Genomic DNA, 71,818 nt, shown 5'->3' on the forward strand with positions numbered 1-71,818 from the left:
CAGATGCTCTTGATGACACCATTCTGCATCCAGCACAGTAAAGGTAGCTGAGCTTGTTGTAACCGATTCACAGCACAGTCTGCATGTATTAAAATAATCAACAGCACAAAACCCAACAGCACAAAAGATGATTAGCTCAAGTTGTACATTTATTTTCAGGATTAAACCCCACCAAGAAAATAGGTACAGAAGGGTCAAACAAAGAAACTGATATTAACTCCCATTTTTTTTTTGCAGTTAAAATGTGACATTCTGTTTCCACAAAACAGATTTGGACAGATGGATAAAGCACAATGTGCCCAAAGAAGAGAAACTGCACGAAAAACAAATCAAGAAGAGGTAACTCCTCTATACCTGAATCCCTCTTCATCTCCCAAGGTATAAATTGAAAAAAGACATTGCAAAATATATTTATCATTGAACAAAAAAGCACAACAGCATTATTATAGAGTATATTGAACAATACATACTTTTTTCAGAATTAAGAACACACTGCAATTTGAAATAAAAACAGCAGAAATTTATCACAGGTCTTTCACAAAGTATGAGAGAAACCATATGAAGAAATGTGACAATTCATAAATATTCAAAAATACAATATATATATAATGAACATATGCACCAAACTGTTCTAATGTTGACATTCATTTTTAGTCCCTACAGTTGCTATTTGATCAATACTTTAAGTTAAAGCCAATTTACTAAATTAAAAGTTAAATAAATGCGTTTGAACACACATGCCCCACTCTCGTTCAGTTAGACTGACATACTGAATAGGTATCTTTTTCTTGTATAAAAGCCTGGTTCAATAGATCTAAACCAGACTGCTACTAGGATTATCTCTGACAGGTACGACTAAGTAGATCACACTGCATGTACATTGGGCTAGTTGTAGGAGTAAGCAGTTAGTATAAAATTTGCTCTTCAGCATCTGCTCATCCTCTGACTGCCGAGTCAGAAATCAAAATGTATCTGTGAACTTTGTTGTGCAGGGGTTATACGCAGGTGCTTTGAAACACATTCACTCCTTTCCTTCACTCCATGTCCCCTAATGATATCAGGTCTCCAGCACCAACATCACTACCAGAGAAGCAGAAGCTCAGACTTGGAAAAAAGAATCAACAGGGAATTTGGAAGAACTTTAAAGATTTTTTTTTTTTTAATGCAGGAAAAAAGTACTTTGAGATATGCATAACAGGACCTTGAAGAAAAAAACGGGTTTAAGGTGTCTGAACTACTTTGCTTCAAATAGATTTTTTATATGTATGTAAGCATAAACAAAGCTCTCTCTCATTGAATCCAAATAAAGTACTGTAGAACTTTTGGTTCCCTCTCCCAATTAATTCAAGTTAAGTCCTCTTGAATCTGCAAATATTTCAATTCAACAAGACTTGCATTCTCTAACAAATTGTGGTAAGGGTACATTTCTCTAGTTCTAAGCACAGCCCTCAAAGTTGAGAGCAATATTGGTATTAGTAATTAACCAAGGGAGACTAGTCCAAATACTGGAAACTTCTGAATCAACTGAACTGGGACTCTTGCAAGCATCAGCACCACACAGGTTTCCATCATTTCTTCAGTATATGCTCTGGCTGCCAGACAGTGGGATGAGACACCCAGAAAAACAAAAACTTTTCCACTATTCAAACAAATACATTTTGACTCGGTTTGAGTTCCAAATGAAGCTTTGTATTAGCTTTGTTCTTCTCAGTACTTGTGCAACCATTAAAAAATAGTCTCAACTTCTTGTCCCAGAAAGCAATCATCTGACAAAAAACTCAATTAGGTAAGGACGGTAACAATATGATCTGGATAAGTTCTTAAAAATGCATATAGATTCTAAATTAAATATCGTATACTCAAATCTTGATTCACTCTTCAACTGGCTTTTATTTGAAAGTTAATTAGCCACTTTCATTTGTAACCTAACTTCTATGTTTAGCCATAAAAACTCTAAGCACTGGTCTATTATATAACAAACTCTGACACCTGACACAGGTGCACCACAAAATGCTTTCAAAAGCTGCCCTAGACAAGAACAACAAGTAAGTATCTCGGCAGATACTCCAACCTAATAATACTGTACCAACACAGCTCAAAACAGCATGTGTCAGGAGTAATGATACCACTGCCCCAGTTATCCCACTCTGCTCCAAGGAGCGCCTCCAGAATTTACTATGTTGCTTTTTGCAATTGCCTTCTCCTCCAAACACTCCCACTGTGTTTTTGCCCTTGCCTATAGCATCCACGAAACCCACCTTGCCACCATCATTGCTGCTGGGATCCTGACCATTAGCACAAAGGCCCTGCTTCTTAATCCCCCTTTGGATTCCTGCTGTCCAAGTTGGACCAGAGCAACTATCTTTTAAGCACAAAACTCCCAACTTTATGGCTGTTGAATATATAAGGACAGCAGTGCCCAAACAAGATGCTAAGAGATTGCTGTCAGCAGAAATCAGTTATAACTGCCCTTTGCTTTCACCTACAGAGACATACTAAAATGCTAAAATGCATAGATGCTTCCTAACCTTCCTTTCCCCACCGCCTCCTCTCAGGGATACACACACAGGCTGTGGATGCCTCATATGTGCCCTTCAATAGATGCTCACTGCCAGGAGAACAGAGCACCAGTGTGCTCAGGGTTTAGTGCTAGCGCATTAGGAAGAGAGATAACAGTCATAAAACAATGTATAGACAAACCAACTGTATAGCAACAAACCATCTGAACAAGTTATTCTGAAATATACCAGTCAGGCAAATATTTTGCCTCTAGCATATTAATATATGGGCTTTCCCTCCCCCAATATCTGAAGAATGGCCATATCCTAAAAACAATTCTTCTGCAACAGATACCAGATGATTTTTTTTTAAATAAATTCTATTCCTTTGGGAAGATACAGTTGTTTTGTATCCAAGAAGTGCAAGTTGACACTGACAGCACAGGGAACAGCAACAGTAAAGTACCACCAGCCTCCCCTTTGCCCTAATGCCTCATGTGCCCTTCAATAGATGCTAATGCCAGTAAAAGACTTTCCTCAAGCTCGTACCTGCACGGCCTTGCGGGCGGTGGGTTCTGCACGGGGCCCAGCTGGAGGCCGCGTGGAGCCCGGCGTCTCGGGAGCAGGGACACCCACTGGCGCTCTCCTCAAGCCCTACCCTGTTCTGCTGTCTGAGACCTGGCCAAGACCCACTGCCCCTTGAATACGGGCCCAGGAGCAAAGCACTGCTGTAATTCCCCAGTCCTGCCCAGCTTGTTGTTCAAGCTTCACCACTTAATGCTGGAGGAGTGGAGAGCAAAGGCCACAGTGGTAGTCCTGGATGAGCTCAGTTTCACTAAGCATGAGGGAATAGGGCCCTCTGTGGTGCTGTGCCAGAGAAGCACAACGTATGCTGTTATGGACTATGATGTGTAACAGCAGAAGGGCAATTTATTTTACTTAAGCTTCAGGCCAGCCCGAAGTCTTGCAGAAGGGGATTGTGCCTATTTGCCCATTGCCCAATTGACCACCAAGCACATCATGCTACTCCTCACAGAGGCAGAGCACCAAGCACCACTCTGAAACGACATACAGGCCTCTTCAGACAGGTCAAACTTGCAGCATTGTTTTCCCCTCTTCCCTATTTCATCAAGAATTCAAAAAAAACTATTCCACCTTTCTTTTCCCTCTGCTACCATTCTTAAATCTCAGCATTTTGTCCCATTTCAAGAGCCAGCGATGACCCATGTTCTAGAAACTTTCCAGTTTGCATTTAAATACATCTAAACAAAAGCCCTGAGTTACAATCATCACATCTCTATTCAAATAAATACAGCAGAAGGATCAACAACTTAGTCACTACTCTGCATACACAGTATAAATATTGACTAAGCCCGATAAATCCCTTTTGAGGTAGATATATACAGTACAAAATATATTAAGAGTCAAATGCAAACATACTGACTTCACCTTATAGCCTTGTCCTCCACTTCTACAAGAAATCCCACAAATAAATATTAACTTCCCATTTCACCTGCATTCATACCAGGTTTTTTGAGCTCTGAGCCCTAAGACTATTTATAACTTAAACACTGAAAACACCCTGTACTGATATTTTTACTAGACTTTGTTTGGGCCATGAGAAGTTAGCACAAATTTTAGCTAAACAGTCTACATGTTTTGAATTGTTTTGCAGACAAGACAGCTGTTCCAAACAGGTTGCAACAGTTCAAACAGTAATTTTCAAACAAAGTTTTAAACCAGCAAATTGATTTTTTGTTTCCCAAAACTGCTTTTCATTATTTGCCCCCCTGCCCTGCACTGACATAAAAGAAAGAATTGACTCAGAAAACAGCATCCCCCCCATCCTCTTAGAAAAGGGATTCAATTAAAAAAGAGAGAACTCTAATGAAAAACATGCAAACAGATAAATCAGATTACAGTCTGCTCAGAACTCGGCCAAGGTTCACATGGAAGGTTTGCAAACTTTAGATAATCTTGGCTGAGTTCAGAGCTTGCTACAACCAAGCAACACACTTTTGGACTTTTCGGTATTGAGACAGTATAATGGCAGACTCAAGATAGAGGATACACAGAGATTCACTTTTTTGAATAAAACGCCTATAATGACAAATAATTCTCTTAAGTATCACAATGAGATTAAAATAAGTCTGTAATCATGGAATAATTAGTGCACCCAACAGTTGCTTTAGGAAGACAACTGAGCAAAGAGGTATCTGCTAACAAGCCACTTGTTTAAATCCCAAGATAAATCAGACTATACAAAACCACTATCAGTTAGTCAATTAAGTACTGATATTGACCAACAATGTTACCATGTGTCACATTTGTTGTGGATCAACACAAGAATGAGTAAGACTGCACAATTAGCACCACTCTCCGACTGTGTGGGGCTTATTCCTTAGTCACAAGCGGGTGCAGGCTGAGAAAATACTTCTTAGCAGATGAGCTCTGATAGCGAGCGTCGGCTTTCAGAGCAGACTTTGGAATTCAGCGCCACATTGTGAACCTCTGGTTCGATGCTTGGGTTGGAAGCACTCCTTATTCGGCTCCCATTTTTCTGAATAAATTTCCACTTAGCCCTCCTCCTTCCACAGAAGTTACCTGCACAAAAAGCTTTCCCAGAAGAAAACAATATATACAAAAAAGTGAACAAGAAGCAAGAAAGGAAGGTTGCTGGCAGCTTCTTGAACACCTCACAACAGACACAGACTTGTGAGTTGCAAGTCTCATTACTTTGAGTACTGAAATTTTCTTCAAATTACCAAACTAATTCCAGAAAGGAAATAGACACTTGAACATGATTGCCGTACCTGCACTAAAGTAAAGTAAAAAGATGCAAAAAACTAGTTTGGAGTCCCAAGAGGCAAAGCATTCCAAGCCTTTGCATCTCAGGACCAAACTAAGTGACAGTACTCAAAACAGAATGAGCAGCTTCCTCTGAACAACAGCGACATTGTTTCTTCAAGTAAATCAGAGGTAGTGCCCAGAGCAGCTTAATGAACTAAGAGCAGCTTCCACCTGAAACCAGCTATGCCTGAGGCAGCCAGAAAAATACTGTCTTGGCTGGCCTGGTAAAACTGCTGCTGAGGGACCAGCAGCCACCCTGGATTTGAATCTCGAGTCAAGCAGTGAGCAGGCTGCACACATAGGGACCCGGTGAGTCCAGGCACCGAGCAGACACAGGGGTACATCTGCCTCCGAGGCCAGCCTCGTGTTGGCAGGCAGACAACATGCAGCACTGCAGCAGATGTGTGCACAGCTTAGTCAAACACACAGCCACAAAAAGCCAAGCAGCAGCACTCAGGCAGTACTGCCTGTTCCACTCAGAGCTACATATTCGTGAGAGAAGACACCCTTCTGCATATGATTAACCACACTACCTTGAGATTTTTTTCTTCAATAAACAGTTACAATAGTTTCATTTAATAAAATAAGTTTAGAAGAGTTTGAAGATCTCAGGATACAATGGGACAAAATAATCAGGATAAAGTTGCAGATTCGTCCTCTTCTAAAAGAAGATCATTTAATGCAATGACTGTAGCAGCAAAGTCAACCAGCTCCACAAAGTCTGATGTAATTATGTTAACGCCCATAACGCCTGGTTTCTGTGCTTTCACCCAATTCAAAATCATAGGAAGGTTCCTAAAGAGAACAAAAGAAAAAAAAATACATTTTAAAAGACATCCTCAGCTTTAAACATTCTGCTTATTTAAAGTACTACGTGATGTTTATGGATTGTGTTAATGATCTCCCATTTGTGATCATGTGCTGACCCCATGAGATGCAACCAGCCTGATGCACTTTACATGGCTTGTGGTCATTAAATGCTAGTTACTGGCACAGAAATATTCTTCAAGTGTCAAAATTAACATTCATACCAAAAAAACACCACAAGTCATGGACTATTTTCATTAAGCAGACTGTGCTTCAGGATTTAATGCTATATTGTGGTTTGCTTTTGTTCAAGTACATGTTGATGAAAAGCTTAATCCCACACCAGCAGGACTTAACACAAGGACTCCAGCATGGCCTAAGGGAAAGCTAGATCTGGTGCCAAACATTCTCAGCAGGGCAGAAGCCTTGGCCTTCAGAAACGGGGCAGCACGCTCCATTTGCACAAAACACCAGTTTTCAGCCCTTGGACGCAGCCAGAGCAGTGGGAGGAGGGACATGAAACCTGCCCTCCAGCTGTCAGGGCTGAGCATCTCGCCACACACCACTGCAGCTGCAGAGAGGTGAGGTGTGTTGGGAGCTGTTATAACACTGCAGTGAGGAGAAGCTTCAGTCATTTCTTGGAAAGTGGAAGTCAGGAGCCTGTACAGGCTTCTGTACTCTGATATGCAAATCCCAGGAACAGCACAGTTGGAGACAAATTACTAAATGTCTTAATTATAAACATTAATACCACAATACACAAAAAAATGTCAGACAAAAATTAGCAAAAAGAACAGCATCCTCTGAGCACCCCACAAATCTCAGATTTATGCATCAGCCAGGACAGGTAAACATTCATGCTTTAGCAAACACTGGTCTCTATTTTAGTCTTTCATAGTTGACTTTCAAAGTAGAAGAAATGAAGGGGGCAGAAATGGAACTACACAATGCTTCCTACATATCAGGGTTGGGGGGACAACATGGACATGCACAAAGGGCAGATGAGTTTGGATCTGTGCTGAGAATCATGGCTGAAACAGGAGCTTGCAGATTCTATGAGATTAGCTTGCTCTTCGCTTTTTTTTTTTTTAATCAGTGTATCTTTCTTAAACATACAGTACACAGAAGTTACTTAAACCCATGCTTACTGTTAAGTATATCTACCAAAAATAGACAGACTAACAGCAAACGCTAGTCATGAGCACCACCTAGCGTTTCATGGCAAACAGGTCTGGGCAAAGAGCAAGGAGAAAAGAACCTGAAAAAACCAGGACAAATATCATTTGGATTTAATTATCTTTTGCTAGAAAGATTTCTTGTAAGCAAGAAAGGGCCCAAGAACTCCATGGCTTACATAACACCTAAATTTTCTGTGCTTGTATCAATAACTTTTCTAGTTGCAGAACCACAACTCTTGCTCTTTTTCAAAAAGGAATTTTCAGAAAATACATTCTATTGACTTTGACTTCAGTAATACTGTAATTAATATTGAAGGCACCAGTGATTCTCCCATAGGAACTATGAACTAGCTGCTAAGACAAGAATGTGTTCATCTTGCTCAGATGATCACCATGACAGAGCAAGTTAACGTAGTTGCAAGTATTTGTACAAGTACTATTTGAAATCAGCTGTATTGTGTCACTACCAGCTTGTCTTGACAAAACAGCTGACATGAAATAGCCAGCCAGGAGACCAACAGGTCTGTTACAAGGTGGCATCATCAGCACCACACCAAATAATATGTAGAGACACACCAATATAAACCAAGACACATGGACCTGAAATCTTGGACATACTGAGTTTGTTGACACCCTTAAAAAGCACTGGTATTTTGCACTCAGGGCAAGCTTCTAACAATATTAATGGGCAAGTTGTGCAACAATTAGCAGTAGGAAAAAAATTATCACTGTTTTTGGTAAAGCAAACTCAAAACACAAGAAAATACTGCCTCAGATCGCATAACTTTGGCCATTACCAAAGTCATTCAAAGTCATTACCAAGTCCTTACCATGTCTGCCAAGACAGACTTGTACAAAAGAAATGCAGAACTTAAACAGAACAAGGCTGCATTTTCTGTGGGTTTTGCTGTTGTTTTGTTTGTTTCTGCTGCCCCTTACCGCTCTCCCCCTGCCAAAAATATCAAATCAATGAATTTGGAAAGAAATACTACTTTAAAGTTAGGTCTAGCCTACTAGCCTGTATTTCACAAAGTCACACCTGTACAGCTCCAGGTACCAGAGAATGCACTTATGCATACATATATTCCCTGTTACTGGAAGTAATCAGGACACCAGGTAATTCATTATTCTTAAAATGAGTGCAAATATCTAGCATGAGCAACAAAAATAAAACTGCATTCTTCATAAATGTCATCAAGGCATATTTTCAAGGAAACATTTCAATGTTTCTTGCTCACTCATTGACTCTTCAACACGAAACATGTTAAAAATCCAAGAGATCAAGCCAGGCAAGACCTCACCTATGCACAAGGGTATTCTTCAGACCACGGATTAGGTGCCGTGCAATAGTCTTCACTCGAGGCGTGAGAATTGCCTGAGAAACATGAAAAGTTCCATAGCGACTTCGTTCCTCAAGAGTAGTCTCCAGGAATTGTAAGAGTTTGTGCACGTTGGTTGTGTTGGCCCATGGTGCTGGTATTTTATTCCCTGGCCACAGGAAGGGGTATTCCCGGTACAGAGGGTAGTGGTAGAAAGTAAGAACCTAATACACAAAGAAGAAAAGAGATGAAGAAAAAAATACTTTATTGCTGTACTCTTAAAATAGTATCTTGCACTAGTTCACACTTGCTCATTACTGCTGGAGCTAGCATAGCAGCAAACAGAGGACCAAGCATAGACTAAGGGTAAATTTATTGCGCTATTACCATGGAGAAGCAAATCCTTTTGGTCAGCTATGAGGACAAGATTGCTGTAGGCTGCAAGGGTCCTCAGTTTAAAGTGAAGTTGCTACAAGTTCACTGAAGCATCATACAAAACATTCAACTTAACAGCATTTCAAAGCTTTGTCAGAGACCACAACTACTTGCATTTGAGGATAAGCATTTGAGCCATCTTGCCATTTTCTGCATAATCTATGATGTAACTTATTATGAAGTGCCAAAGCCAGTCTTGCTGTCAGAAAGTCTTCTCTAGGTGAGAAGTCAGATTTTACTTTGTAATGTGGTTCCTTTTAAGAAAGCAGAATATAAAGAGAATACTACAGCACTTGGATTCATAACTTAACTTATTTTATAGTTTAATAGGTATATCAAGCCATCAAGACTGTTCTCCAAGTTAGTGTATGTGTATGCAAGCAGTTACCACGGGCACAAAATACATTTTATCCTGCCTCTGTAAGGTTTGAATGGCAACAAAGGAGCTAAGAAATTTTGCATCAACTCTTAGTCATAACACAGCTTATTCATTCAGATAAGCAAAATTTTATTGCATCCTCACCAACACAAGTCCACACAACGTGCTTTCAGGAAGAAAATACTTCCTGTAATAGGCACAGGCCCCAGGTATAGTATAACTTAATTAAGGAACATGCTTGGGAAAAGGTCACAATCCAGCGACACCATGGGTTAAAGGGCAACTCAGCTGCAAATTTACAGAAACAAACATGTAGATTATGTAAAGCAGTCCCTAGTGGGCTCAAAACTACTGGATGTGGAAGTCAACTTTGCCCATGGGCTCATGGCCTCATTGACTCAGCTTTCCTCTGTAGATCTTAACCTTTGGGGACTGAAGAACATGGCACAACCTTTCCTCACCTGGTATTTCTTCTCCCACATGTACTGTAATGTCACATGCTCTACACATGCAATGGAACAAAGTTTGGATCCAAATGCTGAGCGGATCTTGTTGATCAAGTAGAAGTGATGACTGTCATCCATGGCATAGAAATGATTGAAGTCCAAGAAGATGACTTCCTTGGGATGCTGTCCGAGGAAAGTGTTAATCTCCATCAGCCCATCCCATACTTTGATGCCAAACAAGCCATGTATGAAGTAAATCTCCTGTTCTATTTCCCCAGGCTTAGAAGACACACGAAGATCAAAGTAGCGGATCCCACCTTCCAGTTGCTCTTTGAAAGTCAGGTTTTGGGTCACTGACCATTTCTTCATAATCTTTTTAACCAAAGAAATTTTGGCCAAACGTTTGATAGCTGTGGCTTGGTCTGGTCCCACAGGAGATTTCTCATCAACCCAGTAGCTGAAAGAATCATGTGACCCTAGAAACAAAAAAACAATATTTAGTTTTAGAAAGTTGAAGGGCTTCTAAAAATAGATGTTCTTCAAGCAAAAATGGGTGGGTAGAAGCTGATCTGCCACAGACTGAAGTCTACCTGGGATTTCTAGCCATTTATTTCTAACCATCTGCCTGGTACCGGGTACTTGCATTCTGGCTCAGAAGTTGCATACGGCACCAGGCGCAACTTCTTTGTGAAGCCTGATCAGCAAAATTGCATGTGTACTTTGCTGAACTACAGGGAAGAAGTCTTCACTCCTTGCTTCCTACGAGCAGTGCCCTTCTCAACTGCCACTTAGGTACTGTGAGGCCGTAACCTGCTTCCTGTGCCAACACCTTCCTCTTATCTCAAGGATTCTTGCCCCTGTTACTTTGACCATAACCTACTCTCCTTCTCTCTACATTGGTTTGAGATTCCCCTAAGGGGAGTTTTCTAGATTTTAAAGGAAAACTTTATGACTCTGTAACATCTTTTACCTGAACCTTTTAGTTGTGTACAAGTGCTCACTTCAAGACTGATGCTTATCCTACCATGCAAGGTCAGAACTGTAAATAAGATTATGATCTCAATTGGATTATTTTGTCACGATTTTCTAATCCTGACAGAACAGACTGTGCACAACCAAACATCACTTTACTGCCTCAAATGCACTCTCTCCTGTGATTTTTTAACTAACTTACTAGTAGGGAAAAGGAACTGTAAACATTTAGTTGTCCTGCCTTTACAAAAGGTAACTAAAACTAAGCAACTGTTTGTTTATTAAATCCTTACCATCTTTACAGAAGTATAGTTCTTACACTGCTTTTCATTTAGTCACAAAAGAGTGACAAGTTAAAAAAAACTGCTTTAAAAGGTATCGGTTTAAGCTGCCACAGTAAACTACATCAAAATGTAGGTGCCAGTTTTGGAGGGAAACCTTTTTTCCTCTAAATGTGCAAGTCAGAAGAGAAACCATAGTGGCAACAAGGGATCAACAGCTAATGAAAACATTTCAGAAAATGCCATATAATGCCCTGCTTATACTGCCACTCATGGCTTTTCAAAAAGCTTCCCCTTGCACCAGAATGAGCCTTTCAACCATCTACAATATTTGGAAAAGAGACTTCATCAGCAAGGAGCTCTTCTTATCCCGCTGAAGAAATCACTTGGAACAAGGAAGAAAAATTTGCAAAAGCTAAACAAACATGTTTTCAATTCTACCCATTTCAATTTCTTCCTCTACATATCTCACTATAGAATTATGTTAGAATAAAGCCATACTAAGTATTTTTTTAACTGAGATTGTGCTATCACTAACATCATTATGCTCCCTTATGCGCCCTTCAGAGAGCCCTCCGATAAACCTGGTTTATGAAGGAATAGAGTGACAGTTTTATCTGGCATGAAACACATGGGTATCAACTCTTATGAAGCTTTCCAAAGAAATCTAAGCCAAGTAGCTTGGCCTGATAAGTCTGATCACACACTTGAGAGCTACAAAAGCTTCTTCCTGCTATAGATTTGCACATACAAGGCTCACACTTAAGGATACAAAGAGCAAACTGATGCTTACACTATCACAGACTACTTATAGATGGAGAAAACAATAAGGTAATAAAAAAGCAGGCTGCATGCACACCGACTTTCTCAACACATGCTTTAAGAACTGGGCTTTCTTATTAGGACAGCTACCCGAAAAACAGAACTATATGGGACATTCCTCTAGTTAAAAATGATCCTTAAACTCCTGCACGGTTGCCCTCTCTCCCTCTTCAAAGAGAGAGAAATCTAGGATTTGATCAAGAACTATACCTAGCTATGAAATAGAACATGAGAAAAGCAAACTGAAAAGCTGAACAGGAGATCTGTTGGGAAGGGAGGTAACAGTTAGACAAGGATTTTCGTGTCCATGTTCTATCCATCAGGCCTCTTAAATTTGAGATCACTGTGTTATGCTGCAAACCCAGCCATGACATTAATATTGCTCAGCTGTAATGTTAAATCACATGCTAACCTCACTCACTGCAATGCCAAAATAATCCCTGCCCCTCCTTCTGTCTCCCTTCCTCCTTTCCCAATTTCAGGGCAGACCTCGCCATTCTGCAGCCACAGCACGTGTCAAACTGCCAGATGACTCAGCATTATTTCCCTTTGAAAGAGTGAAATCCAAGCCACCCAAAGCCTTGCTTTTACCTTGGAAATGGTACAGAGTCTAAATGAGAAGGCAGGGCAGCCCCGTTCTGTTAGCAGCTCAATGGTCAGCGCATTAGCCATATCCGCAATTAAGGGCTAACGCAAGGATGCGTGAGGAGACTCTGGTGCTGTTACGTTGCACAGCAACAGCAAAACAACTGATAGCTGCCAAACACTTCAAGAATTGCAAAATACACATATGCAAGAAAGTTTGAATACATAACAAGTCCTTCAAAATCCTTCTGCTGCCTCACAAGTTCTGCACATTTCTGCAAATTAGACTGATTTCTTTCTTGAAAAAAGTTGAAGCAACTCAAGTCACATTTGTGATGACAGTCAATATCTTAATTGTAAATTAAGCTCTGTACCATTTCAATAAATTCACTTAAATCCTGTTGATTGTGAACCACAAAAATCCAACCAGGCTATTTATCAGCTCCATCTTACAGATAAGGGGGAAGGAGGGAAGGCACACAGACACCAAGAAACTTGCCTACTCTTGTCCTTTAGACAAACGGAGGCTAAAGCTCCGCTCAAAGTTACCTCAAGGGCACGTTCTTGCACCTGCAGCACGCTGCACAGCAACTCTTCTTGAGTTGCTGCGTAACGCCAACAGATTAACATTCGCACTGCAATCCTTACACAACAGCCTCAGTAATACAACATCAATTTGCTGCTCAGACCTTCCCCATACCAAGCCGTGCACAGGACTAAACGTGACAACCATTTCCAACCGCTCCCGACAGGCCAGAGATACTCGGTCCAGGAAAGCAAGGCTGTTGTTATTCAGCACATGAGATTAGACCAGGAAAGAGTCCAGGTTGCAGGAGGCTGCAAATCGGTCAGATCTCTTACAACAGAGTAATAGGCAAAGGTTGCTCTACTTTGGTAGATTTCTTTCATCTCACAAAGACTGGAAGCTTCCAGGAAAGCCAGGGCACCACAGTGAACACCCAGATAGACAGGAAAAGCTGTGACATACTCGGAAGGATATTAAGCAAGTATTTTTCAGACACCAGTTTGTTAAAACAACAAATAACTCTCTCAATATTATCACAGCAAAGGGATTCATTTTTATTCACATCTTCAACTCTTTCCGCCCTACGCTGATTTCTCAAATGTATGTTAAATATAAATTGCGTTGAAAAGCAATCCATGTTAAATATTGTATTCCAATGACTTGTGTTGAAGCCTTCACTAATTTCTTTGCTAAGAAAATAGCCTTTTAACATATCTGCAACAGATGCCAATTTTCTAATATACCTAATTTATGTCATCTAGTCAGCGTCACATTAACCCACAGTGTAGCTCAAACAAGTGACATTAGTCAAAAAACTTTGACCCTTGGACTTCACCAACTACTAGCTACACTGCTTTCCATCATCTTCTGTCTCTGTATCACTACTTGTTCTCTACACTGTCGTAAATGAATGATGAGACAAGATGAATCAGTGTCATTGCATCAAATCAGCTGTCCTTTTACAAGCTTGTAAATTTACTTTCAAGAAATATTAAATGGCAGAAAAAATGCAGAGATCTTCCAGCACTACTTCTGCACTGCCCTCAAAGTCTTCAGGCACCAGCCCATTCACAGTCTCAGTATGAGCTGCCCTGGATACAAGGCCTTGGACTAGTCATAAGAAACAGGTTAAGACATTTTCATTATTGACTCTTGGCTAGTCACGTTTCTGTAGAAAGCAGAAAAGGAAAGCGCACTTTCAGCAAGTTTAACTAGATCAAAATAATTTGTCCTCATCTTTACATTAATGAAAGAATAAAAAGCACAAAGCAACATGTGTCACGTTAAACATTTATAAAGGGCAAGGTCAACATATATACCAACCATTAAAAGTATTACAGGATCATTTGCAGACAAAAGAATCACCCTAATTGTAATGACACCAAGCTTCTCAGAGCAAGTTTGCTCACTATACGAGGTATATTCCTCACATTAAACAACATGCTTCGCAAGAGACTTAAAAGAATAAATATTACATAGCCAAAATAGAGAAGCAAACTAATTAAATTCGAAGCGCACGGGAAACAAATGCTAGCAAGTTAAGGATATCCCCTCAAGTGTTATTCAAAACCAAATGCCCAAACTGTGCCAGAATTGAGGGAAAACTGGCATAGATAACATCTCACAAAGCCCAAAAGTCCTGAGGATTAAGGTCATTAATAAGCCAGATTTCCTCATCACAAGATTAACATTTTAAAAGCCCTTAAATAATGAAAAGCAAATTCAATGATTCACTTCAACTTGCCCAGCAAAAGGCAGATAGGAAAGAGTAGCAAATACCTTATTGATAATAATCTGAAACTATCCAAATGAATATATTTAAATAAGACTCTTAAAAGAATCCTAAGTTATTTTTAATAAAATCTAAAGAGGCAAAGCCTAGTACAGTCTAAATCCTCTTAAGAAAGCATCCTTCCTGTATCAGAATACTAGACCGATTTCCCTCGGGTGGAAGATAGATTGGGAAGAAGATGGCAGAGGTGAGAAGAGAAAGGGACTCCTTAAAACAGCTTCAGACACAACTCCATGTTACTTGACTTTTCTTTCAAGCCAGGACAAGCTTGTTCAACAGCGATTACTCTCTGTTCAGTTTGTGGCAGTTTAGTAGTAGTTCTGTATTTACCACCAGTACCTTCAACTATCTGCTTACGGAAAATACCAGATGACAGTATTTCTTTACCTCAGGAACAAATGTACCTGATGGAAAAGAAAAACCTCCTCTCCTTAATTAGTTCCATTAATTTGGAAGAGGGGAAGAAAAACACTTCTTACCTGGCAAAAGGTACTGAAGACAAATACCAGGCGGGGAAGTTTCAGGAAACTAAAATACTGACTTTCAAGCTCTTGTATCTGAGCATTTGGTAAACATGGACATTTGTTACACTATCACAAAAGTTGTGTCCCAACCTCCACCAAAAAGGGAGCCCTTTTTCACTGGTGCTAGGTAGCACTGAGATCAACATAAGGTGCTTTTCCTGCTCTACAGCCCTACAGCCACAAAAAAATACTCTTAAATGTTCAAGATTTAAAGTTACTGAGTAACATTAAAGTTTGGCCCACCTGGAATACTTCTGGCTTTTCTGTTAGCTAAGAAAGATGTCAAATCTGACTGAAATTCGGAGCGTAAATAACTCCATAAGACCACATCGTACCAACTTTTCCAGACTCAGTTAAAAATTTCAAGCAAGACAATTCCTAATGATGAGCACTCAAGCCAAAACGAAAACCATGGGAGGCAAAAAATACGACAGAATAAACAGATGCAAAGTTTTTTTTTTTTTTTTTTTTTTTTTTTAAATCCACCACACTCAGAATCTTCTCAGTAAATTAAACTTACAAAAAATATTGAATCACTTTCCCATGATCAGGAAATGCAAAGAATTACAATTCCCTTACTGCCAGGGACTAAGACATCTGTCTTTCCTGTTTCATGACCACTCAGAAGTGTGCAACTCAAGGGCTCTCATTCCCCTTGGAGAAGGTTCTCCAGAAGTTTTTCTTGTTTTCACTGCACAGTACTTTTTTTTTTTTTTAAAACCTTTCCTAGAAGAGTGTACACAGCCTGAAACTTTTACACAATACTGAAAGACAAAAACATTTATATTGACACTGTGATTAGTTTTCTCCATTTGAAGCAAAGATTTCACAGAATCACAGAATGCTTAGGGTTGGAAGGGACCTCTAGAGATCATCTAATCCAACCCCCTGCTCCAGCAGGGACACCTAGAGCACGTGGCACAGGGTGACATCCAGGTGGCTCTGGAAGATCTCCAGAGAAGGAGACTCCACAGCCTCTCTGTGCAGCCTGTGCCAGGGCTCTGCCACTCTCACAGGGAAAGAAGTTCTTTCCCACATGGAGGTGGAACTTCCTGTGTTTCAACTTGTACCCATTACCCCTTGTCCTGTTGCTGACCACCACTGCAAAAAGTTTGGCCCCATCCTCTTTACAACCCAGTTCCCTGTCCCACTTGCATAGGGGAGCCCAGAACTGCACCCAATACTCCAGGTGAGGTCTCACCAGAGCTGAGGAGAGGGGCAGGATCCCCTCCCTTGACCTGCTGGCAACGCTCCTCCCGATGCAGGGCAGGATCCCATTGGCCTTCTTGGCCATGAGGGCACATTGCTGACCCGTGGGTAACCTGTTGTCAACAAGGACTTGCAAACCCCTCTCCACAGAGCTTCTTTCCAGCAGGTCAACCCGCTAATCTATACTGGTGCCGGGGGTTATTTCTCCCAAGGCGCAGGACCCTGCACTTGTCCTTGTTGAGCAACTTCACTGCCTGCTGGAGATGAAGGTTCTCTAGGGCACAGATTTTTAAGGGGGGAAAAAAGTTTCATCAATGAAAATAATTTTCTATTTGAAGAATTTTTTAAATTGTTTTAAGAACAATTTTCTTTCAGCTAAACAAATGTTGGCAGTGCTTCAAACAGAAAAATCCTAAGATCTGAGGCTTGCTTTGGGGGGGAAACTTCCACATAGATTAGCTTATGGGTATTTCACTACCCATATTTCTTCGAGTCCTTAACATTCAAATGGCTATTACACAGATATAGCAAAATACCTTTTATTGCATATTCTCATCACTGTAGCAGCCCAGACAGTCTACCTAGCCTCTCTACCATAAATTGGTATTAGCTGCTATGACAAAGTGTAAGACCATGACAGGTTTACCCTGAAAACTTTTCACTTAAAAATCATACCCAACATTGGATTTTCAGCATACTTCCGCAGTTGTTTTCTTTTAATGTTTATTATCTCATTGGATGCCAACTTAATTGGAAAGCAAAATAAAGCTTGGTGAATCAGAACATGACCTTACATTCCCTGTGTGAGCTTTAACCCAACAGATGGCCTGCTTAGCTGATTCAATGATCCCTTTAATTAGGGCTCTACACAAGCCCTGTTGCAAGGAGGATGCAGTACCAAGCTCACCACCATCTCTCCTCACAGGAGGCACCTTCACAGGGCACTCCAATGAGCAAACACAAGACACCTGCAGCAAGACCAAATTCAGCAGCTCCCCCAAGTCAGGCAGTCAAAGAGAAAACTCGCATCTCCCGAGATCCTAGTGACCAGTGCATAATTGGACAGGGCTTCTCCCTCTTAAGATTTTAATTTATCTTTGCTGATGAGAAAGCAAGCTGCCCCGGGACCTCTGCTACATCATTGTATTGGCAGGCAAACAACACTGGACTGGAGCTGGAGAGATGCTCAGCAGCTGTGCGGGGCTGCAGCTGCACTGGACATTCCTTGCATGTCTGAGATGCCAACGTGAGCAGCACCTGGCACTTCCCACAGCAGGGCAGGTCCATTTCTGCTCCCTGCATTTGCCCAGAGCTGCTTTTCCATCACAGGAAGTTAATGGAGCGGCACCTCCCTAGACACACCCCTCTGTGCTTTGCCTTACTCATTTGGATTTAGCTACAGGCTTGGCTGGTAAGGCAACTTGTCATCGAGACTGCCTCTCAGTTGTATTTACACAGCTAGCTTCTCCAGAGCTAAACATTTTGTAGGACTCCTATGATTTAGTCTTGGGCTTTAGGGGCAGTCTTTTTGACAGGGGAGAAGAGCAGCACATTGTAGTACCATATTTTTCAGTCACAGTCATATACCGACCCTCCCAGAAATAAAGATTTTTATATTTTAAAAAGATGCAGACATGCCTTTTTTTTTTTTTGAGTGGGGGTGGGAAAAAGATGCACAGCTTGAGCAGCATTGCAGTTTAGAGCAGATGACTGCCATTTACTATTTTAGAAGGCTACTGACACCTACCTTCTTACATCATTGAGAAAGAGAAAAATTAAAGACACTAACAACTATTTTAACTCTTCTCAAGTTCTGACAATCTTTTAGTCATATGTGAGATGCTACTATTTTCTTCTTATTAAAAAAAAAAATGGAAACTCTACTTTTTCTGCTTTGGTAAAGCAAAACTCTGCTTTTTACATCAGCTCTAGCTACATCTATTCCAGCATCCTCCTGGCAATTCTTGGCAAATCTCCAGGTCTACTAGAAACAGGAACTGAAGCACACAGTAATTGCTCTGCATTGCTTAGAAATGAGATCCTGGTTATCCATCCTGTGCATTCAGAGGAAGAGCTAATACACCAGCTGGGACTGCTAGGAAATGATAAAAAGGCTCTGCCCACTGTCAGAAGCAATTACTAAATAGATGTCCTACTTTTCCCTAGAGAAAAACTGCCTAAGTCCTCCACACAAGTAGGGCATCTTCCTAGCATTACATCTAGCCCTGTAACATTGACAATGTAGGAATGACTGACTTCCAGCGAGAGAAACTTTTTAGTGTTTCCAAACAATCTCGAGCATATCAAATCTTACATACAACACAGAAATATTAATACTGCAAAATTAATGCTAATCTTACAACTTAAGCCCAATATTGGTGTTACCGCATTTCAACATATTGAAGTAAAACATTTTACTTCTCCAAACTTGCTCCCAAGTTTCAGTTCACCCCTTTCTAGAAAAACACAACACATTAAAAATAACAATTTAAATCCTTAACTAAGGGATCATAATTTCCTCTAGAAAATGCAAGAAAAACTCAGCCTTGAGAAAAACAAAAGCCACTCCCCTTCCATGAAAACCTTCCTCTCACAAGTAGAGAACTTTTCTGAAGATCCAGTTTGAATAAAAATTGTATATATGCCTACCTCCTATTAGCATTCCTGATTATGCCAACATAGAATATCCCACATTATACATTATTTCATATGAGTACCTAAAGCAAATAGCACAAAACGTTCTGTTAAGGATTACATTCATACCAGAAATGTTTTCAAGAGTTCATTTTTTAAAATCCACATTCAAACTGCATTAGCCTGATGTATGATTAAGACTATAATAACAATTTGTTGAAGGTTAATTTTGTTAACTACATTCTCTACACAGAAACTGATGACATTTTAGCTAATTGATGTGTGTCAATTTTTATGACATAAAATTTCTTCTCCAAACATATTACAGAGAAACCTCACTTAGCCTAGAGGTTTTCCTATGAAAACAGAGGCAGCCAAATTTGAAGTGATGACAAACAAGCTTTGGAGGAGAACCCCAAGTAATGCTTCAGAAGACTGCCTCTGTCTGAGCACAGACATAAATTAACATATAAACATCATACTGGTCTACTTCATGAAATATTCATCTTAAACACCATTTGTCATTAACATGTTTAAGAACAGAACAACAAATCAGTGACTTGATCTGTCGTCCATAAGCATATTTCAGGAGCCACTCAATAGCTCATGGAGTAACAGGAGAGTTTAGGTTTGAAAGTACCAGTAGAGATCAAGATGATTTTTTAAGCTATTAAAAAAAAATGCATCTTCAAAAGCAGAACTGTTTGCAGTAGACAAATCAGACATTCTTTATCTCATATACAAAAATTATGACTTACAAGTTGTTCATTTTCTGGGTGTATCAACTATTGCATTTTAAATTTGTCCCTTCCCATGACAACATTTTGCCTCATTTATTTATTTAAAAGGGTAGACTGTTCAAATGTGACATTTATCTGAAGTGTTAAAAAAAAAAAAAAAAGTGTTAGGGTTTTGCAGACTAGCTTTAAAGAAAACTTGAAATTTCAAGTTTTAGGCTTGCTTTCCAGCCCTCCAGAAACTTCGCCAGTCTCAGATCTCCCTTCCTACTTGTAAGAAAGTACTGGGAAGACAGGAGAGGAAAACAAAATCAAAAACCAGCAACAGCCAGCTGAATCCATTTCTGCAGTGGTAAAGAGGAATGCATCCAGAGGTGGACAAAAACAGATCACATCTGTTACATACAGGTGTTACACAGAGCAAAACACAGCTCAAATGAGCTGCCTTTCACCTCCCTTTGGAGGATATCATCAGCCTTCACTGCTAGCCAGGGTCTCTAAACAGGTGCCTCAGATGCAGCTTATCTGGACCATCCCTTCCTTCCCTCATGCACTGATGGTAATGCCTCCTTGGGCTCTTGCAAAGGTTTTTGTCAAACACCATACAGAAAATCCACTCATGCAGAAGAATCATTGCTAAAAAAGAAGAAACTACACCTACCTACCCATCGTACCTTTTCTTCTCCCAGCTTGCCCTACAGGTGAGGGGAATGAATGCAAAAAATATATATATTTTTTTACTACAAACAAATCTACACTGCCTATGTTTTCAGAAAAGTGCCACTTACATTATTGAGCAGCGTAGCATTACTAAAATGATGATAACTAGTCTTATTCCTCTGCTATCACGCTGCCAGTATTTTAAATGAACGGTGACAACACATTTAATACAATCATCAGCATAACTTTCTGTAGTCAGAAATTTGTAGTCCTTAAGCTGCTACAACACACAGCAAAAGCTGATTTGCTGCTGCTCACTAAAACAGAAAATGAAAACAACAGTTTCTACAAAAAAGTTCCAAAGTTTACAGTCCACCTGAATTTTACATTAATACTGCACTTACTTTCCATCCTCCCCTTGCTTAAATTAACATGGTTACAGAATTCACATTTGCTTGCATCTTAAGAGGGCAAAAAAAATAGAAATAAAAAGGGTGTTTAAATGATTAAAACAAGACATTCCGATAGATACAGAACTGGGTATTGTGACACCTGAGGATGCTCCTACTCCAGCTGCTTCAAATGGTATTTGTTCACCCCTATTTGAAAACTGCAGAAAATCTGTTTATAGGGAAGTATCTCAGCATATCCTCTATACTAACATGTACCTGAAAGTTTCTGATAGGTTTTAAGACATTACTAAGGAATTAAAAACCATTAAAGACCAGAGGCATATACCCATTTTCAGAATGGAAGGCCTGCTTGCAAACAATTCTAGATTCTTTTTGACATTTACAGACTTTAATTCAGCATTATTTCTAAATAACTTTAGGGTTATCACTCATCTTCCTCATATCTCAGTGTATTTAAGTAAACAAAATGTGACAGCATTTCCTTTTGTCATATTGTTAGATGAAATTGCAAATTCTCTGCAGGAGCTAGGAATTGCTTTAAGTTCAGCTGGCAAGCTAGCAAGATTTTATAAGCAATTTCAGTATTGAGTATCTTTGGTGTAGCATCATACTTCAGGATTTCATAACTGTGCTGTATTTTTTTTTTTTTTTATCTCCAACAAGCTCTGCTATAAATCACATTTTCTTTTGATAAATGTTATATATAGTCTGAATCATTGCTTCCACTAGCAGTTAGGTTCAGCATAAACATACAGCTTTCTCCCTGACTGTTTCTACCCTTATTTGACAACCTCATAAACAACTTCTAGAACTTACGGAGCTTGTAAAAACTTCCATTTATATGAAGCACAACGCTTTCCTTCAAAACATACACCATCTGGAAGAGATATACCTACATACACTTCTATTTGTCAAGTACTTAGATGTCACTTAATGTTTTATGTGTTTACTGCTGTGGCTGCTCATTAAAACACTTCTCCACTAGACCAGTTGAAAGGATTGGAGTTTCTCAGTCATTTTAAGAGAAGACCAAGTCCTTCTTTCCCCACCTCTCCTGCAACAGAGGGGTTCATATTACTCCTTATTTACAAATGACTGCCATAACACTTCCCAGGCAGTAAACTATCCCTGATTACTAAACTACTAATCATAATTGAGGGACTAACTGTACAAAGGGCTACTTTAGGAAATCATTTCCACATTTACCCCAGAGTAAGACCATCCTGTTCTACTTCAAAACCGGGTTCTCGCTCCCCAAAACAGATTTGTCCACATTAGTTACATTTCAGGCAAACATGCATAAGGAAAGACCTCAGTAGGCCCCTAGGCCCCCTATGGCACGAAAGCACCATAAAACAAGATTAAAATGATCTGATACAAGGGTCTGCACAATCTTTGCAAAACATTTCGTGAGCCAGATCCATTACTTGGGCACATTTTATACTCCACCTCCTCAACACCGGTCTGCGTGTCAAAGAAAACAACGTGTTTCTGCGTAGCATACCTTAAAAGAGAGAGCAAGCGTTGATAAAGGATTACAGAGTGATTCTGAGCAGGAGGCTACCGCCGCGCAACAGCGCGGGCCTGACACGTGACGGATTATGCGGGACTAAGCGGTCACTGCTCCCCGTGCCGGGAGCAGGATGGCCGAGCTCCCCACAGGGACGGCTGCCGTTGAATCCCGCTACTGGGGGAAGACGCCAGCCGGGCAGCAGAACGGGCACTTTAAAAGAAACAGGGGCAGACGCAACCACAGGTAATTTCCCGCAGAATGGAAAGGTGATAAACGCCACGCGCCGGGATCGCCGGCCGCAATATGCTTTAGGAAGCTGATCTCAGCCTGTATCTGGAAAGGGGATACGGAGGACGGCTCCCTCTGCCCAGAGCGAGACGAGTCCCTTCCTTCCCGTCCCCAGCGGCGCCTACCTGGGATGGCGAGGTTGGAGAGCGGGCAGGAGCGCAGCGCCGCCGGCAGCGAGCCCATCCAGTCCGCGTTGCTCTCCGCCATGGCCCGGGCGGCTTTCCGCCGCCGCCGCCGGCCCCTGGCCACCGGCACCGCGCCCGGCGAGTCCATGCTGGGCCGCGGCCAGAGGCGGAGCAGCGCCAGCGCGGGCCGCTCCCCGCGCCCGGCCCCGAGCCGCGGCTGCCGCGGGCGCTCGCGCAGGGGGCGGCCGCACGCGGGCCACCACCGCCGCCGGCGCCTCCCTTATGTAACAGGTGCGGCGCGGCGCCCGCCCCGCCCTCCCCTTCGCGGCCGCCTATTGGCCCGGAGTGGCGCGGCCGCGCGCTCATTGGTTGCGGTGCCGCCGGGGGCGGGGCGACGCGAAGCGGCCGTTAACGTCCGTGCTCCCCTGCAGAGGCGCGCGCTGTGGGGCGGTTGGTGCCCGGCGAGGGCACGCGGCTGCCCCCGCTCCGGCAAAGCGCAGAAAACCACCGGGACCTGATAATTTGACAGTATCTCGATCGATCCTACGAACGACGAAGAAAGCCCACAATTTTTTATTTCTGCTCTTTCTTCTTACTGCTCGTACTACTCCTTTATTGCTATTCGCAAAGCACATGTTGTCCTTTGCCATGTGCAGGCGTTTCTCTGCCCGTCCTGTGCTCATTGCGTTGTCAGTATGCGAGGCAAAAATTACAAAATAAATAAATTAAAATCCTCATGTTTCCTGGGGCCACAGGAAACACGAGCCATGGGAGGTCTGCAGCAACTGTAAAAAACGCCTCTGCTTTGTGCACCGTGCAATGGAAGCAACCTGCACCGCATCTGTCCTGTCTGCCTCAGAGCAAGGCACAGAGCTGATGCGAACGAAGGGTCCCACGTCCTCTCGGCACATGTGGCACCATGCAGGAGTTCTTCCTTTGCCGTCACATGAAGTCCAAAATCCCTGGAGTCGACTGGCTCTCCCTTTTACTGCTGGTTGCAGCAGCTGTGAATTTTTGCATCTACCCAAGGGTTTCTGTTACCACACTATACTGGCTGTGCGCGTGTTCAGCTATTCAGGGATGCACACACACACACACACACACACACACACACACACCTGCAGCTACATATCCCATGAATACATTGTGAGTTTAAATTCCAATATTCCCTCTGCTTTGGCACCAGAGAAGTTACTCCCAGGACAGAGGGCCAACACTATGCCTCTGCAGAGAGGCAATCAGCTAAGGAAACAGGAAAATTAGAATTCCTAACATGACCCTTCTTACCGCTCTTTTCGTATGGGTTAAAACAAGGGGCAAGTCAAAGCAAACAGGTTGTTCCAAGCTGAACGTCAAGAGGTTATGAACAATTTATGAGCTGCACCCAACAATAGAGTCAACACTGCAGTAGGAAGACATAAGGAGCAAAATACGTTGCACACATTTCTTTGGATGTGCTCTTTCAGCATTTCCCTGGCATTCTCACACACATACCTTACACTTCACCTAACTGTGCAGTAAAACATTCTGTCCAAAATAATTCCTGCATTGGCTTTGATACATGAAATGGTTCTTATAAGATATATTTTTTTCTTATAGAGTTATTACAGATCTTTGAAGAATAACACTTTGTGAGCAAGTTCTCTTCTTAATAAAGGACGGCTTACAAATAGGTACAAATGTGTTATTTCAATGCTTTTCATATAGGACATAGGTATGACCTGCTATACAGCAAGTTAAATCTACTCCATCACATGCTAATGAAAAATGTATTACTGCTCTAAAGATCATTTTTCATTGTCAAATGATAACTTAAAAAAAAAGTATTAAGGGCATATTTTCAGAAGCCCTTCATTTTGTCTGTAGACAAAATGGACTCTTTTTAAATTCAATAAGCATTTGATTTATTGAACTACACACATTAATCAGCATGTCAGCATCAATACACGGTAAAACTACTAGTTGAACTATACATTGTAGGTTAAGCGTGTATAAACTTAATGCGTGTGTAAATATATGCATATTATGTATTTTCAACTAGTACAACCAGAATCTATATCTAATTTCATAAATTTGCATTTTGCTTTTTAAGTAAGCAGACATAGGAATTTTGCTTTCAGGGCTTGGGTATTTAAGCTATGTACTATGGAACTGTGCTGAACTATTTTTAAGCCCAGTTTCAATACCAGGTTTCCACCAGGTGTTCCTGGCCCTCAAGGAGGAACATCCAAGAACAGGTTTGACGTGCATTCAGCCCTGCGCTCCCTTCCAGTTAAGACTATCTAGTATCCTTTCCTCTGATGTAGGAGGCTCCAAGCCAGGCACGTAGGTTTGGAATCCTAAAAATTTTCTATGGTAATTAAGTTCATACCTCAAACTGAAAGAACTTTTGTCATATGGGAGCACCAGCATTTCCCCTAGTAGCACTCATGGTCCAACCCCCTGCAAGCCTATCTTCAAACAGTGTCACTATCTTATTTCCCCCCACCAAAGTGGGGAAGCTCCTACCAGGGTTAAGTCTGTGACTTAAGTAACATGGGTAACCGCAAGGGTTTTGCAGTTTTGCTTTTCAGGCTGGGAAAGCTCTTCTGTGCCAGCGTAGCCATTTCACCAAGACTGTTACGTTCTACAGGACCTCTCCCCACCGCCTGGGTGCTTGGCATGCTACTCCATGGTGGTTGATGAAAATTTAGGAACTGAAGTTGTGGTCTACCATGAAAATTATTAGAGGCGATTGCTAATATGGTACCCATTGTAGTATTTTTTCTGGCCCTGTCTATTTCCCATCCCTCGGATGACAGGAGGAGGGTGGTGTGTATTTAGCGGGCAGTGGGTCTGAAGAGGAACACACTGGTGATGAGGGTGTGCTCTGCAGTGGGAAGAAGAGTCCAATCCCCGCTACCTTGTGGTTGCTGTAGTCTCTACTGCAAAAGTTGATCTTAGCTGTCCCCTGCTATGAGACCAGCTAGAAAAGAGGGAGCTAAAGCCAGAGGAGAGAGAATGTCAAACCCCTTGCCTTCACAGACTTCAGAAAGTCTCTGAACCTTTGCTATCAAGCTATTATAGTATTGAGACATGTGGCAGCATCGGGGCAGCTCAGTGCTGCCAGACACACAGCGACTTCATCCTCTGCTCACAGATAGATTCAGCGTCTCCACACTGTGGCACGTAGCATCATGCGTCCTGGCTGCCACAGGGAAGATAATTTCCAGAGCTCCACTCCGTAAAGGACATTTAGGCTGTATAGATGCACTGACAGCTTGAACCCAAATGCTGAGTGAAGGGGATGTGTCCATTTGCCACTGCAGCGCAGATGTTGACTGCAAGCTTTGCCTGCGATTACGTGCCAGCAGTAACCACTAAAATTTCTTAGCACTTCTTTTGCTTTCCTAGAAATGAAGGTTACTAAATCACTTTTTCTCTTCCCCCAAACCTCAACCTCTTTCCATTTCCACAGAACATTGTAATTTTATTCTATAATCGGTACCAAATTCTGCAGGGATGTGCAGAAGTTGTGAGGGCAGCAGGGGAACAAATGTGTATTTAATGATATAATTTTATTTTCCACAGCCTGAACCCACAAAATGTTAAAGAGACCTCAAAGGTCTTGTCACTTGACACTGTTCAAATGCTCCACTTGAAACATGTGTTTAAGAGGCAGCAAAAATGAATGGCTAAGCAGATAGTAAAGGAAGCATTGTACAATCTAGATTTTCTGATCTATATTAAGGTCAGTATAGTGTAGTATTTTTCCATATTTCTGAAGCATTCCCGTATGAATCATATTCAGCAGTAAGGATGACCTGGCTGAAGCTTTACTGTCTCTTTTTTTCTCAGATTATATAAGCATATTTATGCCTTATTTGGATTTTACTAAAAGAGCTTTTCTATTTCTCCTTGTCTCCATACAATTCAGCGTTACTGACAGCCCAGGCAATCCAACAGCTCCAATCCCATTCCCATAGGCCTAGCCATCCTATTTTCAAATACCTCGTAAAAAGATTAGCTGAGCAGATCAGGCTGAAGCTGCTAAAGTGCTGAGGCATATGTTTTTTCCGTCACTTTTAGCTAATTCCAAACACCGAAATGTGTTTTATTTCAGCTTTCAGTTACGCCCTGGCCCTCAGGCTGCCCAATTTAGGAACAGAGCCAGAACAATGAACTGTGAAAAGTGCTTTAAAGCAACTGAAAACAAGTCGATAACATCAAGTGCTACAGTAACCTTAGCTTCATTCTCTTCTGCCATAGGGATACTGGATCAGCCACTTGCTCCATCATTCAACAGGAATCATTGCTATTGTTAAAAAACTTTCAGGTTAATGTTTTCAAAATCCTCTATTATAGTCCTAAATCTACTGTGCCATGTAAATTCCGAGTCCTTACATGCAATTTACTGGCAGACTATAGATCAAAAGGGTGACTGAAACAGCTTCGATGATATCCGCTTATTTTAAAGGTCACTTTGTTACTGATGAGAAGGGAACCGCAGGGATCATTCTCACACAGAGAAGCTAATTGCTCAACATTTCTTATAAGTACACTCAGACTCTTCCAAGCTGTTCATTACCATTTTTGTCCTGACTGTAATGGAATTATTTAACATTTAAAACCACCAGACACACTCAATCACAAAGCTCTGCAGATGTTATTGCGGTTAAAATATCGCTTCTTCAAGTGCAGTAGACCAAATAACTGTGTTCATTTCCCATTTTACTATAAGCCAGAAAAATACTGTGACTATCATAGCAATTTTTATATCTCTTAAGACACCTGCAAATACTTAGGTATCTACCCTAGCTTTTATTTTCCCGTGACTTCCCTCACTGTTTTTTTTGGTTTTTTTTTTTTTTTTTTTGTCCTCCATTCATACTCTTGGTAGGTGGAGATATCAATATATCATGTGCTTCTCCTTTTTCTTTTTTTTTTCTTTCTTTTTTTTTTTTCTTTTTCTTTTTGGCTTGCGCTCTCTTTCCCTCTTGCTCCCTTTTTTCCTTAAGCCAGGCCTTAAGGAAGAAGTCTGTGAGTCATCTGTCCGGCAATAGTGAGCTATTCGATACTTCATTTGCACTGCATGAGGGGGTTTCAAACTGTGTAGGATGCCAAAGTTATTTCGGAAGCCCTCCTGTTTGGAAATGAAACAGCAAGGAAACAGATAAATTTCTTCCTATGATTAAAATCTTACTGGGGCAACCTGGTATGGGAGACTTTAAAAGAGATGAAACATCATGCGCTAGAGGACAGATGGAAGAGGAGTTTTAATCTGATGTTCCCTGAAATCAAATAGCATTTCCCAGGGACTTCCTTGAGCTTTGTCTTGTCTCTAAGGAATCATTTAAAATATAATATGATTTAATATTATTTTTGTTAAAATCTCTTTGGACAAGATTAAGCAATCATAATTCCTCTGCAGGGCTTTCCAGAAGCTTTCCCGGGCTTATCGCTCAAAGTTAATTGCAGAGTTAGGAAGAATTATTTACTAAAATAACTCCCCCCCGCTTATTTTCCCCCTTAAAATACCATTACTCCTTCAGTTTCAGTATACACAGATCTTTCTAATGTTTATCTTTTGTAACAAGGGATGCCTTAAAATCCAATCAAAATCATACAATGTTGCTAATACTCTCTTTGAGGTAGCAAGTAGTGTTTTTGTACAGTTTCTTAAAAAAAAAAAAACAAAACGAAAAACAGATAAATTAAATGAAGCTGCAAAATTTTGCAAGCTTTTTCACACAGCTGGAACAAGGAGGAGTCCTGCCTAAAACAAAACTCTCAGGATGTGTGCCAAGATGGGCTCTTTCCCCGGGGAAATCCCAGGTGCTAAAGCCTGTTGTAAGCATCTGCTAACTAATTAATCCACCTCTGGCACTCCTGTACTCTCCCGCAACCTGTGTCCAGGTGTTGCAGCAAGAGACCATAAATTAGACTGACTGGAGGGCACGGAGCAAACAATAGGGGTGCTCATTAAATAAGCAACCCCAGCTTAATTAATTTACAGGGCAGAAAGGTGCCGTGTAAGAAAGTCACACAGTGACACTGCTGTTAAGTAAATAAATAAATAACAAGGTTTAGAGGGAGGCAAAGGCACTGGGATGCTTGGGGACGGCTGTCAGGCACAGCAGCACCTGGGCACCCCCTAAGCACACAGATGCCCCATGTTGTCCCATCTGTTGTCAGAGGCTCAGGCCACGTTTCCTCTCCCCAGATAATGAAAAGCACCTCAATATAAACCTACATTACTGCCTAGCTTTCCTATGCATCTTTTCTAAGCCTGGATAACATACATGTAAAGGACCACATGCAGCAGCTCCAGGTAATTTCGCAATATTACCCTTATGTTACGCGTAACCTCAGGTTCTGAATCAGGCCTGCCTCATAGGCCTCACATTGCCATGGATTTGCACTTAGTAGTTTAACACTTAAGTCTTTTCTAAGAAATCTCTTCTATTCCTATGCATCAGGCTTTGAACACTTGCTTTTATAATACAGCTTTTATGTGGTATTCACATAACTACACACAAGCATCTCATAATTTCAACTTTATCTGAGGCTGAAATGTTTACAGTGCTCCAGGGCTAACAGAAGCCATGTCCTGTCTGAAAGATTCAAGCCCACATAGGAAGGCAGCTGATGCCAAAAAATAATGGTTAGGAAGTTTTCCCCCCTCCCTTTCCTGTTAAAGCAAGGAGTAAACTCTGAAGCAAATCACAGTTCCCGAGTATCCTTATGCACATGCATTTTCCTGGTCAAGATCAGATGAAGCGAACACAACATTCTAGATTCACTTTATCTGCAGAGAGCTTGAAAGAATGAAGCCAGGAGAAAGAAATACGGAGGGAAAGACGGAGGGAAATATGGAAGGAAGGGAGAAAAGGAAAGAGGGAGAGAGGGAGAGAGGGAGAGAAGGAGGGAGGGAGGGAGGAAGGAATGAAGGAAGGAAGGAACTTTTTCTTTCTCTTTCTCCCTCTTTCTTTCTCCCTTTCTCCCTTTCTTTCTCTCTTTCTCTCTCTTTCTTTCCTTCCTTCCTTCCTTCTCGTTCTTTCTCCCTTTCTTTCTTTCTCCCTTTCTCTCTCTCTCCCTCTCTCTCTCTCTTTCTCCCTTTCTCTCTCTCTCTTTCTCCCTTTCTCTCTCTCTCTTTCTCCCTTTCTCTCTCTCTCCCTCTCTCTCTCTCTTTCTCCCTTTCTCTCTCTCTTTCTCCCTTTCTCTCTCTCTCTTTCTCCCTTTCTCTCTCTCTCTCTTTCTCCCTTTCTCTCTCTCTCTTTCTCCCTTTCTCTCTCTCTCTTTCTCCCTTTCTCTCTCTCTCTCTTCTCCCTTTCTCCTCTCTCTCTTCTCTCCTTTCTCTCTCTCTCTCCCTTTCTCTCTCTCTCTCCCTTTCTCTCTTTCTCTCCTTCTCTCTCTCTCTCTCTTTCTCCTTTCTCTCTCTCTCTTTCTCCCTTTCTCTCTCTCTCTCTCTTCCTTTCTGTCTCCCCAAACTCCAGGTCAGCTCGACCCATGCTCATGAGCCAATTGGTGCCGCTTTCCCATGGGGCACCCCTATTGCCCCCTAACCTCTCCCTGCTGCTTAATTGGGACAGTGCCGAGGAAGATGTGAAGAGAAAAACGGCAAAAAAAAAAAAAAAAAAAAAAAAAAAAAAAAAAAAAAATCTGTGCCCTGTCAGGGCCGTTTTTATTTACGGAAATGTGAGAACAGACACGGACCCAGGAGCGCGGCCGGCCCCGCCGCCTCCAGCGCCGCCTCCCGTCACCGCCCCCGCGGCCGCCGCGTCACCGGCGCTGCGGCGCCACCTGCTGGCGGCGCGGGGCGCAGCAGCGGCCACTGGGGGCAGCCTGGAGGGGAGGGGAAGGGAGGGAAATGAAATAAAATAAAATAAAACAAACCCGCTTGCTTTTAAAAGCACCTGCGGACAAGAAATGACCAAGGCAAGGCCAGTTTTTCTGGGCACGTGAAGTAAAGTTTTGAAGGAAGCAGAATGCTTTTTATGACGCACAGATAACTACCTCAGCGACACATCTAAAGCTGCCTATGCTCTAAGGTAAGAGGCACCACAAAATGCTAAAAGCTTGGTGATATTTTAAAAGATCTTCCAAAGCATTAGTTTTTCAATAGCGCCAGTGCAAGGAAATACCAAGGCAGGGTAGGGCTGGACTGTGCCTTCTGCAAGCTTAAGCTGCCTGGGAAACTACCCCACTGGGCTTGGGGGTGTCTGGGGGTAGTAAATACAGAAGCTGATCAAGAACAAGGGGGAATAAAAGATTTACACTTCCTTCTCCTTGTGCACCATAAGTACAACATTCAGCAAACAGACTTGAGAGGGATTTCCGTTTCAAAAACAGAGCTCTTCCCAAAGGATTGGCTGTTTCCATTGGGTTTGTTTTTCATTTAAGCCCTTGGACCTGTGGTCCATAAATGGCTTGTAAATGAGCCCCAAGTTTACTCTTTCCTGGGGCTTCACAAAAAAGCAACCACCTCTTCTTTGCAAACCATCAGGCCAGGCCTGCACAGCAGCCTTTTATCTTATCAGCTGCTGCCTGTGACTGTGCTGCAATTGTGGAGCTGGCAGATGCAGCCCATTTCCTTTCAGTGCAAGCTATTGATTTGCGGGGTTTCTTGCTGATAGAGAATTACGCACTGGGTCAGCTGGTCAATAGTTGTGCATTAAAAAACAAAACAACAACAAAGAAACCCTGTTCAGAAACCTGTCTGGGAGCTGCTCATGTATATATCAAAAAGCTTGTGATAAGCCAGGGACTCCTGCGTAATTAGGGTTTCCATATGGCAGAGCTGTCATCTCTATACACTCACTAAAAGAAAAAGCTTCAATGCTTTCTTTAGGCAGGCTTATGAAGTGATATGTTAATCTACTCCCATTAACAAGACAGCAAATTCCCAGTTGATCACCCAATTCAAATTAAGCACATATAATCTCACTATGACATTCACACTGGTGAATGCCATAATGCATATATAGCGATAGATGGGATTAGGTAAGTGTGCTCAGGAGTGCTCCGCTTCCAACATTAATGCCATTTAGGCACTCTGAGTTTTAATGCAGGTCGTTAACATCAAACGCCTGCAATCAGTGCTCTAAAAACAGAGCCTTTTGACTGTGTTGGTCCTCTTCTGTGCACTACACTGGCAGCATAGGCACTGTTACAGGTTCTCCAGTTCGTGGCAGGATGGGGGAGTCCCATCAGACTCCACCATGGACATGTACTTTATTGGTGGTGGTGGCGGCTTGAAAGATGGAGGTCTGTTCATACTGGAATAAAAGAGACAAAACACGGTATAACGCAGAAGCCAAATAAAACACTGATATAAAAAAGGAGGAAGTAGATGGAAACTCAGTAAGAAGCATAGTATAACAGAATCCTATAACAGGAATTCCTGTAGGAATAGGAATTACATATTCCAACATTCTGGCTTGTGCCCACAGCTGCAGCAGGGTCTCTGCTGTCCATTCAGGTTTCTCAGCTCCCAATCTTACCTTCATACTTTGCTTACTTTATTCATGCTTCTTCTTTATTTATTTCATCCATAAATCCTCTTTATTCACACTTTAAAAGTGTTTTTAGAATTGCTCATGGTGCTGTATGAAGCTATATTTAAAGACTCTCAACTTTGGCTGGGAAGGGGGGTCAATATATAGGCTAAGGTAATGGTCCCAGCCCAAAACTATGAAGAAAACTCAAGTTTAACTATAACTATTTTGCTTACCTTTGATGCATAGGATTTGCTGTTATGTTTCATAAGTATTCCGTATCGCAAGTGGTTTATGATCTTCATGTATTTTCAAACATTTTTAGCAATATTAATTTATTAATGGAAATTAAAAATGACTCTTAGATACTGCTCTCATCAGTAGGTTTCTGAGTGCTTTTCGAGGGATTTAATTTTTGATAATCAGTAGAAACTCAACACTCTTTTGGGATTAAGTTTTAGGAAACCTACTTTCACATATATTATCCACCACTCAGATAGTGTTTGTTACCTTGAAAGTACAGTTTCATTAAAATATGTCCTCAAGTAACTGTGTAAAATGAGAGAGCAAGAGAGATAGGAAGGGAGCCTATTAAAAGCTGGGGATCTTGGGAAAAAAATTCTTGCACTGTTCCCTTAAACCTGTTCAACACACACTATGGCAGCACTACTGCTATTTTTTTGAGGTTGATTTTATAGAAATGCCATGGCATGGGTGAAAATGCCGCAAACACTGTGCACTTCCTGCCTGTGTGTGAAACAGTGGCACTAACCTATGGATGAAAGAATGACATTGGCTATGAGCTATTGGTGCGCTGTGGAGAGCGCCAAGCGAAAAGGCCTAAATCCAAACATCTGTAACAGCGGCTGCGCAGCCCTCTGTACCATGCCTCTCCCCTGCTTTTTTTCCCCCAATACTTACATCTCTTTTTGATATTGACACCATTTCCTGATCCCTAGAACGATCAGGAAACTGCAGAAGAGGAGCAGGATCGCCACGGCCGTGGGCCAGGGGAAGGGCCGGGCTCTCGCGTTCCTCCCGGAGCCTGCAGGGGACACAGGGAACGGCGCTCAGCCGAGGCCGCCAGCGGGGAGCGGAGCTTGCGCCGGCTCTTGGGGCACGCTGCTCCCCTGCAGGCACAAGACTCTTCCCCAGCTGCCCCACATCAGCACGGGGCTGCCAGATTTGGAAGCGGAGGATCGCGCACTTCAAGAATTACTGTTTTGATTTATGGACTTACACCGACTCTTGTCGTAATCGGGTTTGTGGCCTGGTTTCAACCGCCCATCGGTTCATGCAGTGAGATATTAGGCACATCCTGATAAGCATTTCCTCAGAAAACCACTGGTTTGATCTATTCCCCAGTGGCTTTCCCCGAGAGGAAGCATGGCACGCAGCCAGCTGCCTGCTCTGAAGCTCGGGCCGGGCACTCCGTCTGGCCGTCACGCTGCTGGCATCAAGCCCCATCCGAATTTCTGGTCTATGAAGTGAAGTGCCACAAAGCCCAGGAGACCCTCTGAGCTCCACAAAATGCTCATCTGGAGGCTGTCGGGCTATGGGGAGGAAGGAAAGGAGCAGCTTGGTCTTCCTCCAGCTGGTGGGGAGCGCAGGAGTGCAGCACCAAAAAGCATGTGGGACAACCATGGGGCAGGGACGTGAGCTGTCGTAAAACAGCCCTGGTGCCTTCTTTGAATTACCTTGGCCAAACTGACACAGCAGTCCCCATCTCATGCTTCTCTGCATTTCCTCTTTACCACAATGATACTTTTAAAGGAGATATTTGCTAGGATAATCTCTCACCTGTACTATTGACCACACTGCTGGTAGTATAGAAATCTTGCCATCCGGTAACTGAAACTGCCTGGTCTGTAACACTGAAGGAGAGATGACCTGAAAAGACATAGGCACAAATGGTTTTAATAGCTTGATTGGTTTTGGTAGTGTTTAACAGCCACTGCTATTCACACAACTGAGCACTGAAAAACAAATTCCAATATCGAGATGTCGAAATTCGCTTAGCAGGTCACTTATGTTTGTTTTTGTTTTTCCTATTAGTAGGCCAAAAAAATTATTTTCTTTATTTTACCAAATTAAAGAAAATAAGAAGGTATATTAAGGTGTTCCAGCAGAAGAGTAGCGCTTTTGGAGAATGACAAGGTTTTTGCCTGTTTGGTAGGGTAATGGAAACACAAAGGATATCAAGTGGCTTAAGAGCATCACGAAGAATCTGCTCTTGATGCAGCTGAGTGAGACCTCAGCCTCCTATATCAAGTACCAAAGTGCCTGAGCCACAAAAATCATCTTTCATCTGTTTGCAGACAGCTATTTTCCCTCTTCAAATGCAGCTAAGCTACCTATGTTTAAGATCAATATTGCCTAAGGATACGCTTTTTTTTTTTTTTTTTAAGCTATCTTGGTGTTTGTGTCTTGGAAAGTAAAGCTGAAATATGTGACTAGACAACAGCACAGTATTTACCAAACTGCCACAGCACTTACGGTTAGCTAGGCTTGTATTCTCCAAGGAGCGTGTTGCATTCCTGAGGCTTTGCAGGGATACAATGCTGGAATCATTCCAATCTGTATAAAGAGAAAAAAATTCCTTAGTTGACTTTGCAGGCCTGCATGTGGCTGCTTCTTTGGGCTTAACTGCAGCTATTTTATATCCTTTACTTTTCTCTGTTGCAAAAAACCCAAATGAAACAGCAATGATACTTGCTGTTTAATGGCTGATATATAAATCCAGGAAAAAATCCACTGTTTAAAGGGTGTAAATGAGTAAACAGATAAAGCTAGGAGTTCTCTATCTTTCTCATGAGATGTTGGTTCTAATCAGAATTGAACCATCAAGTGTATAAATATAGTATGTGTGTGTATGTGTACGTATGAACACGCACCAAAAATGAAACAATTTTATGGCACTCTAAAATTTCACTGAGAATTTGGGATGTTAATTCAATGTGGCTCCTTTCCCCTTGCTTCTTAGGTTTTGAATTCTGTGGGGATAGGCATGGTGGATGTGGTATTTCATTGAAAGTGAAAAGAAACCCCCACGCAGTTAGAAATCCTGCAACACCCTGCTCCATACAGCACACCAGTGAATGCTGCGTATCATTATTTATATCATGGCTCATGTTACAGCCTCAGAGGATTTAGCTGATAGCAGTAATCCCTGTGGCATTAGGCCGGTGTTCCTGGGAAGACACCCTGGAAGGTACCGGCCTTGGGGCTGTGCTTCAACTACAGCTGCCTCAGCCAGGGCGCTTCAAGGCCGTGTCTCCGCTGCCTGTGGGGCAGACAGGGCTGCAGGGAGCGCGACGGGCATTGCAAGGCACAGCACCTCCTGCAAACAGCAGCGTGATCCAGCGCACCTCAGAGAGCAGCACCGAGGAAGCTATGCAGGAGCAGTGCTGGGAGGCACTAGAGATGGTGGCAAAGTTTCGGTTTAGACGTGCGCTTACGACTTGCGTCCCAGCAAAGACTGCACCCAGAAATACACACAGAGAATGAAAAGCGGCTGTAACGTTTGCACTTCGGCCAGAAGATGCTGCTATACAAATGCGCTAGCGTACTGACTGGCCTTTCCTGTTCTGAAAGCAGACAGACAAACACAGATGTTAAAAAAGGAAGTTATTTACTCAGACATTGAAAAAGAAATTTAGTTCTGGCATACTGCTAGTGAACAGAGATTTTAAAGGAGAAAAAAAAAATGCATCACTGTCACCCCCTCTTTTCTTTCACATTCACTACTCTGCTGTGTCCAGTTAGCCAGACTTTCTTATCCCCCATTATCTTATTGATTTCTTTGCTACTTTGGGATTTTAGCTGGCTTCTCCAGTAATTTATTTCATCTACAAGGTACCTCATACCCACTATATTTGCTTAGCAGCTCTATTAATTTTAACATTATTAAATTAAATATGTCTAAAAAAGCATGATACTCAGATGTTTGTGGTTACTCTTTTGCTGCAACAAATCCTTGATGGCTAGAAGACTCAAGTCTTTTACCTACCTCACTTCAATCCCACAAGGGAGTTGCTTCCATAAGGTATAAAATCAGCACAATTTCAGTATCTGGCCTCTGCTTGGGCACTACTTTTTAGTAATACCTTTTGCATGGCAATGTGATGACTGTGAAGCAGCGGCTAAAAGTAAGCCAGAGAACTAACGTACTTGACAAAGGCATTGCAACTTGAGGATCATGTGAGGTTGGATCATGTGAATACCTACTATTGTACCTTTTCAAGAGACTCCAGATCATTTTATATTTGCAGCAGAATGATGAGATTGTATTACACTTGCATTTTGAAGCATCTTTAATTAACTTCCTTACTCCTTTGTTAGAGCCCGTAAAGCAAAGGAGAAAGTACCATCTACTTACGTGCTGTTGTCAAACTCTTATTGAAGGCTGTGGTGCTTGTAGAGTTCTTTGGAGTAAAAGCCATCTCTCCTATTGAAAAACACAAAAGTTTGCAAAAGTTTCTCTAGAAGACACTGTCACTTGTGTCTTTTGTGTTTCCTGAACCGTCTTCGAAAACTCGTCCCTGTTTTTTGACCAAAAATGTCAAATTGCTATAACCTACTACCTGAAATTTTAGTTTCACTCAAACAAGCACATAGAGATCTGCATCAAGTTTTAAAGTCTATCACAAGCTACAAACACAAGATGAGTTTAATGAAAACATGGATAAGCTTTGAGAAAACCTATGGAAACCTAAGCCTTGGAAGAACCCTAGACAGATCCACTGGTTGCTTTAGCTGCAACCCAGTAGTTCTGAATTCTCTGACATAAAACCAATAGAAAATGATGAATAAATGTAGGTAAACCAGAATTCAAACAGGATTTCACCAGCTCCAATGAGGTGAAACTGTGTTCTACTCTAGCAAAGAGAAGTTTTGAGAAAGTTAGTGTACAGGAGTCATGCTTGTGATGTTCAGTAGCAATTATCAACTCATTTAACATTTTTCCTTTGATTTGTTTTTTGAAGGGCTAAGTATTCGACAGCTCAACCAGCTATTCATCTGATATTCAAACACAGACAGATGGTGTTTAGCAAACAGACCTCTATTTGCCCGAGAGGACTATTTCACATTCACTAGAAGAGCCTGTCTTTCCTAACGCTTGTCTCATTTTTGGAAATGTACCGTTAAGCCATCTGAACAAACCTAAGATGAAATGCAGCTATTACATAGCATGGGAAAGACTCATGTGGGAGATAAATGTGGACGAGGCTGCAGTTTCATGAGCCTTGGTTTTGTTTTCCCTGCATGCGCCTTCCACTTCTGTGTGCTCTTCCTTCATACCCATTCCCGACTATCTCCTGGATTTTCATTAGAAATTTGCGAAATGACAGACACCGAACCAAACCTTGTTGACACAAAGGCAAACTTAGTTTGAGCTTCTGGATGCAGCTGCTTCCCAAGGGCTGATCAAGAAGGCTTTGGTATGCCAACCAGAGGCAGCAAGGCCGAGGGATGAGTGATACCAACGCCGTGCGCTCGGGCGCTCCAGCTGCACGAGGGTCCTCACCCACACCACAGTCGTGGGACTTGGTTACAGTGCAGTTGTTGCCCAAAGCCGCTCACTGGAGAGAGGAATGGCCCCTCTCTGGCAAGCACCATGACTTTGACCTCCTGTCTCCTCAGTCAGCGATGATATATGATCCTGTCAGGAGAATCATCACTGTTGATGCTGTATATTTACAGTCTCTGCTACGAAATTAATTGCTTGCAAGAGTGATGTGAGACAGAAGGCTTTTCCTCCACTTGGAGAGGCTTTTTGTTCATCCCGGGTGAGGCAGCCTTTGGAAGTATCTCTGCTTTGGAGCATGGGAAGGGCTGCATGAGAAGCAGCAAGCTGGAAATTCAGATGGCAGCCCACATTTGTGCCCTGCTGTAGCCTAAACTGCTTGTTCCTCAGGGCATTACGTTAAGCCATGCAGTTCCCAAACAGTGTTCCACTGGATCACGACTGAGCCTTTTCTTCAGCTTCATCCCCTGTTGCTGCACACACTGACAACTGCAGTACTCTTCTATGTCTGGGTGGATACTGCTGTAGTGCTTAGTGCCTATATAGGTTACTTTTAGCCAAGTGTGCGAGACTGAATTGCATAGTTTGAGGAAGGTACTCAACATCCTGCAGACTCAGGAAAGTTTGTCTGTTGCAAAAGTCTTTATGTTTGGGAAAGTAAGGCCGCCACAGACGCCAAAGGGACGAATCCACCCTTGCCAGATGCAGCCTTGAGCGTGGATCATTTCCTGCCGTAGGTTTGATGTTGCTCTGAAGAGGAAGATGGCGCTGAAGAATGACTTGCTCCATTGCCCGTTCTTATGCTGGCAAGACTGCCTTTGTACATGAGCTGTTTTCCTCCAAAAGAGGTGCATTTGTCATGCCTGTGCTTACTGGGTCCACATGACAGCCAGCGCAGCGCTTGCTGCCAGTCAGAGCAGCAGGAACGCACGTCTAACTAATGCACAAAAACAACCAGTCCTACAGGGACGAATGACTGGACTTCAAAATCAAAAGAGCCTTAGAATAAAAAGTGTTTGCTGACAGCCTTTGAGGCAAAGAAATCCACCCCGCTGGGATAGCGGCTCCTACCACCCTGTATCTCGAGATAGGGACCCGGGCCTGCCAAGGCAGCGAGGAGGAGAAGTCACAAATCTTGTGTTTACCAGTGCTCTGTGCTGTACTCACCTCTTCCAGTACCTGGGTTGAGCCCTTTCGAGCTACAATCTGTTTCTATCTTTATACGGCAGTTAATTAGAGATACTAGAGAAAATAGCTATTTCAAAATATGTGTACTTGATGTCTATTCCTTTGCCAAAATGAATAAAATTAATAGAGAATCAAATTATTAAATCAATACAGCGTTTTCTCATATATTTAAACAGTAACCTTCCTGGTGTATAACACATTAGAAATAGGGCTTCAGGGAATATTAAATTACGTGCTAAAAATAGCAATATGTTTATTGTTTTAATGTACCTTTCTCTTACATTCTCGAAGCAATAAAGGGAAGATTTTGGGCTGAATGCATTACCTTGTATTGTGGTAGCAGGAGCCAAGGTTGCTTGACTTGTGAAATCCGTTGAGGCCAAAGATACAGACTGATGCTCTAAAGTAAAACAGATTACATTATATTACACAGTATCACCTTGAGTTGGTGTGGTGTTTTGAAAATAATATTAATAAATATCATTTGATATTATAATAATGATATTATTGACTGGAGAGCACAATTATTGCGTAAGTGTTGGGTAAACACAAACTCTGCAGCAGAAATCCCACTAGCAAACTTTAATGCTGAAGGCTCCAAACATATATCACAAATTCAATGGCAAACAGAGAGTTATTAATGCAGAGACATTCACATGGGCTAGTTATATGCTTCATTTATTTACTCTTTTTAGTACATAGAGCTTAACTGCCATGTCACCACTTAACAGCGGTGCTGCCCTATCAAACCAGGTGCTCCCCAGAGATGGTGCTGTTGACACAGAATAACTGTGTAAGCCTGGGGAATCTCATACTCCCGTGGGTCCCCACAGCCATTCCCGAAGCAGACATGAAGGATAGCAATTGATGAAGACAGTTTTATACGGATAACTGTAAGCTACGCAGGTGAAGCAGTGACATTTATCTTATATCATTAATGAATGGGAATGATATGTTACTGTCAGATTACAGAAAAGGGATGATTTCAACTTCTCTTCTATCACAAGCATCACTCTATCATAATAGACGAAATTTATTTGTAGTTGTATAGAGTTTTTACTGCATTTTGTAAAAAGGTGCAGAATAATATTCGATATTCAGCATGCTGTATTACATGCTGTCCTCTGGTAACAGAATTTTATCAAGATTTGTGTTAAGTCTTCCTGGGTAACTTCATAGCTCAGAAGTTCCCAGCGAATGACATTACACACACTATCAGTATCAGAGCACACTGACCTTTCACTGGCACTCCTCTGCCTCTGTGTATGTGACATTTAAGCACAAGTCAAAAAGAGATTGTACATCTATTAACTGAGTAATAAAGAGGGACTTTTTTCCCCTGAGATAGTCATGATGGTTGATGGAAGTGCTGAATTTTCAAGGTCTGTGACAAAGCAAAGCAAACACCTTTACTCGGGATGGAAGAGTTACTTATTCTGGTTTAGGAAAGTGAGTCCTTGTAGGATTCAAGAATGAGAGAGAGCACATTGCATTTATTTTCTAAATAGCATTTCAGCATGGAAAAGAGCCAAGTACTACAGCAAAAAATAAGAAGCACCTGAAATCACATGCTGTGAAATTTCTAGCAAAGCAACCGTTTTGCTGGAGGATCCTGGAGTCTCAGGCTCCTCCAAATGACTGATGTGCCTCCCACTCAGAACACAGGAATGAGTTACAAGTGTTTATCCATACAGACAGATGCACCTTATTAACATGCAGTTTGAAATAACACATGTGACCCTAGCATATATGACTGTATATCCATATAGCTCCATCCACTAGATATTTTAGAGCATGCAGCTCCTACAGAAGATTGCAAAATGTGTCTCCAAAGTGCTTCAGTTGAGGTGCAAAAGACCAATTTGTCTATTTGCAGAAAGATAAAGGCAGGATGAACTTGCAGGAGCGGAGCAAGAATTTAGCAAAATTGCACAGATTAAGAAACATTCCATCAGTCCTTTAATTAAGCAAGAATGTTCAGGATCTTGGCTGCCTACCTAAGCAGAATGCAGAACCAGTAGTAGAGATGTTATTTTTAATTATCAGTTCAGTGTTGAGAGAGCTATATTCAAATGCCAGCTCAAGCATCAGAAATAACATTGTGCCCCTCAAAGCTGGAGTTTAATTATTCTTGGACTTAACCATGATAAATTGCCTTACAAAAATATCCCTTCATTGCATTTTCCCTGAGTTTGTAGGGGCAGAAAAGGATTCATAATCATCACTCTAGAAACAAGTTTTCAAAATCATTTCCCCAGCAACTTTAGGAATATTTTAGGAATATACAGATGCACTCTAAACATGACCCAAATTATTTTTCTTTTTAATTTGTCCTACCTTCTGAAACCATGGTGGGCAAAGCTTGGGTTGAGACTTCATTAGACCTATTGTCTGTGAATTAAAAAAAAAAAAAAAAGGAAAAAGATTAAAGTAACTCTTAAAAATAGTCGGGCTTTTATTATAAAGGCTGAAAATTTACCCTGGGTTATTCACACTGTGCATTAGTGTGGCACAGTCACAGAGCATAGTTGAGAAGCATTTTTTTTCTTTCTCTCACCTCTAAATATATTAACTTTTTTTTTTTTATAGAGTGGATTTATCTTTGTGCTAGTACAGCCTGAAGACAAGAATGTAAACTTCTTTAATGAACAGCTCTCTGATTTGGATACATTTCTACAAAGCTGCAAATTGGCTGAAATGAGTCATTTTGGAAAAAAAATGATCATTCATCTTCCCACCCTCCAGACCTACATTTCAAGGGAACAAAGCTTTGATTCCAGATATGGTCCATCTTTGTGGGGGGAGAAAAAAAAAAAAAAAAAAAAAAAAAACATATCCACTAAGCACATCCCAGCCAAAACGGAATACAGTTGAGCTCAGGAAAGTAGCTATCCAGGTGTATCATGTACCCATGTAGGCCAGCATTTCAGGAACAGGTATATTATCCCATTCCCTGCCAAGGAGCACACCTAGCAGAAGAAAAGGTATAAGTTTGCATTTGAGCCTGAAGCCCAGCAATGCTTGAGAGGCAAATAGGACTTCCCTTCTTGCCAGCCATCCTCACACATGCCATTAACCTCTCCACAGCTTCACCAGCTACCTGAGACAGGGTTTTTCCACACAAGCAGCTAACTTGGAGCACAGTGAGCAGGGAAGGTCCTCCCTTGCCTCAAGCATTTCCACCATCTTACGGACCTTTTGCAGCTCTCCTTGAGGGCGTGTAACACAGCCCTAATTCCACAGCTTTGAGTTTTCAGAGAGCTGCGCTGTGCGCATGCAGATTTACTCCCAGCAGTGCTCAGTGGGAAATGCATAGTAGTAAGATCGTCCTGGCGCCTTGTAGCTAAGCTAGAATGGTTTTGGCTACAGGAATTGCAGCAAGATACGGTTTAACAAACAGCAAACATTTTCTTAAGCATGTGCAAGAACTTTCTTTGCTTTTTAACTGGTTATGATTATTCAGGCCTCTTTTACAGTTTATTTAGCTCCCTCAAAGTCTTTGTTCAAGCTGTGTAATGAATTTGTATGAAACATCCACATGCTTGGCATTTCCTCAATATTTTGAATAACAGAACATGTGTTTAACATTCTTAATGTTCTATGTTTCAGATGTGTCCTATCTGTGCAAACCTACCAAAATAAAAAAATATTTCTTCTGATGAAATATTCCATATTTCATTTCTTTGGATGGAAAACAGACATGCACATGAGAATATCTTATGAGCCTTTGGGGTTTCATGCAACATCAGTGTTGACTGTAGCTGATAGAAACCTTCATTATCTTGTGAATCTTCTTGTTCAACAGATATTTCTGGAAATAAAAAGAAAAGCTGTGAGGCCCTTTCATTACACTCCAAACTATAAATCAGAGCTGTACAAAATGCTGGCACTAAAAAGCAAGCTCATATGGCTGAAGGCTTCTTTGCTGAGACCCTATTCAAGGATTTGGCAAGCGCAGCACACTTATGCCAAGCTGTTGTTCCCACGAATGGCAACGGCACGTGGCGATCCCGGCTGTTCGCCAGCTGTTCTCTCTTCGGATGCTTGATAGTCGCCTTCGTCCGGGGAGGCACCCCGAGGCTCCCTTTAGCAGGAATGATATAGCCCAAATGGCTTTTCTTGTGAACATTTCTACAGTTGCCTTGTTAAGGGGTTTTATTACCTCTGGACTGGTCCGTGAGGATCTCTCTGTCCATGTACCACACCAGGCGGGGCTTGGGAAACGCCTTCCTCACCACGCAGCTGATGTTAGGCTGTGGAGCAGCAAAAGGCAGTCGTTAGTCCTCAACATCTCTCATCTGGCTGCAGTTACTGAGGTCCAAAATCTGCTACAAGTGGAGCTGCTCCTGCAGGCTCATATGCTCACGATCCCTCTCGGCAAAGAAGTGTTTGTTTCTTCTTTACTGTGCTTTTTCTTCGTAACATTCTTCTGGTTCAAAAGATTGTTGAATGAGATTTAAGGGACACCCTCATGTCCCGGGGCTGGGGATGGTGGGATTCAAACACCACCCAGCTTTGTGCTGGAGTTAGAGATGCATAGGGTGGCCCTCATCCCCATCCCAGCTCTCCTGGTAACCACCTCCCTGCCAAAAAAAAGAACCAGGGACATTGGCAAAGGGCAGCATGCCAGGGAGAGAAGACGACACCCCCAGACTGTCACTTAAACCTTTCCTTCATTAAGCAGGTAAGGAGACAAATTCCCTGAAAAGGCCTGCCTAGCACAACGATGTGCTCAATACCCCAAATCAGATGCCTTCACAGAGGGCAGAATATATCAGAGATCTCCAGAAGTCACAGGGAATTGGCCATATCAGATGAAATAGCCCTGGTTATACACTAGTTTCACCCAAGAGTAGGTGTTTAAGCCTAATTTACTTTGTTGTCATGCAAGAGATGAAAGGACATCAAAAATCAAGGCTGATTTCAGGGATAGGCACTACGAGGGTGGGAGGTTCTGTCCGTATGCTGCCTTGATGTTCCCAATTCATATTCATTTAGCAGCTTTTCTAGCACTGAAACGGCCTTGTCCATTTAAACACAGAAATTCATGTTACTACCCACTCATCACAAAGCCCTCTTGCATGTTGAAGGAATTAGCACACACATTCAGCTGAAAGTGAGCCTGATGTATTGCAGCCAGCAGAAGTCAATCATTCAGCATGAAGACTCAAACTACCCAGCTGGAGCCATTTTCTTGCCATGGTTTAAAAAAAAAATCAAGCTCATTGTGTAATTACTTTCTCCTCTTTTGCCTTTATTATTCACTTATTTTTCAGCCACATTTTCTTCATTGTATTTTTTAAAAATGCTGCCTATAAGGAAAAACAAATCTGCTCTGCAGAGTAAATTCCTACCCTACAAGAAAGGGTGGAAAAGAGAAGGAAAGGAGGCAGTGTTTGTTTTGGAAATGAAGAATGGACAAAGGCTGGTGGAAAATCTTCCACTGATCAGCCTCTTGGTAGTAGCACCCCTTGGCCATGCTCAGGTGGATAAAAACCTACCAAAATTTCCAACACTTCCTTTGTGCTGCTCTTTTCCTAAGCTCCTCTCTGACACTTTATACCCTCAGTTTTCCTCTTCTTGGTCCACCACCAACACCTCTCACTCTCCTGCCTCCCTCTTCAGAGCATGCCCAACAGTTCCCTACTCAAAACACACCCAAGTTTAGCAGATGGTGAACCCTACCCTAACAGGAAAGCACCCAAGATCACATTAACCCTTGGCTCCTTCTTTGGAAAGAGCTTTTAAGCAGTCTAGAGATGTCTGTACTCCATTGATTGATAGCTGGTTCACGGGGAGCAAGAGGGAGCACCACAGCCCCCTGCAATCCACCCCAACTCCTCCCTCCTACCCTGGAGCATTTCCTACTGCTGCTGCAAAATTTCATTTTTACTCATGCTACAGAGGAACCCTCAGCTAGCTCTTATCTTTGCTCACTGAAGCAGCTGCTTGCAGCAGGGTAGGACCAGCTCGGGAGAAGGGATATGAATCACTGACACTGAAATGCTGACTCGCTTCTTGCCATGTGAGCTTGGGCAGCATGAAGGTTCCTGCTAGATCTGAATCACTCAGGCCATCTACCTTGGTCAGGCTCACTCATCAGTACCACTGAGCAGCATTACAGCTGTGGAAGTTGCTCTTTGTTCTGAAATTACTCACTTTTTGCAAGGTGCCAGCTGAGCCCTCTTGTAGGGTGACAGAGATTTCAGGGTAGGCTGGAGAACAAACAAAAAATATGCTAATGAAATGGATACTGAAGGTCTTCCGATGAAAGTTAATAGCCTCATTTCATTAAAAAAAGCATATATTGAATCCTACACCCAGTCAGCTACCTGGCAGGACAGAAGCTTGCAGAGCTCCAGTTTGAGGTGAAGGAAGTGGTTTACAAGCATATATCAGCGCTATCTACCACAGCATGATCTTTCTAAAACTTCATGTATTGCTTTGCTGGAGACATTAGCTAAACCAGCCTACAGTCACAGTCCTGGTAACAGAGCAATTCTTTCAGGGCCTTCTGAAAATAAACGACGCCATCCAATTGCTGTCCCTCCAGAGGTTTGCAGATCAGAGTCCTCAGTGACAGCTTTCATCACTGCCTGTCCCTGTTACCTCCCGACCCCAGAAGTTTGTTGACCTGGGGTACCAACTTCCACACGTCATCTGAGCAGATGTGGGACAACATCACGCCACAGGCGCTTCCTGCCCTGCCAGGAAGCCCAGGACTTACCTTTGCATCAGAGCAGCAGATTTCTGATGACCACATCCACAAGAAATGGAAAAAGTGTTTGCTTGTTTCTTTCATTTTCACAGCATTAAAATTCTAGCTGCATTTGACTGTATCAACAAAAGCTACTAGAATCACTACTACAGCATTTCTAAACTATTAAACCATAACCTTTGCTATCAGTGGTTGTGCAGCAATATTAAGTGACTTATTACAAAAGAACTGTTAAAATTGTGGTGACATAAAGCAACTTTCAGAGACCTCAGAAAAGTCATTCTTCTGGTCTTTTCTGAGCCTCAAAATTAGCTGGAAACAAGCACAAACGCTGGATCACCAAGCAGGTCTGTGAGTCTTTCTCTTCCCAACCCACACCTCACCATTTACTCCCCACCATTGCATTCTTCTTCTTTTCTTCTTCTTTTGTTTTTAAGCCTGTTAACCAATACAGAGCCACCTCCATTCTTTACTTCCCTGCTGGGTTAATCTGATGATGTTTTTCTGTCTTTTTATATAGTGGATCCATCTAAGACTTAGTATAAGAAAATGAATATTTTAAAAATTCACACTTGTTTCTGTGCTTTCAAAACAGGATTGTGGCTAGCAGAAGACAATCATTCTTTTTCAAATGAAAAAAAAATATATATGGTAAATTGGGGCTTCCAAAATAGCTGAAAGATGGCAAGAGTTTGAAATACCATTTAGACTATTGCCTGTTCTGCCTGTTCTGCCTTTTTCTTTTTTTTTCTTTTCTTTTTTTTTTTTTTTTTTTTCAGTTTGATCAGAACAGGGTATATTTTTCCAAATATGTACTGGATACCGTTCTCTTCTTTTTCAGAAGACACATTTTTGGATAATTATTCTATATAGCAACTTCCAAGCAAAGCTCTGAATCATCTAACAGATACTTTCCATTTAACATCTCGACCCCTGTTAACAGTTTGACATTCATTTGTCTTGCTACAATATTTACCAATGTTTTGTGTCTAGCAGAAATTCAATATTTAGTATAGTGGTTTCTGCTGCTAAGCTTTTACTCTTACAAAAACGATAGATCAATATTTGGGAAAGTTAGACATACAAAGGCCATGTGTCCTCACAGAAACTCGCATCTAAAAGTACTGCACTCAAGAAAAAAAGAGTATTTTTAAGCATTTCTGTCTAAATGTGACTTCTTAAAGAAAGCTCTCTTACCTTAATATCTGTATTTACTCAACCTGTTGAGTTTCCTGCTGTCAGTGAGTCCCAGTGATGCTCTCCCTGTCCCTTGCCTGCCAAATCCCTGACACATCATGTACCAGTATGTCACTGGCTTGCTGTGACCAGAAAAATCTTGCCAGGTTTCGGCTTCCCTTGGGTCTTTAGTCATGTTCTTTCAAAGGACCAACCTGCCCAGTACCAGGCTCTGCTGGCATCACACTTGCTTTCTGCAGAGTTTTAGCTCCTGCTGTGGCCATCTGGGGCTGGATCTACACAGTGGGGTGTAAATGTGCATTTCTTCATTCCCTGTTCAGCTTTGGCATGAGGAGCGAGAGAGATGCTGTCAGCTGAAGTGGCTTTTTGTCTGTCCCCAAAGGCTGTGCCCTCTTGTCAGAAACCAGCCCATAGTGCCTGGGATGGTGGTGGGACTTTCAGAAGAACTCATCACCACAGGGCATGGTTCCTCTTGCTTGCATCTCTCTCCTGCTGTGCTGCCATGCTGATGGGTGCATGGGCAGGTGGCCACGCATGACACAGTAATAGAGAGAATAAGGCAAATAATAAAGACAGCAACCTTTTAAATTCACAGATACAAGGAACAAGGCAAGATAGTCAGCAGAGGAGAGTTCAAGTACCTCAGCGTGCTTGAACAATTACCCAGGTAACACTGTAGCTATCTGACAAACATGACTAAATCATGCAAGTGAAAGAAAAAAACCTCTTTTCATTTCTCTTGAATCAGGGACCAAGAGACTCCAGAAAGAGATTGTACTTTTTCCAGCACTCCATGCTGAATCTTTCTTGCACTCTGGTTGCCAACCTTGCACAGCTGCCCTATCCCAGAGCCTCCCCCAGCAAGTACACATGGTCAAGGCAGTCTTGGCAGACCCGCTGCCCAATGCCCATTTCAGGAGCGTTGGAAATATATTTTCCAGGTGCACTTCTCTGCAAGCAGAAAATGCATCTCTGGTTTCTATGGGCAGCTTTGTTCTCGCTAAGCTGCAGCTCAGCATGTGTAGAGCTGTTCCTAAGCGGTAAATATAAGGAAAAACATCCAGTATTTCTTCAGGAGCGCGACCTTCATAATGAGATGGGAGTTGTGCATTTGATCATGCAAAAGCACAGCTGGCATAAGCCCCTTACCCAGGACTCTCACTGTGGTGCTGGTCTTGCGGGTTCGCTCTGGATGGTACACCACATGGCACGAAAACACCTTGCCGTCATCAGAGAGCTTGGTGGGGGAAATCTTTAGGGAATTATTCAGACCCAGGTGGATTCTTTCTCCATGCAACACACTACGGTTCCTGTATACCGCAGCAGTGGAGGGCTCCTTAGCTATGAGTTCTTCTTTGCTTCCATTTTCCTCCTGTGAAAACAGCAACCCAGGCAAAGTGTGAAGATGGGACACTCCATGCTCTTTCTGTAGGCAAACGCTATTCTCATCACAAAAATCTTCCTTCTCGCCCCTCACATCAGTAAGTAACTTTAGGAGTAACTCGGCATTTGACAGATATTTTCCCCAAAATATTGTCTTTTTGTGAGGAGGTCCTCCAGACCTTCAAAACCAATAGCACTCATCACCTTACCAACGGACTTTGGAGTAAATAAATATCTGTGCCTTCTTAGGGATGCTCTCTGTAATCTGCACAGAGAGCTCAAGAGCTTCTTTCTCACTGCATAAATCATGCTGAACACCCCATAGTACTAAACATGGGGGAAATTCTGAGACATTCTTGGGCATTTAAGCTTTATACAGAGAAAACCTGTCTGCCACTCATTCTATTTTGCAGGCGTAACCAGGACATGCCAGACACTTGTGCCTCAATACATATTTACAAGCAGCTCTCTGAGTGACACATGGTGACCTACACATGCCATGGTGCCAGTCTTCTGATTTTGTCCCTTCTTTCTGCTGCTTGACTCTGCAGTGTGAACCCTCAGCACTGTAAACTGTTAATTACAAGCACCTTCCATAGTCTGGAAGGAGTGTGTGGCAAAGAGATGGAGATTTACCTGGATAAAGAGTTGAGGTAGAAAACTAAAATACAAAAACAAAACAAACAAACAAAACCCCAAAAGCCCCTTTTAAGAAATCCTCCAATGATAACTCCTCAGTTACAAGTGAAAATAGATAACAGCTAATGGGTAAAGCTCAAGGACACCAATGAGTGATACTTGTCTCCAAATACTGAAGTTAATAGCAAAAGTGAGATACAATACAAAAATATCTGAACATATCTTGACAAATTGCTTAAAAAAAGGGTTTTAAGAGGTCAGCCAGATAACTGGGTCTGCATGACTTTTGCCTGCATCTGTGAACGCAGGCAGAAACAGATGCAGGCAACAAAAACAGAAAACAAAAACACCGTGGTCAGTCTCACCTTCCTCTCTTTCCTCTTTCAAAGCAGCCTCATTTCTCAGTACTCTATGCGGTAACTGAGTATGAGATATTAATGCTTCAGTACAACAAAATCCCTCTGATTTTTAATACAAAGAATATTTTAGCTCAGTTAAATTTGTTGAGATCTTTGCCACTTTCTACAGAACTGCTCTACATGCACTCATGAAAAATTAAAAGCAGTTAAGATGGAATTTTCTCTCTTTGCTTGTTTAACACCAATTTTTTGCAGCGTTTATGTTGCAAAGAAGCATTTGCATTTTTTCCTTTATTATCACAGTCCAACCCTACTGATATCTTTTGTTTAACGTGTTCTATGGAACACAGCCTACCATTTCTATTTCTACTAAAAAAAAATCTTTCTTCCTAAGTCTGTACCTGAGATGAAAAACAATTATACTTACCACTAGCCATTTCAAAGGATAATTGGACAGATTTTCTGAGGTCGCATTCCCAAGGCATGGAATTTCTAGAGTCTCGTTTAACTGCACTTCCTTCACGTAATGCTTCTCCTCTTTTATCATTGCAACAGAGACAATAACGACAACAAAAAAGTCCAAGAAGGAAAATCAGAATCTTGACTTCTCTTCTGTTCAAGGAACAGGCGCTTTGTTTTGTCTAGCTGGGAATTGTGATTTTCAGCCATTTCCTATAGACACACAGGTGAAGTGAAAGCCCTGCACCCTAGATGCAGCTTCAGGGCTAATTCACAGCTTTAAAAGCTTTTTTTTTTTTTTTTTTTTTTTTTTTTGTACAATTCATGAAAACCTTCACTTAACTGATGGATCAAGGTATCTCCTATTGGAACTAAGGATAATCTGAAGCACCCATTTCTCTCTCATGATTTTTTTCCACTGCAATAAACCTTCCTGTTGAGTTTACTCATCTGTGCTTCCTTGCCCCTAAAGTTGCCAGTCTTTGCATTAAGATCTCAGCATGCCAGATGCGTTAAGATAAACCCCATTTTTTGGGGGTCTGATCGATTCTTTTGCTAGTTTCAAGCAGAGATCTTCTGTCGCTTGCAAAACCAGAGCAAGAGCGTGACAAAACCGATGGGCAGGAAGCTGTGTCACGCCGAGCTGAGCAGCTTGCCCCTGTCTTGCATGCAGGCAATGCAGAATCACTCAGCTCTGCCTCGGCTTTCAGTCACAGCCCTGGATTTCAGAGCTGGGAAGGGAAGCCCGCGTGCCAGGCACAAGGATGGGGACACCTGCCCCGCCAGCCCACATCGCTGTCGCCCATGGCTCGTCCCCCTCCGCCATCACGAGTCTCTTGAGCCTTTACTGCTGTGATGTGGGTGACGGCTGGCAAGCCACCACCACCACAAGGCAAAAATTTAGTTTCCTCCTTTGCACACCTTTTTGAACCTTGCACTTTTGGTTGATCTGTCTCATGTGCCGAGATAGAAGAGATTTTTTTCTCTTGGGGAAGGGAGGCTATCATTAGGTTGTTACATTGTTTGGCAGTGGGGACTTTCTGGTGGCGGTGAACTCCTTTCTCCCCAGGCAGCAAGCACAAGGTGCAAGATGACACATGCAAGGTGACAGTGCTAGCACACTGATGGAGTCCCATCAGGCAGCCAAGGAGCCGGCCAACACAGCGGGATGAAGAGCACACCAGCACCGACATCACGGGGTAACACAGAGGGACTAATGAGAGGGCCCAGGAAAGGAATTTACAGCATCTCAAGGAAAAAGCAGCACTGGAGACATTGCTGGGACAAGCTCATGTGCAAAAGTGCCCCACAATATACAGGCCCAATATGAGAAGTACAGAGATGAATATTGGTTCAAGAGTACGGTCTGCAAATCACCCCTCACTGTCACATGTTGTGACCGTTCATTTTTCCCCTCCACCTTTTATTCCCACCTCCACTAGCTGCATTTCGGCTAAGACCCTCTTGTACGGCTGTTGCTCTGCAGACTTAGTGCAGTGTTTGCTAGCTGAATCCATCTGGATTCACTTCACTTTGATGCAGCTGAGAGTTGCACTTCATTAGCGACTAGTACCCTTCTCCATCCCACTCTCAGGCTCAGTTAAGGTCTTTTGCTGTCTTCCGTGTGGAAGTGGTTCACTGCAAAAATGTGGTTACCTTAAAACACAAATCTGATGGAGATATGTTGCTAACTAAATATTTTAATTCTCTCTAGCAGTCAGTATCAGTAGCAGAGCTTGCTACGTCATGCAGGTGCTGAAGAAAAATGCAAAGATGGTGATATGAACAACAGCTGCTTACATTTAACATATGTATACAGCAGTAACAGGATGGAACATGCCAGAACGAATGACAGGCATCAGCAAGGGAAAAAGAGCTTGATTATTGCTATTACTATATTAAGGAATGGACAGACAAAAATTGTATGAAAAAGAACAGAAAAACAGGTTCTCAGTGTGTGCATTTCCTTTCTTTGCTCACTTCCAGGGGTCCCAGGAGCAAAGGGGACCATAGTCTTAACCCAAGGGTAGAGCACTGTCGGTGTGCAAGCTTGCAGCATCACTCACAATATCCTGCACATTTAGGCAGGTCCTCCTTAATGCGGCTTGACTCGAGCTCGGGAGGGTTTCATGCAGTTAGCAGCACTGTGCACAGAGACGCTGCTCTCCCCGCTCACCACTGCCCTCTGCCCCTGCCCCGTCACCCGTTGCAGCTGCTGGCCCCAACACACGCAACCGGCTCTGCCTGCGCTCCTGGGTGAAGGTGCTGGCCCTGCAGCTCAGCTCGGTGCTGAACGTCGCCGGCTTCGCTGCATTTGCTACATTCTACTCTTTCTCCCTTTCTAATGGAAAACTGAGCCTGGAAGAGATTTCTCGGATCATCAAATCCAGCCCCTTGAAAGCACAGAAACAAATTTCTCTGAACCCTGCCCATCTTCATCCTCAAGGAAATTTGGTGGCTCTTTTTTTATTGCTCACGCTTCTCTCACTAAACGCCTGTTCTCTAACTTGTTGTGCCAGTTGTTGCCAGTGTTGTTTAAACTGTAGTCAGATCCCTTCACATTCCACCTAAAACTAGTTGTTCTTATGCAAGGGTAATTTAAATATCCTCCCCATCTTGCCAACTTCTTTGTTTCCTACATAATTTCATACCCTTCAGGACAAATAAGGTTCCCTAATCACAAGCTGGGTAACAACAGCTAAAGGGCACCTGGTGAATAAGAAACTATGTAGGCAATGTCATTCAGTGCACCATTGCGAGCAACAAACAAGTCAGGAAATCAGGAAATCCTGCTATTCCCTGTATCCTGCTATTCCCTCCCAGCCTTGGTTGTGAAAAATCGGCATCTCATCGATAATCACTTACCTTCTGCCGCCACAACGAGCTGGATACTGCCGGCCTTTGTCCCGAAGGGATAAGTGACAAGGCTGCACTCGTAGTGCCCGCTCAGGGAGATAGTGACGTTTCTCAGGTGCAGAGCGTACTGGCTGCACACCAGGAGGGCCTGGGGGCTAGAGGAACACCAAGCGTCTTGCGCTTCTCTGCTGCAGCATTTCCCGATGCTGAAGGACACCGAAAAGTTGGAAGATGTCTCATGAAGTTCAAAGTACTGGATGCCATAAACGGGGTGATAAACAGCGACTGGGATAAGCTGGTTGCCGTCAGTCTTGGACCATTGCACCTGCGTTACGTGGAGGAGATCCGATCGTGGGAGGCTGCACACCAGGGTCACGTCGGTACCCGGCAAAGCATGGACCACGTCTGCCTGTGTGATGATGTCTTCAAGTTGGCCTTGAAAACAAACAGGATAAATTTCAGCACAAGCAGTACTTAAGTAAAGCTCTCTTCAAACTTCCCTTTGATGTGATTTGCTGCATTAGCTAGAGATCACTACTAGGATAGTAAATCTAGTCCTGAAGAGGTAACCATACACTTCCCAGCGAGATTTAGAGTGGGGAGAAGCAGCAGATCACCCCTAATACACACTGCAGGCAAAGAGCTGGAAAAGCAAATGAGCAATATTTTGAAAGAGGACGGGGAGTTCCCATCACACGAGCTGAAGAGAAATGGGAGCTCCAAGGGGCTCTGTGAAAAATGGAAATCTTTCAAGAGATATAAATAAAGCAGAAGCTGGGACCATTTATTCCCCGGCTCTTTTCGCAAGAACAAACGAATTATCCCTGCTGGCTAATTTCGCCTTGAACAACTCCATCTGCCTATTTCTATTACCTTTGCTGGTTTGACAGGGAAAACGATTCTTTTATCTCCACATTATTAAACTGCTCCTGCACGGCCTTGACGAGCGTCCACTTTGGCATCAGAGTGAGCAGCCCCTGTGCGTGTGCTTTCTTCTCAGCTAATTTCATGCAGCATGGGGGCAGGCCTTGGTGTGCCGTATAAAGAAGTAACGCATTGGAGAAATAAAGGGGCTTTCTGACCCTATACTACTTGGTTTTTGCTGCTGCCGCGGTAAAATAGGTTTCCTTCCCGTCTCCCTCCCAAGAAGAGGTCTGCAATCTCCCACAAGGTTTCCCAAACCCATGCGCTACATACAGGACTCCAAGGCACCTGGACTGCAAGGTGCCCAGCAGGGCATCCGGCAGCCCAGATAATTCCTGTAGGATGCAGAGCACCCCTCGCCACCCCACGTGGGGACACCACGGGGACCCCAAAGCTCTGGTGTGGGGCCAGGGAAGGAGAAGCAGTGCGGATTCTCACAGCCCTGCAGAGCCGACTGGGACGCGGGGCCTGGCCACCGAGCTGCGACACCGGCACGCAGAAAACTCACGCACGGGAAGCAAAACTAGTGCAGTCAGGGCAATCGCTCATCTTGGGTTTTCATCTGTGTGCACACAAAGCTAATCTTTCAATTAACTTCCAAGAGGCGGGAGGGTGAAGAAGAATAAGCCTGGTTGGACAAGTGCTCTAAGGAAAACTACTGAGTAATTTTTTCATGGGGTCAAGGAGCTTATTAAAGCAAATGCTCACTGATTTCATGGGAAGTTTTTCATGAGTAAAAGTTAAATAAAAACTAATTATCACTCTTGGGATCAGAATGGCTGGCAAAAGAGACAAGCTCTAAGTCCCCTAGTTAGTAACTTATCTGTAAGATGCTCCAGTGGGCTAAAGGACCTTGTAAAGAATGCCTAGCAAGAATTACTTTAATATTTTACATTAAGATGAAAAAGTCACATATCTAGAATCAACGTTTTATTTTTTTATTTATTTTTATTAATACCCTAACTCTACAGGCTGTTATAACAAAGTCCCTTTCATGCAAAGGTGTTTTAATCTTTTTGCCAGCATGCTAATATAAGAAGTCTATTTTTAAGTGGACTTCATTATTCCAGCTCAAGTCTGTGCATTAGCTCATGTCTGGGTGCCATGGAATAACTCCCAGATGTTTACATCCCTATGGAGGTAGGAAGGGTGGACACTTTCACCTTTGAAGTCTTCAGTGAGGATTTCATCCAAAGAGGGGGAAAAAGTCTATTTTTCCCCAAAATAATACTGCATCGAGGAAGGCACGAGTCTATTTAAGAGGTAAGATCTGTGCAATTTAACCTTGCCTTAAAATGGTTCAATTTGTTCCACCGTCTAGGTACCTGACAGAGTGTGTGCGAGGCAGAGACAGTATTTAGTTGCTCTTAGAAAGCAGTTTTCCTTTTCACCCACTCCAAAGAGGCACATACTGCCCGAAACACAAATGAGATCATTCCCACAATTATTCTGGTAAAAACAGGCTATATATTTTGAATAAAATAATTTACTAGTCCACACAAGCTATTTCATTACTTATTAGCTGTGCATTATAACTAGAGTTATTAGTTGCCGTTAAACCCCAAATCCTTGCTAGAGCAGGTACAGTTTTGCTATAGTAAGACACATGCGCGAGCTTTTCAACCTGAGCCTGCAAATGCCCCCATGCCCCTCAGCACCCTCCTCAAAAGCTGAGTGAAGCCCTTCGGCTGGCACTCACCTGTGACAGTGGGCACGGTGACCCAATAAAACATGGAGAAGAGCCATCCTTTTTCCATCTCTGCTTTGCCGGCGACGTTTTATTAAATATTTTGTACTTTCAGGGCCTCCTCCCTGCACGTTTGCTGAAGAGGAAGTCAAAACCGTTTGCCCTGCGCAGACAGGCAGATGCACGGCACAGCCAGGCTCATCATTCTAGCACGACTTCAAAGAAGCGCTTCATTAAATGCGAAAGCCTCAGTTTCCTGTCAGAGCGGTAGAATTAGCACGTCTTGTGAAACTTTCGTGTCTAAGGCCACGTTCAATACCTTTCTTTTTTTGCTTTTATTTCTTGCCTTTACAGGTAAACTCAGAGTAAATAGTGTAGTGCATTAAACACCCTCCTCTTGAGAGACAGGTAGGCAGGTGTTTAAGCTTGAATTCATGGCACATGGCATACAAGAAGAGAGGCTTTTTTTTTTTTTTTTGCCCGATTCACTTCCTTCATGTGTTATGCCAAAAAAGATAAATTTTCCAACTTCCCTACATTCACTAGCATCTAAAAGAAATGAGAAAATACCAAAAATAACCCCCCTCACTTAAAACAGAGTTTGTTGAGAATATCCATACTCACTTCTTTATGGAGAGGGGAAATGTTAATTATTTTCTGCAGTGAGGAAATGCTGAATTGCCCACGACAGCGCCACTCCACATGGTTCACCCACTGCACCCTGTCTCAGCAGGTGGCCTTGGTGCTGTGGCACCCTCAGGGAGAAGTCTCTGCCAGGAGAGGCTACCAGGCTTCCAGGCAGAAGCCTGCCTTACTTCAGGTCAGCTATAAATCCTTCCAGATTGCCCTGGAAGTATTTTTCATTTCCATAAACTAGGTGTACACCTATCAGTAAAACATCTCATTAAAGACAGGTCTTGGGCAGTATTTCAGGTTCTTGGAGGTGTTCTCCACACCCTGGCTTTATTTACTGCCTTCTTCCCTGCTTCCCACAGATTTTACTGCTTGTTCGAACACAGGCACAAGCACATCTTCGTGCTTTAGTAACACTCAGAGGCAGATCCAAGAAGCAAAAGGGAGAGGAGTATCTTAGTGAGAGCAATATCTCCACAGGTAACACTCACCTGATTCCCTTTCTCATCATTAAGACTGTTTAGAGAAGACATCTGCATTAAAAAAAAAAAAAAAGTACTTATCACGGAAAAAACAGCTCAGTGTTCTGCCTCAAAGGGTCAGAGGTTTGGTTTCAGTCTATACTGAAGTTTAAATCATAGAAGTCTTAGAGCACGCAATAGCTCATCTTGTGCTGGAGAGAGGTCAATGCTGTCCTGAAATGTTTGTCATTGCTATCAGCACCATGCAGGTGTGAGGACGTTGTATGGAGGAACTCCATGCACGTTCTTGAAGACGGATGGTGCCCGGAACCCAGCAGCACGAGTCCAGCATTTCTAGGGAAGATTTTCTAATGATCAACCCATCGAATTCCTCTCTGCTTCTGAAGCGTGGTGCATGGCAAACTGGGGCAGTTGCTAGAGGCTTTTGGCAAAGAAAACAGATTTGAGCTTTTGCCTATCACATTTCTTTCCCCAAAACCATAAGAAAAAAAAAAAAGAGGGCAGGACATCTCACTTACATGACTTATATGTACAGTATCTGATGGCTTTCTTCAACGCTAAGATCTGTCTTCAGACACTCAGCTGAGCAGGGACCAGGTCTTTCCTGTTGCCACCCTTCCCTGGAGCTTGTGGACAAGGTGCCCTTTGACATTAAGTGAGAGCTGATTACAGCTCATCTGTAGAGCAGTTTGTTCGCACAGAGAAAGCGAGCAATCAAGTGACTAAAGGCACAGTTCCTCGGATGGATGCCTCTCTCCTTCAACGGCTCCGTGACTTTGGTGCCTGGTCCACCTGAGGGCGACCCAGGTCCTGGAGTTTCTTTACGGGAAGCAGTTCAAAGGGGTTGACTGTCAGTCCCAGTCCTTTTGCAGAGCCTCCCTTGGCTCAGGCAAGGTGTACAAACATGGGCTAGCCACCACCGGGAATTTTCTTCCCAACAACTTTCCATTTCCTTTCTGACTATCCAAAGTCGACTGACCATGGGGCTCCCCCACAGCTGCAGTGAGTCACAGAGCAGAACAAAAAAAAACAAAACAAAGCAAAACAAAGAAACAACCACCTCGCTAGTTATTTCCCTATTTTGCACACTACCAGATGCAAGCAACATCTATACCACTTCCCCAATTTGTGCACAGGCAATCTTTTGGTTGCCCTTTAGATCAGCTGTTAGTGCTGGCAAGGGTAAGGCCAGGCATACAGATGCATGTCTTGGAGGTTAAATGTTAGAGCACCATTCCCTTTCTGCTCACATTATTTCCCTACCCGAGGAACCACACGAACGGCACTTGTGCTAAACACGCTGGATGTCCTGATTCCTGGTTAGGGAATATGAGCAAGGGCTGAAATCTCGGCTTGTCACTCAGAAGCATGACAGAAAAATATCTCTCTCTGAGGATCAGGAAGCCCTGAATCACTGAATGCACAGAATATTCAAGTCACTGTATTTGCCAGATGCAGAAAAAAGCAAAAGCCTTAAAGGTGTATGTTCTGGTTCCCAGTTCAGAGCAGAGGCCACAAAGAAACTGGGGACTATTTGCAGCGACTACAGTCCAAGAAATTGGACTTAAACCTAAAATTAGGATTTTCAGTCATGACTGCAGTTATTTTTGCTTCTACTGACCAGTTCTTGCATGATTTGTAGTTACCAAGAAAAAATGTATTTCGTGCAACACGCGGGGAAAAAAAAGATATCTCAGGTGAGCCATTTTATTTATCTCAAGCATATATCACAATCTGACAAGACAGCATGAGCACCATGTGGTATATTAAATAGCCACGGACAAATCCCTGAGCAGCTCCTCCGAGTTACTGGATCATTATGTCTTGCCCTTAGAAATTGCTTCCCTCCCTAAAACAGCACCATAGCAATATTCTGCTGCCACACCATGTTTTCTTGCCTGAACACAGCCGCTGAGTGTTGTTGCTGAAATTGGTGAAGAAAGCAAGAAAGAAAAGATAGAAAATTTCCACCTGGAAGATTTTTGTTCATTTGAGGACCGTGCTTTGTCCCAATTCCTACATTTAGCCCAGATTATGAAGCAGTCATTCACTCCGCTATTGATTTGCACAGCACAGTCATGCACATAAGGCAACAAAAATTACTTCTCAGACATGCCACTTCCCTCGGTCTGCCAGCAGGGAGCTGTCACTTCTCGGAGTAGAGATGAGCTCCTGCTCTCAGCAGTGCAAAGTGTTTGGAGAGCTTTTTTTTTTTTCCCTCCCTCCTCAAAAGTTACTTATGGACATCTTACGGGCTCTTGTGAGCTGTTGCACAGTGGATTGAAGAGTAGGGATGCCTGGGGGTGATATGCAGTCGACACATCCCGTCAGAGGCAACACCAAGCACTGTGTGTGGCTCCAAGCATCCCTGGGAACAACCCTGGCAGTTCCCACCAGCCACCTCCACTGCCTCATGATGTGGTATTTTATTCCTGTAGGTGGAGAGAGGGGAAGGTAGCAGCAATGGAGGTTCCTATAATTATTTTGTACAGATCCGGTCACCACTGGAGCAGGTGTTTTGAGCACGACAAATGACTCTTTCCGCAGCAATCACCTCTATTATGCATCATGTTCACAAAAACCTCAATTGCAGCAGTTCTTCCCGCGCAATTACAGTAAGCTGCATCTAAGGAGGAGGCAGAGCTGCAGTCAGTCCCGAAGAAAAAGAAATGCTGAACTCCAGAGACAAATTCAATTATTCACAAAGAGAAGCCTTTCAGAAACACTGGCGTGCGAGCTATTCCTGCCAGAGGCGAGGATGATTACCCTTGCAGACTGGTGTCCTCTAAACATTGCTTAAAGAAAGCAGCACTCCCCAGTGGAGAAGAAGTAGAGACTTTGAAGCAGGAATTTCATTAAGCACGAGACTAACCTTTCAGGTTCACTTGTCGCTTGGCACAAATACTCCAACTTTGTCATTGTGTTTTGTTTTTGGACTTCTTTGAAAACCGCACTAATGACTCCATTGCCACTAGGCAACTTTCGGCAAAGCAGCTCCTGTCACCGCAGCTGCGCGAGCAGGGGAGGGAGAGTTATCTAGGGAACAGGCGGGGGGATCTGCTTTCCAGGTCCCTATCTGCTTTTTTCCAGTGACCTTCAGCTTCCTTGCACTCGTCTTCTGTCTCTTAACCTTGTGCTGCTTGTGCCTGGAAAGTGTTTAAGATGTGAATGGACTGCTCATGCCTCCTCCCTCACTGAAGGCTCAGAGCAGGGCTGAAAATGAAGGGCAACTCGGTCACAGCCACCTCCCTTTCTTGGCACGCGGTCCATGCCGGCTCCAGGGCTGCTCGTCCTGCCTGTGTGAACTCCTCAGCCTTTCCCAGTCCTGCAGAATTAAAGACAACTCCTTCTATAAACATTTCGCTTGCCATGACGTTCTGCAGACATTTTTGGGCCAAATCTAACCAGATGATAGCTCTTTAATTATGCCTTTTGTTCATCCCGCTGGTAAATATTGCTTCCTTCACATCAGAAGTTGGTAACTTGCCTCTAAATTGCATCACCTAAGGCTATGAGGACTCAGTGGACAGACAGACAAGAAGCACAGCCCTTCCATCCTCACCTCCTGCTGCCTGTGGAAAAAAACAGTTGGCTTTTGCAGAGTCAGGTAAGTCAAGGAGGCATCTTTTGGAGAAGCATGATGACCCCACAGAAGTCTCTTCAAGTGTTAAGTTCCTCTGTATGCACATTTCTGGCTTTCCATTTCAGTGACAAATACCTGGATACAGGCATATAGGGAGGCTACAAAACTTAGCACTGGCGTTTCTCATTAGAAGGTCTAATTAACAGTAAATGTTTCAGAGAAAGATGGAGCTAAGTTAAGATAAGTTAGGGGATAAACTGGAGATAATCGTCTTCCTTGTCTTTACCATTCTAAGCACAGGTCCTGGTGAGCCACCTATTCCCATTTCTCATCAATGATGGCCTAAGGCAGTGTAAACTGTTCAGCTTTACTTGGCTACTTGAAAAGCACAGAGATTAAAAAAAAAGTCCATCAACAAAACAAAGCAAAACCAATGCAAAGCAAAACAACCCAGCGACACACCAACAAAAAACCACTGCGTGAAAGTCAGCCAGGCATTTCCACCAAATGAAAGACTGTACAGAGCTATTATTTTCAAAATGAAATGGAAGCTGTACATGAGACCAGCCCTGTTGGCTGGTTGTTCTACTGTGGCTTTTGCATAACACCAGCTAAGACTCATTCCTTACCCAGCTCTTCCCCCCATATTTTATGAGAAAGCACATCTAAATAGGTGAGAAATTGAGTAACAAAATCTAATGGCACATATAGCTTTAAAGACCCATTTATTAGGAAAAGGTCACTTGCTGTCAGTGTTATGAAGCATCTGCTTGTGTTAGACCACAAAATCCCCAGGACTGTAGCTTGAGTTCCCCCTGATGCCTCCTAGAAGGGCAGTGCCATCTCCTGGTCAATTTGACAGAGGCTGTGGAGGCGACTCTTGGAGTGAATGACTTTGGCAAGAGAGACAAGGACTCTGCTCAAGAACAGGCTTTTCTCAACCATGGCCAGTGCAGCTTTACCCTGAACTCCACATGAAGGACGGAGCTATTGAAACAAGCAAGAGGCTGCTCCAACAGAAACGAGAAACTCCAAGCCTAGATGGGTGGTACTGTTCATTTTAGACTGTTCATGGATTATTTTTGCTTCCTCCATACTGTTGTACGTAAATGCTACCTCACAGACCCACAGCCACCTGGACAAAACTAAACTAAGCAGCATAGTTAGAATTCACCACTGAAGAACAACATCGAATAGAGAAGATAAAAGGTGAGAGACTTAATTTCAGATACATTAAGAGTGACAATTCGAGTGCAGTAGCTGCCTTTTCATTATAAAGAATTTGTGTCACTAAATGGCCATGTTTCAGTAACTGTGAGAACTGTAACTTGGCATTTTCTTGATAGAATATATTAGAAGTATCACCATTCATGTGTGTATTTGCAAACAGTATGTTTATAGTCGTGTAAATACTTCTAGTGCTATCAGCATGTCAGAAGCAATCACAGAGAAGTGAGATATCTCTCCTGTCACATCCATTATTGATTTAATTGTCTACCACATCTTAATTCTCTGCAAAAGCAGAGATTACTTTTCATGACTCTGTAGAGAAGAAACTATACCTCAGGAGGGCCTGAGTATGGAGTCCCCAGGAAGAGCTGGTTTGGAGCCTGGGAGAGTGGACACCTTCCCGAGCCGTGGAAAGAGGGAGTCACCTCTAGAAGATACTGCTGACCTGAGCGGGCCTTGGACAAGAAGAACACAAGACAAGTTTATCTCTGAATTAGTGCATCTCAGCACAGTTTACAGCCTAAAGCTAGATGGGATAAATCTAGTAGGAGATTAGTGAGAAACTGAAAAAGAGAATAGGAAACATCTCCAATATTTTTGCATGGTGCTGCTTTTTTTTTTTTTCCAGAAAATAATCAGAGTAGCATTTCAATCCTTTAGATTTGGATCCTTATGGTTCACTCCACTGTTTCCTGTTATAATATATACTGCGAAGCTGCCCTAGGAAGCTGTGAGGATGTGTTAGTGCAGCAATGTGCACTGCGCACATCCTCTTCAGGAGGGCTTCTTGACCAAACAGCACAAGCAAAGGACAACGAGGGGTAAAAGTAACTACACTAACTAGCTACTGGTCACACGTTTGTAGTTGGAAGTGAGGCAAGGAAGAATCACATAGCAAAGATAATTCCTGAGCACCATTCGAGCTGGAGTTTTTGTTGTGAACCAAGAGGATTTGGATACTCATCCCTTCCACCCCCGTCCTCCTCCTGCTTAGATTCTGTGCCCTAGATACTATTTCCACCTCTCTCATGTATGATTCACTTAGGCCTGGGAGCGTGTTGGTGACCTACTGGCACACCTTCACCAGATAATTGAACTCCATGCTTCCTCCCATCTAAAATGAGGTTATGCTTTACCTTCTGCACAACTGATTAAGCTTAACAATATTGCTAAAGGCAATAAAGTCACCTGAGACCTCTACCAGAGCAGTTAAATTCTATTTTGCATGATTGTCTCCATTTTAGAAATGAACACGCGGTGGCTCAGTGGGTTTATGGGGCCTCTCAGAGGACTGCCCATGTCGAGGGATAGCACCTGGATGCATCCAGATTGTGAACCCTAAAAGGAGCATCGCTGTGTAGGCAAAGGAAGCTACTCCTGTTTCCTAAGTCTTATTCCCAAAAGGCTGAAGCCACCTTCTACTCCTTGGAAAAATCAATGATTCAGTAAATTAATTTCAGTCTGTTACTCTAATTGGATTATAAAAAGAAGCATCTTGCAAGACCTTCCTTAAAATCAGTAAGCGGGAGAACTGCACTGTAACTGAGCATAAATCAAATACTTCTATCATTATCTGAGATTTTAATTGCAAATAAGGAACAAATCTCTCTCGACCAAACTGAACTGAGTTGGCTTGCTGTGCATCAGGCTCTCTGGATTCCTACCCCTGCTCAGCTGCACAGCAGCCGAAGCAGAAAGCGTTAAGCACACGAGGGCAGCCACGGCCATTACCAACCATCCTAGCTCCCCTTGAAATCAGACTGACTCTTATGGCATATTTCTGTAACAGATGTTAAGGCACAGAGCTTCTCAGGAAGGCCAAAAAGCCCACCATAGTGTTGCAAAGAAAGAATAACTTTGGAAGCTCCACTGTTTTTGTATGCAGGAGATGGACCAGAATAATTTTGGGCAAGAGACACATTTAACTTGCAGTTCTTTTGGACAGGCTTGGGTATGGTCGTTCAGGATGCAAGGAAAAGTACCAGGGCTGGGGAGCAGCGAGGCTCACCAGCTGTTCTGAACACAGGTACAATTTTAGAAGCCTGATTTAATATCTTGTTCTACCGGCTGAGCCCATGGCTAAATGGGAAATAAAACTAATCTATCCTTATTAGATTTGGCCTGTAATCTCATATCACCCTCAGATATTGGACTCCCCTGGCAAGCTTCCTGCTTTGCACGAACTCCGATTCCCATGAAGCAAGCTGAAGAGGGGAAGGTAGACTGTGGAGGAACTGTAAGTTCAAAGAAAATTCATATATGGTTTAGTGCCTTGAACAATAGAAACTCTTAGTAATGCATTTATGAAACATAAGGGGAAAAAAAAACAGTTTATGGATGTGGGTTGTTTACCCAGAAGGAAAGTTTAGAGATACCCATGTATCCTGTGCATAAAACACAGTGTCTTTGTTTTAAAATAGTGGGTGCAATAAATGTATTTCCTGAATCCAAGGGAGGATTGCCTGCTTTTCCTGAACAGAAGTAGTACAAGTCCAGCTTTATGGGACTGTCATCTACATCACACACCAGCTGCCCACAGGAAATAACTAGTATTTCTTCAGGGAGGTAATCTGTTATTTCAAAATAAATTGTGGGTGATAAAGAGCAAGTACACTAGTTATTTTATGTTTAGCACTACCGTCTAAAAAATTAACTCCCTCCCCGCAGCCCCAGATTCTCAGCACCAACTTCCTCCCCCGCTATGCAGAAAGACTCCTAACGACAAGGCTCTTTACACTTTTTTCATCAGATGGGGAGAGTACCTGAGCACTTTGCATTTGGTAGGAGGCAGTATTCAGCAACACACATTCAAGCACTAGGAAGGAGACAATATTTTTTTTTTCCCTCGTTACTCATGCCACGTATTTTGTCTTTGGGAAACTGCCAAAGTCTATCTCAGGAGGTTGTTATTTTGCACCAAGAGACCAAAATCAATCAATCAATCCTTGGCTTGGCAGCACTAGAACAGAAGATTAGGACTCTCAAGGCAGATTATAAACACAATCCCCTCAATTAACTTCTCTGGGATCAGCTAGAGGCAGTTAGATCCTCATTAAGTCAATTATTAACACAGTTGGTCAATGTGCATATTTTTTATGACAAATCTTATTAATGCCATGTGCAAAGCAGTAGACCAAGAGGTAGGTGAGAAACACACGGCCTTGCTGGCAAGCAGAGGGCCCAGAGGTTGCTGTGGCTTTCCCATGTGGTCAGGTGACACCAGTGACCAGCTGCGATGGAGAAGACAGCTTGGTCTTGGTGCAAGTCCAGCTCCACGTGCTAACAGTGGTGCCTTCCAGCCAGTGCTTCTCCCAGCCACTTTGTTTTTTTCAGAAGATTGTGACCCAGTGCTTTCTGGCCTGAAAAACCTCTGTACAAGTACACCAAGTATTTAGGAGTTGCACTGCTGAGGGTTCATGCTGCTCTACCTTTTGCAACCAAGAGGAGCTGTACAGTGACCAGCTATTGACTCAGCAAATATTGCCCACGTAGCAGCTTCTTTGGAAATCAAAGTCCACATGACTAGAGACTTTTGTGCACTGCCCTTAGCAGGAATTCGATTTACTGAAGGATAGTCAACAGGACCAGGCTGCATGACAACTTAATATTGAAACCTGATGGGACCAGCCTCCTACTTAGTGGGAAAGGCACCTGCATCCCAGTTAAGTCCACAGAAAGTTCTCTATTTCAGTTTTTCCCTGCACCCAAGCTTTGCCTACTAGGAGCTCATCAAGACTGCAATACACTTTGGAGATGTTAGTCATGAAGTGCTCTCTGAGTTATGCAACTGTTTTTTTTTCTTTTCTTTTCTTTTTTCTAGCTGCTAGTTTGTACGTCAAAAAACTCTCACCTTGGAAATGAGAGGAATACTAGATGTTGCACCTCTAGTATCAAGGATCATCTTTCAAGCCAAGAGCCATAACAAGCATTTGTGTTCCCTGTACTTTACGCACAACCCATTGAAGAAAACATTTTGCGGGTGCATAATTTAATCCAACATTATGTAACTCTCAGTTATTTTTAAATGCACAGGCAGCTTTCCAGGCCTGAAAAAGCTTGCAAAAGCAAGTTTTGCAGCTAGAAAGCAGACAGTCACCAAAAGACAATGCTGAAATTTTTCTGTCATCTTAGCCCTGATAACAGTTTCTTGGCCAATATGATTATTGTCTTAGTGAAGCTCTTCCATAAAATCCCATTTCATTTTTAACAACTGATGTTCAGTTTTCCTACAGATTTTTTTCAGGATTCACCTTTCAAATAATAATGACTATATTGAGGGAAATGTATTTTATCTTAGTAGAGAAACATATTTCTTCGCTAAGAGGATGGAAGCTAAGGATGCAAGTCACACTTTTGGGGTCTCAGATCCAGGATGTAAAGGGCAGTTTGCCCTGCTGTTGTGTGTCATGCCTGTAAGGCAGCCTCCTCATATGAGTTATGGGATCAGCCTTTCTGTTTAAAAAATGAACGCATTCAAGACCTTGTCGAAGAGTAAGAGGGGGCCTTAACACTGAGCATAGATTGAATTCCCCTACAGGAGTTCAAAGAAAATAAGCTGAACTGTGACCCAGAAAGACTGGTATTATTTAAAAAATGTCCTGTTCTGTGACATATTGAATCCCCACTCCTTGCTCTGCTATTTTATTAAACTTTTTTTTTTTTTTTTCTGACTGAACATGCAAGTGTGGTTAAATGAGCAGTAGAATTGGCAGGCAGCACATTTCACTGTCCTATTGAGCAAATAAAATGGTACCAGGTGAATGTTTGATATAACCTTTTGTCAGGCTCCTGCACAGGCCATAGTCTACCACATTATACAAGATATTGTACCACTGACCTTAAAAAGGGAGACTCCAACTGTTCCCTTGACAAAGGGTAATGGATGGTCGAGTTCTCGCTCTGCTTCCATGGCTGAAATGCTGGATGCAGCCTGATGAACGACTGGAAGAAACTCAGTGCACACAAGGAAGAGCATACAGCTGGCTGGAGAAACTGTGATGGTATAGGCAAGGAAAATGGCACATCAGCAAGACCAACCAGTGAAATATGTGACCCACTGGGGCGCAACGACAGCTTAAGACCAAACCTAATCCTTGAGTTCACCCATCTGGCTAAATATTCATTGCAGTTATGTGTATTCACCTGTAGGAACACAAGATTAAAATATTTCTAGTATATGGTGCCTTCAAATGCATTGAAGTCAACCTCCCTTCTCCAGGGGAGACATGGACTGTATAAATCCTGAGAACCTTTCTACCCTTAGGTAACATTGCAGGCGAAAGTCAGAACATTTATATGTTAGCAACCTGTTATATGTATGTTGCCATATGATGAAGATTCAGATGTGCATTTGGAACCCCCAAATCAAGTGCATTTTCTAAAGAAAACTTAATTATTACTAGCTGCCAATGGAAAAAGCTTGCAAGCTGTTTTTGCTAAAAAGGCAAATTATTTTATCTTATTCATCTTTTCAGTCTTTTGCCCTGAATTAGCAAAGATCTTCCAAAATCAAACAGTCTCTGCTACAAACAGCAATTATAACTATTGTTCCAAGTTGTTTTTTCCAGATATGTTAGCATATTTTGCCTTTACCTCAGTTTCTGATAAATCTTTGCTTTGACTTACGCATCAGAGCTGAACAAACTTCTCTTGAAGTAATACATCCCAGCAGCAAACAGTCTTGAGTGGACTAAGTCAGCACCTCTTCTTTCTGGCTTGCTAAGTAGTCCAGCTTCATAGGATTCAGCACTCAACAGGCATGACCTTCCTTCATACTGTTGAGTAGTACCAGGCGCCACTTCTTTCCTACAGCTCCTGCTGCTCTTTTTATGTGAGCCAAGGCAGCACTGCTCAGGAAGCCTTATTATTGGAGCTGTGCAAATGAAATGATGGTGTTTCTTAAGACTACAACCAAGACAAGAAGCTACCTAATGGACTAACAAGCAGGATGCCCGCAGTCCATCAGAGGACTAATTAAAGACTGGTCAGGCATTTGGGATATTTTAAGACAAGGCAGTGAAGACTTGGAGATGTCCAATTACAGCATCTCAATTTATACAGGATAAATTGAAGACATAGGACAGATAGTGAACAGAAGCAGATTGAAAGCCTGGCAGTTGGCAAAAGGCAGTGATTGGCATGCATAGTTCCTTCTATGAAGAACTTATTTAATATACATAAAAGGAAAGTCTGACTCCAGTCTTCAGACAGGGATTTCTAGACAGCCGGACTCCACGACGTGCTGGTTGATTCCCGGCATGCAGAGCTATATTTGCTACTCTTCAGCAATCCTGCCTCAATAAAGTTAAGGGTGACGAATGCAATACTGAATATGGTCTGTGCTTAAAGACAGACGAGTACATTAAGATTTCTGTCTAGGCAAATAGGAAAAGGGAGAAGGGGCAAGGACAGACCGCTGAGTACCCATCGTTACTTGCTGGTGAGTAAAACCTGCCAGCCTTGGAAGAACTCATCAAGCTGGTGGTGACTGGTGGAAGAGGCAGCTCCTAGGAAGAAAGCAGCCACCACGGCTGTGTACCAGTGGTTGGTAAGTCCAGCAGAGCTTTCTGACTGACAGATGGTACTGAAGCATTCACACTTAGAGAGGCAATACAAACGTGAACATTTTATCAAAGCTAATTTCTGCTGTGGCTCTTTCTGAAAAATAAGCCGGGAAAATAGAACACTTTTTTTTTTTTTTTTTTCCCCCGCTAAGTATACAGTAGTCAAATCTTCTAGTCAAGAGAAATCTTTTATCACAACACCTCTTTTAATAAGACCACAGAAAAACAGAGTGTAAACTTTATATGACTCTGGCTAAAACCAAAATACCCTCCCCATCCATACCTATGAACTCCATTATATTTACAGAGATGCTCCTAAGACACCGACATCACATGCATCAAACTCCCGGGTACCCAGAAGAAAGACAGGGAGAAAGCAGCCTGACCCCAAACTGGGTTTCCACTGCCCTTGGCCAGTCAAGGCATGTCCCCATGGGGACATTACCACTGCTGTCTGCTGCACAACCAGCCTTCAACGCTGCAGCTCCCGGTCAAGGCACAGATAGCCACTGCCTGTGTCTTCCTGCTGTACATGGCAGAAATTTAGACACAGAAATAAGGTGGTCATCACTCTTGAGGCCTGCTGAGGGCAGCCTCAACCAAGCCGGACGGGCTCTGCAGTCCGCTTGGCCATGGCAATGAGATGCTCCACTTCAACAAAACGCTAACGGGTAACACGAGCATTTCTGAGGGTTAAACATCCCTGCAGTCAGTAATGGCATTCCTCCAAACTTAAAGCAAATATGTCTTACAGGTACCCAAATTCTCATATGCTACCAAGGGGGCTATGCTGCCTGCAGCAACCAGCTTTCCTCTGCTGGCGCTGAGCTTTCACCGCTGCGCCTCCTTCACTGGAGTCTTAAGGAGCTGTTATGCTTAGGGCGAAACAGTAGAAAACAAAAAATCCCATACAATCAGGAATATTACGCTTTGGTGCATTAATAACAGCAGCAGAGTAATCTATGCTAAGTAGATTTTTAGCAAACATTTACGTGGAGAGGGACACATGAGACTGTGCCATGGCCCAAGCCGTTAACACCGAAGTCTTTATCATTAATATGGAGGCTTGGCTTAGAGAGATTTTGCCCAGCAGAAACTTGCCCCACCACCTCAGCAGGGCCAGCAGCTGTCTTTTTTGTGGCATTTTTGCTCACTACAGCGTTATTCACTGAGCTCTGTTCTTTACATGACTGGGCTGAGGCCAGCAGCCTCAACTTACCTCCCCATCTCCAATAATTTCTTTGGTCTTTCCTTGTCCTATATTGCTTTGAAAGTCAGTGGGTAGCCACTGCTGGATGCCCTGTCACAACATCCAAGAGCTTTCAAATCACTCCACCCTTGGCTTTTCAAAATTCTCTTCCATCCAGGTGTTTGCTACTGAGGCCTGAGGGGTAGTTCATAGAAACTGGATTTTTAAATTATCACTATTTGTTCTTTGCAAACTTCTTTTTGCTTCTCCATGCCTTCCCCCTAGGGCCTTTCAGAGTGGGAAGCTTGTTTGCAGAAAATGTACAGAAAGAATGAACATAGGACAGGTCAGCTCTCTCCACACCCACCCGAGGGAGTGCAGATGCTCCTGAACAACACGAACTGACCTGGCCTATTTGATTGCAATTTGTTTTATTTTCAGCCACTGTTCTCAAAACAAAATATATCTTCTACAGAAACGGATTTAACAAACCCAGCACTGCCCAGTTCCAAGGTCACCAGTGAAAGAGCACTCTCCCAAAAGCAAAATGCAGCAGAAGTGGGTGCTTGCACATCACAGGACCACAGCCACCCTCCACCCAAAGGTGGTGGGGAAAAACGCCCTGAAAATAATCTCTTCAAAAACATACAAGCAATTTCTTCACACACAACGCTGCTCTGCTTGCTGAGCACAGGCCATATTGAGGCTTACCTTTTTCTCATGCCTCCATGTTTTTTCAACAGCATTCTTTTTTAATCACCCTCAGCCTTTGTTTGGGGCTTTTTTTTGATCTCTGTGACTCTCCTGTCACGACAAAAACAACGAAAAACAATATATCCATAGAGCATTGCTCTATTTTGTCTTTTATATTTTCTCTGTGTGTTGCTTTGGTGGTGCAATGTGCTTATATGTCATTACCATAAATTCAATTGTTTGCAAATTCTCGCTCAATTTTTAATCCTCTGGCAATAAAGATACATTTAGAAAGGGCTGTCTTTAGCAATTGCTTGCCATCCTTTTATTGATGGATTCTCTGAACATCTCACTACGCTTTTATTCTATTATCCTTTTAATGGTTTTTCATTTCCTGCAACATAGGCAGCCACAGTGTTTTCCAAGGAATTTTTTACCTTGAGAGGAAAATTAGTAATTACTTTTGGGGAACCCCACTTTTGTACGCTAAATCTTTGGTACCTTCAGGAGTGTTTTTCCTTATTTCTCCTACCTAAGATACAGGGATTGTTCCTTGACACTGACATGCAAAATTTTCTAATGCTAAACCAAAATGTTGACTCCTGAAATATCTGATTGGTATAACAAAAGACTCAAACTGGGTAATCAATTTCACCAATAATTTCTTCTAATTTTTTTTTACAAATTCAACCAAAGACATTACTATTACTGCCAAAATCAGGTTACACTAAAGAATTATTAGTATTTACTTTCTTTTTCAACATCTTCCACTTCATCTGATTGCCCAGTTATAATTTCCCTAAACAAAGAAGGTGTGATTTTTTCTTGGAAACATGGTGAGTTATAACTACAAGTGATATCTGCATGGAAAGGGAATGTCACTCACTGTCTTGTTTGAACTTTTTTTTTTTGGTCATTAAAAAATGCTCTTAAAGCACGCAGGAAATGTCATCTTCAAATGCTTTCATAAAAAATTGCTGAAGGCTAAAATTCTCTCCATGATTATTATGGCTGGAAAAAAATATATATATATAAAAAAACAAAATCAAAAAGCAGTCAACCCCCACAGTGACTTATACTGCAAGGAGAATTAAAGCAATAGGATTAGGAAAAAAAATTACCCCAAGACCCTGAAGATATTTATTCTATCGGTCAACAGTAGAATTCTGCCTCAGAACTCCTCTCTGCTTTTGCAGCTCCTTGTGGGGTGACTCCTCCATGTCTCTAGGACACAGTAAAGAGGGTTCCCCTTTGCAGAAGGTGAGACAGATTGTACACATGGGACCATGCTGTTGGGCAGAACTCTGTGAGCCTGGCGAGCCAGGCAAGCCAAAGCTACTGCTGAAATAATAATAATAATAATAATAATAATAATAATAATAATAATAAATAATAATGCAAATATAATTTTGCTTGCAAATGGTAGGCCAAAAACTGTCCCTGTGCAGCTCGATTTCAGCTGTTGGCCCTCTGTGGAGGAAGCTAGATGGGCATTTTGGGGCCCTTTGGAAGATGGGCTTATTTACAGGATGCTCCATTTGGACACAGAAGGCCTCATCTCACCTTAGTGTTGAACTGTTCACCATCGCTCCCACTGAGCCCCAAGAGGAATCATCCTTTCATAGTGAGACTGGACTCCAGCAGAACCACGAGTCTCATTTTGGCCATAGCAAAAGCTGTTTATTTTCTTTCTAGTGCTCTGGAACTGAGAAAAAATATCATCTTGCCATGAATTTACAGATCATTTCATTCATGCTGAACTGAAAGAAAAAGTGAGAGCATGATCTCTTTGTTTGAACTCAATCATTTATTCTGCCCAATACCATTTCAGTCTGAAATTAAATATTTTCCTCTTCTCCACCTAAAAAATATGTGATCCAGCATGTTATGCTGTTCTAATCTATTTTGGCCAGCTACATTTTCATGTTGATAAGGGAAAATTAATTTAACCATATATGCACATGAATATCATCATTGCATTGTGCACGGAAGATAAAATCTCATGAGGCATTTGGGTTGTGAATATAGCTTCCAGAAGA

The 71,818-nt window shown here is 42.5% G+C and overlaps 2 protein-coding genes across 4 annotated transcripts; both read right to left on the bottom strand.

Annotated features, from left to right (window-relative positions):
- Positions 1–5,975: 5,975 nt before the first annotated feature.
- PLCXD2 (phosphatidylinositol specific phospholipase C X domain containing 2) lies at positions 5,976–23,116 on the bottom strand. Its single transcript, XM_088533803.1, has 4 exons — positions 22,994–23,116; positions 9,928–10,388; positions 8,635–8,876; positions 5,976–6,143 (listed from the first exon to the last, which is right to left on the bottom strand). The coding sequence occupies exons 1-4, from the start codon at positions 23,073–23,075 to the stop codon at positions 5,981–5,983; spliced, it is 948 nt and encodes a 315-aa protein (XP_088389929.1). The 5' UTR covers positions 23,076–23,116; the 3' UTR covers positions 5,976–5,980.
- Positions 23,117–32,141: 9,025 nt separating this feature from the next.
- CD96 (CD96 molecule) lies at positions 32,142–55,476 on the bottom strand. Of its 3 annotated transcripts, XM_088532935.1 has the most exons (16): positions 55,419–55,476; positions 52,805–53,230; positions 49,908–50,017; positions 48,249–48,471; positions 45,344–45,399; positions 43,347–43,437; positions 42,819–42,995; positions 41,522–41,575; positions 40,515–40,568; positions 39,498–39,584; positions 38,548–38,567; positions 36,848–36,893; positions 34,966–35,046; positions 34,270–34,359; positions 33,391–33,514; positions 32,142–32,250 (listed from the first exon to the last, which is right to left on the bottom strand). In XM_088532935.1, the coding sequence occupies exons 1-16, from the start codon at positions 55,474–55,476 to the stop codon at positions 32,142–32,144; spliced, it is 1,806 nt and encodes a 601-aa protein (XP_088389061.1). The 3 variants fall into 3 exon arrangements, with proteins under 3 accessions (XP_088389061.1, XP_088389053.1, XP_088389069.1); XM_088532927.1 differs by lacking the exon at positions 38,548–38,567 and having other exon boundaries at positions 36,848–36,916; positions 39,510–39,584; XM_088532943.1 differs by lacking the exons at positions 34,270–34,359; positions 34,966–35,046; positions 36,848–36,893; positions 38,548–38,567; positions 40,515–40,568 and having other exon boundaries at positions 39,510–39,584.
- Between the last annotated feature and the right edge of the window lie 16,342 nt (positions 55,477–71,818).

Source organism: Tinamus guttatus, unplaced genomic scaffold, assembly GCF_059628265.1.
Source record: "Tinamus guttatus ecotype Peru unplaced genomic scaffold, ASM5962826v1 Tinamus_guttatus_pri_ptg000035l, whole genome shotgun sequence".
Classification (NCBI taxonomy): domain Eukaryota; kingdom Metazoa; phylum Chordata; class Aves; order Tinamiformes; family Tinamidae; genus Tinamus; species Tinamus guttatus.

Bases quoted from the DNA above. Each gene is read 5' to 3' on its own strand.
- PLCXD2 (XM_088533803.1), bottom strand. From the start codon at position 23,075: ATGGCGGAGAGCAACGCGGACTGGATGGGCTCGCTGCCGGCGGCGCTG. The intron at 8,877-9,927 runs GTGAGGAAAGGT...TTTGTGTATTAG, and splicing joins TGTGGGAGAAGAAATACCAG to GTTCTTACTTTCTACCACTA. The intron at 6,144-8,634 runs GTGAGGTCTTGC...TGTTCTCTTTAG, and splicing joins AAGAATACCCTTGTGCATAG to GAACCTTCCTATGATTTTGA.
- CD96 (XM_088532935.1), bottom strand. From the start codon at position 55,476: ATGGAAAAAGGATGGCTCTTCTCCATGTTTTATTGGGTCACCGTGCCC. The intron at 41,576-42,818 runs GTAGGTTTGCAC...TTTAATTCACAG, and splicing joins AGAAATATTTTTTTATTTTG to ACAATAGGTCTAATGAAGTC. The intron at 35,047-36,847 runs GTAAGTAGATGG...CTCTTTATACAG, and splicing joins TAAGAGTTTGACAACAGCAC to ATTGGAATGATTCCAGCATT.